The sequence below is a fragment of the Zootoca vivipara genome, chromosome 3, assembly GCF_965207765.1.
Source record: "Zootoca vivipara chromosome 3, rZooViv2.hap1.1, whole genome shotgun sequence".
NCBI lineage: Eukaryota > Metazoa > Chordata > Lepidosauria > Squamata > Lacertidae > Zootoca > Zootoca vivipara.
The window spans coordinates 113,248,391-113,320,111 of NC_142586.1; the positions used below are offsets into that span (position 1 = coordinate 113,248,391).

A 71,721-nucleotide genomic window follows, 5' to 3' on the forward strand; every position below is an offset into this window, starting at 1 on the left:
GATGACAAGGAAATAAATAACTATCTGACTTTTAGAAGACATCTGAAGGGAACCCTGTATCAGGAAATGTTTAATGTCTAAAGTTGGTCTGACACAGTCAAAATATATAAATAAATAAATATAAATAAATAAATAAATAGTCCAGTAGCACCTTAGAGACCAACTAAGTTCGTTCTTGGTATAATCTTTCGTGTACATGGATACTTCTTCAGATACCCTGAAACAGAAGTCACCAGACCCTTATATATATTGTGGGAGGGTGGGGTGGGGTTTTTCTCAGGAGGGTAGTAGGAGATGAGTGATTGACTCAATGGGTATGGTAAACCTGTTGACAACTGTTAACGACTGCAATTAGTCCTACAGGAAAAATGCAGATGATTAGCATATGTAATGAGACAGGAATATCTGTATATCTGACGAAAGCTTATACTGTACCAAGAACGAACTTAGTTGGTCTCTAAAGTGCCAATGGACAATTTTTTTATTATATATATACACACACACACATGCATACTAACTGGCCCTGCCACGCGTTGCTGTGGCTTTTTGTGTTAAATTGACCTTTTTATGTTAAATGGACCTCCAGAGTCTCCCTTCAGAGTCCCCTCACCTTCAGAGTCCCCCTTCATTTTGCATACAATCATTCCCCCCAATAAGCGTGTTCTGTAAAATTCTGCCCTGTCCCAACCCAGACTCCCCTACCCACATGTTGTTGTTGTTTAGTCGTTTAGTCGTGTCCGACTCTTCGTGACCCCATGGACCATAGCACGCCAGGCACTCCTGTCTTGCACTGCCTCCCGCAATTTGGTCAAACTCATGTTCGTAGCTTCGAGAACACTGTCCAACCATCTTGTCCTCTGTCGTCCCCTTCTCCTAGTGCCCTCAATCTTTCCCAACATCAGGGTCTTTTCCAAGGATTCTTCTCTTCTCATGAGGTGGCCAAAGTATTGGAGCCTCAGCTTCACGATCTGTCCTTCCAGGGAGCACTCAGGGCTGATTTCCTTAAGAATGGATAGGTTTGATCTTCTTGCAGTCCATGGGACTCTCAAGAGTCTCCTCCAGCACCATAATTCAAAAGTGTTAATAATTCACATGTGTTAATTCACATAATTCACATGTGTTATGTGAAATCCCCCCACCCCACCCCGACACATTCATCCTACCCAAAGGCACAGCCCTGTAAAAGGCCCTTATTTAGTTTGTTGTTGACTGCGGCCTAATCAGTTCTCCCGGCTGGGCAATGCTGTGGCCTAGTCAGTTCTCCTGGCTGGGCTATGGTGTGGCCTAGTCAGTCTGCTGGACAATGCTGGGCCTTGTTGCTGCAAAAGGCCTGTTTTCAGTTGGTCGTTGTGGAATTTTGTGATGTCACTGATTGTCTGCAGCCAATGGAGATGCTGCTTCTCCATTCTTTTTCCCAGCATGCACTTTTGGGTGAGCTGTGTCATCTGGAACAGGTTTTTTTGGGGGGTTTACCTGGCCCAGGTGTGACATCTGTCTTAGGTAACTTACTAAGGTCCTTCGGACATTGGCATATGATGTTGTGTCAAAATTTCACCTCAATCGGTCAAGCGGTTTCGGTGAAAAGTGGACACCCACCCACACCCCCTTTTTACATTTATATATAGATAGATTTTGATTGCTGTTGTTGTGTTTTTGTTTTGTTTTACATTCTGCAATGAAATGGACCTCCTGCCTGATCTCATATGGAAAACTGCAATCAAATAACATTTTCTTCCCTGTTTTTGAATGTGTTCTTACTTGATTTTTAACTGTAGCACTTTTATCACTATGATGTTCCTAGTATTTTTATTAGTTTGTATACATCAGTATTATTGTTTCGATTATTTTTTATTAAGTATTTTGTGCTTTTATATTGTAGCTTTGAGTTGTGAACCGTCCTGAGACCTATGGGTATAGGGCAGTATACAAATTTCAATAGTACAGTAGTAGTAATAATAATAATAGCCGTAGGAGTTACCTGCAGGAGTGAGCTATAATCTCTTTCATACCACTATTGAATCTATTCAAATAACTTGTGCAGTCATTTGAAGAATGATAAACCCCAAAAACTGATCACAAACCTATTTGATGACAGAAAATGTAATGATTTAATAAGAGATTTAATAAACAATATGGAAGGGCAGCTATAGTGTCCAACTCAACTTCAGATCCTACAACTGGCAGGAGAGGCCTTGGTGGGGCTGTCACTGTGTTCACAGTATTTACCCAGATATCTGACTGCTGAAAGATCCAGTCCCTGAGATCATTCATTGTTTTGTTTTGTCTTATTGGGATTGGTGGTGGTTTTTTTTTGGGGGGGGGGTATGCAGATCCATTGTGCCCTGGAAGTAGAAGCACCGCAGTGGAGTGAGTCTGTGGCAGAGAATATCAGATAAGAACTGGGGTCCTGGCTCAGCGTGGGCTGGAAGTGGCTTGGGCTTTAGCTGCTCTGCACACTGTGGCTGCTTCCAGCCTGAGTCAGGGAAAGAGGCACGCAGATGCAACAGCGGCCCTGTGCCCGTGTGCCTCTTTCCCTGGCTCGGGCTGTCAGTGGCTCGGGCTGTCCTCTCTTTTTTTGCTCTTCAAGATACACTAGTGCTCTTCCCTCTGATTAGAAGTTAGACCTGCCAGTCACAGAAGATATACCCTGCATTTTTCGTTTTATGCACGCTGACTTTTTGCCCCACACCTAGGCACAAGTCCACACTTTCAAGCGCTGTGTCCAAGTGTTTCCTCTGCTCCAACTCTGAAGTAAAGAGTGTGTTTTCTTGAGGAAAGCGCTGGGACCAAGAAAACGCTTGGACCTCATTCTTTAAAGTACAGACCTGTGTCTAGAAGCATGGCACAAAAGGAAATCTGGATAAGCCCAAACTTGGGGAAATGTTCTGTGGTTTGCTTGCTTGCTTTTGCAGGCAGCTTTTTTAAAAATAAAAATAAAAATAAATCTCTGAACCATTGTTGAATTTTTGTAATGTACAAGGTCATGTAGAGACTGGGGGCGGAAACAAATAAGTAATGAAGAATAAAATAATAACACAGAGTTGCACAGTGAAATGTCAGCAAACTAAGAAACAACATTGTCTCCCTCTGACAGCCGTAACGAAATTCAGGGCAACAAACCTTGTAAACCCATCAGAAAGCCTTCCAGACACACCAAGAAGCCTATTACACCCTCCCCTCCACCCAGTTTTATCCGGACTCCCTCTCCTCGGGGAAAATAATTCAGCCTGTCATTGGAAAAGGTCAGTCATACCTGTTATTTGAAAAAATAAATAGCATGGTAAGGAAACAATAAGAAAAGCCTACTTAGTTTAAGGATAATTAAAGGTAAAGGTAAAGGTACCCCTGACTGTTATGTCCAGTCGCGGACGACCCTAGGGTTGCATGCTCATCTCGCTGTATAGGCCGAGGGAGCCGGCGTTTGTCCACAGACAGCTTCTGGGTCATGTGGCTAGCATGACTAAGCCGCTTCTGGCAATACCAGAGCAGAGCACGGAAACGCTGTTTACCTTCCCGCTGGAGCGGTACCTATTTATCTACTTGCACTTTGAGGTGCTTTTGAACTGCTAGGTTGGCAGGAGCTAGGACCCAGCAACAGCAGCTCACCCCATCACAGGTATTCAAACCGCCAACCTTCCGATCGGCAAGCCGTAGGCTCAGTGGTTTTTAGACTTAGTTACTTAGTTGAAGGGTAGTTACACTGAATCAAATCACTGATTCTCAGCATCTCAGAGAGATGTGAAACCTGACATATTGGTTTAGAACAGGCATCCCCAAAACTGTGGCCCTTCAGATGTTTTGGCCTACAACTCCCATGATCCCTAGCAAACAGGACCAGTGGTCGGGGAAGATGGGGATTGTAGTCCAAAACATCTGGAGGGCTGAAGTTTGGGGATGCCTGGTTTAGAAACTCCTTGATGATGTGCAAAGCTCAAAGCTGGGCAATGTGTGGCCTGTGTGTTTGATAAATCTGGCAAATGTTTCTCTCTCTGTGTGTGTGTGTATGTGTGTGTGTGTGTGTGAGAGAGAGAGAGAGAGAGAGAGAGAGAGAGAAGGGAAGGGGGAGAAAGGAGAAAGAGGTGGAGCCACCCACCTTGGTTTTGCTCCACCCATATTTGTCATGGATGCTTTAGTTGAGATTCCTGCATTACAAGGGTTTTTACTAGATGACCCTCAGGGTCCCTTCCAATTGTACAGTTCTATGATTCTATGGCAGAGGGAAAGGGAGAGGGGGCAAAGATGGTATCTTTTGACCAAGGGGGAGAAAGAGGACAGCTAGTGGTGGGACTATCAAGGTAAGCATCAGGAGATAAGGAAAGGCAAAAAGATAACTAGAGCTCATGGAGATGGAATATCATGGAACAAAGGGAGGGTGCTTTTCTTGTTTCCTTCTGTTTGACAATATTCCATTTTGTTCTCCACACTTCTCAGTTTTCCCTTAGATAGAGTGGAAGAAATATCATCTCTTCTGAAACTCTGCTTGAGGAACCATCAACACCTGCTTGAGTGGCACCCTTACAAAGAAATAGTTTTTTCATCAGCTGAATGCCCACAAAACCATATTTGCTGGGAATGCTTCAGTGATAACCTGTGTAGCAATAACAACAACCCAAATTAAAAAATGGGCCCAAAGTGACTTGTGTCTCTTTTACTGAAGATGGTAAACTAATGGTGAACTATATGGCAATACGAACTATATAATATGAAAGCATTAACCTGAGCTTTATAAATAAATAAATAAATAAATAAATAAATAAATAAATAAATAAATAAAACCTATTGAAAAAAATGTAGACAGTCAAGTGAGTGGACGAGATGTGCCGACCTCTCTCCACTTTTGATGATAGTTTTTCAAGGGGGGTTGGGGGTAGGACATGGTTTGGGGCATTTGTGCATTTTGTTCTTGGTGGTGGTGGTGATGGTAAAATCTTGAGACTGGGAAACACAATAGTTCTACAGGTGATACTAGCTGTGTTGACTATGTTCCATCTCCACCACCTCTGAATATCTGATGCTGGGAATCACAGCTGATCAGAGTGCTGTGGTAATCATGTTGAATTTGCTGGCTTCCCACAGGCCTCTGGTTGACCACTGTAAACATAGCATGCTGTATTAGATGGGCTGGTGGCTTTAATCCAGCAGCCTTTTCTTACGTTCTCAGGTTCTTATTTTAGGAAAACAGGAGGAGGAAGTTTCCTCAGTTCTTTTGAACTTGCCTGTGGCCTGCTAGTGAAACATTTTGGCTTTCACTCTTAATTGTTGACAAAACCACACTGACTCACTTGTACTTACTGTATCATAGAACTGTAGAGTTTGAAGTCAGCCCAAGGCTTATCTAGTCGAACCCCCTGCAATGCAGGAATCCTGCCCCAGGCTGTCCCTGAAGTGGGCTCGATCCACCAACCCAGATGCACTGACCCATTGCACCACCTGTGGACTTCATTCTTAACCCATTCGTAATTCACCCCCACTCACACACTGAGAACACAGAAATAGAGATTCTGATTCATCAGCTGGAAATGATTGTGATGAAGTGGGTTGGCCAACTGTCTAAGCCAGGAGTGGAGAACCTTGGGCCATATAATAATAATAATAATAATAATAATAATAATAATAATAATAATAATAATATATTTCTACCCCGGCCTTCTAGCTGGGTTTTCCCAGCCACTCTGGCCTGCTTCCAACAAAAGATTAAAAATACATTAAAACATCAGTCATTAAAAACTTCCCTAAACAGGGCTGCCTTCAGATGTCTTCTAAATGTCAGATAGTTGTTTATTTCTTTGACATCTGATAGAGAGGGTGCTCCACAGGGTGGGCGCCGATACTGAGAAGGCCCTCTGTCTGGTTCTTTGTAACTTCACTTCTTGCAGTGAGGGAACTACCAGAAGGCCCTCAGAGCTGGACCTCAGTGTCCAAGTTGAACAATGGGGGTGGAGACACTCCTTCAGGTATAATGGGTCGAGGCCATTTAGGGCTTTAAAGGTCAGCACCAACACTTTGAATTGTGCTTGGAAACATACTGGGAGCCAATGTAGGCCTTCCAAGATGGGAGTTATGTGGTCTTGGCGGCCGCTCCCAGTCACCTGTCTATCTGCCACATTCTGGATTAATTTTGCAGTTTCCGAGTCACCTTCAAAGGTAGCCCCACATGGAGCGCATTGCAGTAGTCCAGGCAGGAGATAATCAGGGCATGCACCACTCTGGCAAGACAGTCCGCAGGCAGGTAGGACCTCAGCCTACATACCAGATGGAGCTGGTAGACTGCTGCCCTGGAAACAGAATTGACCCGCGCCTCAATGGACAGCTGTGACTCCCAGGCTGTGCTCCTGCTCCTTCAGGGGCACAGTTGCCTCAGTCAGGACCAGGGAGAGGACAGAACCCTGAGGCACCCCGCATGTGAGAGCCCAGGGGTCTGAACACAGTCATCCCCCAACACCACTTTCTGGACATGGCCCAGGAGGAAGGAGTGGAACCACTGTATAACAGTCCCCCCCCCAGCTATTTTTATTTTGAACTCTTGGTCTGATCAACCCCAACCATAAAAGTCAATGGTCATGGATAATTAGAAGTGAAGTCCAGCAATCTCAGCAGGTCTATAAGTTTGCCACCCCTGCTTTAGCTCCAAGTGGCTCAATTCCAAGTCAATTCCAAGTCTCATTGGTTTTGAGATAGGAATGGTCTGTACACAATCCTGGGCATCTAGGAGGAAATCTGTAGTATAAAACCAAATAACCTGTTACCATGAATAGTAGTCGATAGAACAGATGGTTCAGATGCACTCCACTACAACTCCAAATATTTAAATCCAACTCCTATGCTCCCCATGAAGAGTTCTGCACATTGTGCTCTTTAGTTTCAGAGCAATGGGCCATCACAATTTCACTTCCATAACAGAGCATCCATAACATTATTCCATAACAGGAAGAAAATCTCATGACCTTTCTGCATTATACTCTGCATGCAAAACAAATGGTCTTCCATCCTGGCTCCCACCCAAAACACATATCAGATGCTCTCAGTTGTAAATAAGAAAGAGATCTTTATACAGTACAGGTTGAGCAGCAGACAACACTGCCGCCAGGACATGTGGCAAAACTACCAAAATTCAGCATTCCTGTATCTCTTGAGCTTCCTTCTAAATTATAGTTGTGATATTCATGGCAGCACCCCAAGGTATTCTTTGGATACAGCCAGACCTGCATACCAGATTGGTACATGGCTATTTCCCCTTCCCTATCTGGAAACAATATGCTTATGTCTCCTGTTATAAAAATAAAGCATTGAATTGATCTAACATAACTCATCTTAATAGATTAGTTAAACAAGTTCTATTCACAGTAAATGTTATGCCCAGTCTTCTTCTTCTTTGGCGATCACTCGTAGCTGAGTAATATTGTCTTCCATAAACACGGTTTTAACAATGGGTCCATAAGTGACTGTGGAGGCCAATTCTGGATCCACGCATCCTTCCACAGTAGAGACATTGGTTTCCAGGCGGGAGTTGATCACGGTGTGGATTTGTCAAGCATGTTTCTCCCTTGCGTCCTGAGATGAAGTTTCTTCAAAGCCCATGACATCTTTGGTAACGGTGTTCTCCAACTGGAGCACTTGCAGGCCAGGGCTTCCCAGTTGTCAGTGTTTATACTACATTTTTAAAGATTTGCCTTGAGACAGTCTTTAAACCTCTTTTGCTGACCACCAGCATTACGCTTTCCATTTTTAAGTTCAGAATAGAGTAGTTGCTTTGGAAGACGATCATCAGGCATCCGCACAACATGACCAGCCCAACGAAGTTGATATTGAAGAATCATTGCTTCAACACTGGTGATCTTCCCAAGTGATGTATAAAATTTTTTGGAGACACCGTTGATGGAATCTTTCGAGGAGTTGGAGATGGCGTTTATAAGTGGTCCACGTTTCACAAGCATATAGTAAGGTTGGTAGTACAATAGCTTTGTAAACAAGCATTTTGGTTTCCCTGCGAATGTCCCGCTCCTCAAACACTCTGCACTTCAATCAGGAGAAAGCTGCACTCGCAGAGCTCAGGCGATGCTGGATTTAGGCATCAATGTTGGCCCTTGTGGAAAGGTAACTGCCTAGGTCGGAGAAGTGATCAACATTTTCCAACGTTACACCACTGAGTTGGATTTGTGGTGCTTGTTGTTGTTGTTTAGTCATTTAGTCGTGTCCGACTCTTCGTGACCCCATGGACCATAGCACGCCAGGCACTCCTGTCTTCCACTGCCTCCCGCAGTTTGGTCAAACTCATGTTCGTAGCTTCGAGAACACTGTCCAACCATCTCGTCCTCGGTTGTCCCCTTCTCCTAGTGCCCTCCATCTTTCCCAACATCAGGGTCTTTTCCAGGGAGTCTTCTATTCTCATGAGGTGGCCAAAGTATTGGAGCCTCAGCTTCAGGATCTGTTCTTCCAGTGAGCACTCAGGTCTGATTTCCTTCAGAATGGATAGGTTTGATTTTCTTGCAGTCCATGGGACTCTCAAGAGTCTCCTCCAGCACCATAATTCAAAAGCATCAATTCTTTGGTGATCAGCCTTCTTTATGGTCCAGCTCTCACTTCCATACATCACTACTGGGAAAACCATAGCTTTAACTATACGGACCTTTGTCGGCAAGGTGATGTCTCTGCTTTTTAAGATGCTGTCTAGGTTTGCTCTCTGCATTTTTCTTGAAGCTGTTGAGCGGTGAAAATCATGTCCACTGTCCCCCTAGAAGGCTGAAAACTGTTTTGGAATTCAGGAAGGGTCACCTCGGATATTGTTACCAGACAGTTTGCTAAGATCCTTGCAATAATTTTGCCGGCAGCAGCTAATAGAGAGATGCCTTGATAGTTTCCACAATAAGTTCCATCACCTTTTTAAAAGAGATTGATAATTATCTCAATTATTAAAGAGATTGATAATTATCTCAATTATTAAAGAGATTGATAATTATCTCAATTATTACTGGTTATGCCCAGTAGTGAGCCAAACACCTATATGCATAATTTAGGTTTTGAAAATAGGTCTTTGTAACTTCTGTCCACATAAACATTTTCAAATTATAGCGAATTTTGGTTTAGATGTAGTTTTATTACATTTTTTTAAAAAATTATTTTTATGATAGTAAACCCTGTCCAATCTAAATTTTTGCAGAACTTGCAACATAAAATATGCACTTTTGGCATATGATTCATCAGCTCCTCTCATGAAGCATGATATTTTGTTGAACACAATCTTGCTCTGCTTTGATAATTGAGAAATGAATATAAATATCCCTTCAAGTATCTCTCAATTGTTCATTTTGGGGTAGCGCCACATCACCTTTTGTTTGCTGCCCAATTCTAGACTTGCTGATTCAGGTAATCATGATTTCACTTTTAAGCTCTGCATCAACAGTCAGAATTTTAGGCATGTAATGCTAGTATTTTATAAAGGTGGGTGTGTTTTGTTTCTTTAGACTTTTAACTTCATTTATCTCCTTTTTGTTATACTTGATTGAGTTCTATTAATTAAAGGGAATGTATTTATGTGACTACTTGTTTTGTACTTTTGGCTGATATGGCCTGAGAATAGCCTAGCTGATCTCATGAGGACTTGTTGATGAACAGGTGAGGATTTAGATACATCTCTCTGCTTGTTAATTAATGGTTTTCAAAGAGTTTGGAGGAGTATGGTTTGGGGCTTCATAGGTTTGTTGTTGTTGGAAGTGGTGTGGTAGAAGCACTATCTCAGGTGGAAATTTCTACAGATGATTCTGGCTATGAGGGCAATGACTTGGATGTGTCTGCTGATGTTCTGGCAACTTTAGGAAACCTGAAGAGTGTGGGAGGAAGTTGCATTATTGGCCACAACACATTTAAAAACCTAGATATATAACCCACCAAAGACCTACTCTAAGGGGAAAAAATAAATCAGACAATGGAAACACTACGTGGGGCTAAATGACTTCCGGCTTGTTGCCATGGAAGATGGCTGAAATTCCATTGTCTCCTTTTCGCACGGGCAATTAGAGGCTGAGATGGGAATAATCAGCCACCCAAACTCCTCTAGGGCTAGAGGAAACATTCTCATCCGTGGTCGCCCAACACCTGGCTCCAAATCCAGAGGGAATAAGGGACTGGGGGGCGCTGGATGGAATGCCCCTGTGTGATTCTGGCACTCTCCGAAGCTGTCCTCATGAGCGACAAGTCTCCATTTCTTAAGATGAAAAATTGGATTTAAATAATGGACATGCTTTGAGTGAAGAGGGAGGATTTTTTTCTGCTGATTAATTCAGAACTTCACAGAATACACAAGTTATTAGAGTCAACGTGGTTGAACTCCAGGTTTGCACATCCTTCCCCAGAGAGGTTAAAGAGAATTGCTCAAGGACCAACAGAATTCCAGAGCAACAGGGAATGATTCATTTGTTGATTTTAGCCACTTGGGTATTGAAGAAAGAGGGAAGAGCCTCGGCCCCCAGGGAAGGTGATTGGGCAAGATGTAACATAGCTGCAGAGGGAAATAAGATCTATGGAGTGCTTATAAAGAGAAGCAGTGTGTACTTTGGGCTGATATGCTCTGAGAAAAGTCTGGTTGATCTTCTCCGGCAAAGACTGGAATACTGGGAAACAGGTGAGTGGGTGGGTGGGTGTGATTTTGATGCTTCTCTCCACTTTTTAAAGGTGGCTTTTCCAGAGGTGTGGAGGAAGGTTTGAGAGCTTCATGCATTTTGTTGCTGCTGGTGGTGATGCTAAAAGCCTGAAACAGGTCACTATTTCATGGGTGGTGGGTGTATGACTTGTGCAGGGGGTGACTATGCCCAGGGCCTGGAGAGCAGTTGGGAGGTACTTTTGTAGGCAGAAGTGGCACTGAGCAGGATCGACATAGCTGAGGTGGGCTTCTTGAACACTCCTGAAGAAATCTATAGCATAAAATCAATCATGATTCAAAGAATAGATGACATCTACTCTGATGTACTCCGTTACAACCCCAGATATTTAAATTCAGATCTCATGCTTCTCATAAAGCAAGGTTCAAGAGTTCTGCACATTGTACTCTTTCCTTTCAGAATAATGTGCCATCACAATTTCACTTCTGTAACTGATCATCCTATGCCCTTTTGAAATGTTTTTTTTCCTGATAGGGGGGTTGTTATTGTGTTGTTGTGGTTGTTGTTTATTTTGATTATGTACTTTGTGGGTACTGTATATATTTTGATTTTATTCTTTGAACTGCCCTGAGACCTCTGTGCATAGGGCGGTATATAAATTCAATAAATCATCACCATCAATTACATTATTCTTCTGTAGTTCATGACCGTTCTTCATTTGAAATGCTCTTCTGTCTTGGTTCGCACCCAAAACATGCAGATAGAGGCATAAGGAAGAAGTGTTCCACGTACAAGCAAAGTCTCCCAATATTTTCCCAATATTTTTCCTAGAACCCACTTGAGGTGCTTGCAAGAGTTTCCCTGAACACATTAATTGAGCCATTGTGTGGGAAGCAGCCCTGTTTTATCAGGATCCCCAACTATATGGTCAGTTCAACTCATATTCAAGCAAATGACAGTAGAAGACCCCTGCAAACCACCTTCACTCAACTTGAACAAGGCCAAGGACTGAGCATGTGGAGTGAGATGTTTTGGGGACATTTGTGCATGCACATCCACATAGACAGCACATTATGTTCATGCAAACATGCCTTTAGAAGATAAGTTACTTCTTCATAAGGATGGAGGAGTAACCCAGATGAAATGAATTTATGCATGAATTTTGGCTGTCCCAATCCAGATAATAATAATAATAATTTATTATTTATACCCCGCCCATCTGGCCAGGTTCCCCCAGCCACTCTGGGCGGCTTCCAACAAAACAGAAATTCTAAAATACAGAAATCCATCAAACATTAAAATACAGAAATCCATTAAACATTAAAAGCTTCCCTAAACAGGGCTGCCTTGAGATGCCTTCTAAAGGTCTGGTAATTGTTGTTCTCTTTGACCTCTAGTGGGAGGGCATTCCACAGGGTGGGTGCCACTACCGAGAAGGCCCTTTGCCTGGTTCCCTGTAACTTGGCTTCTCGTAGTGAGGGAACCGCCAGAAGGCCCTCGGAGCTGGACCTCAGTGTCCGGGCAGAACGATGGAGGTGGAGACGCTCCTTCAGGTATACCGGACCGAGGCCGTTTAGGGCTTTAAAGGTCAACACCAACACTTTGAATTGTGCTCGGAAACGTACTGGGAGCCAATGTAGGTCTTTCAGGACCGGTGTTATGTGGTCTCGGCGGCCGCTCCCAGTCACCAGTCTAGCTGCCGCATTCTGGATTAGTTGTAGTTTCCGGGTCACCTTCAAAGGTAGCCCCACGTAGAGCGCATTGCAGTAGTCCAAGCGAGAGATAACTAGAGCATGCACCACTCTGGAGAGACAGTCAGTGGGCAGGTAGGGACTCAGCCTGCGTACCAGATGGAGCTGATAAACAGCTGCCCTGGACACAGAGTTGACCTGTGCCTCCATGGACAGCTGTGAGTCTAAGATGACTCCCAGGCTGCGCACCTGGTCTTTCAGGGGCACAGTTACCCCATTCAGGACCAGGGAGTCCTCCACACTCGCCCGCCTCCTGTCCCCCAATGCAAAGATGAGCTTTGCATTGCCCCTTCCATCATGTACCCACTTATGTCTGCACAGTCAGTGTCCTTTTAAAAGGCCAACTAATTATATACAAAATCAAATGCATAATACACATAACAGTGGCAAGCTCTTGCTATATTATTTTTTCTGCAAGATACAGTTACATGACTTGGGATGCATACGCTGATGTGCTGGTTACTTTAGGAAACATGAATCCTACACACAAACACACACACACACACACGATTTTTTTGGTCTGCATTTTCAGCTAAAAAACAAAATTGGCATAATCTTGACATGGAGGTTTCCTTTCTTTTCTTTTGAAATCCATCCTTATGGTTTGAAAAGCAATCTGCAGAGTGATAGAAACTAAATAACACAGAAATACAATGTCTGGTTTCCCCCTTGGTTTCCAGTTCCTAGGAGTTCCCAACAGAACATCAGCCTTTGACCTGCCATGACTATGAAGACCTGGTACCTTCCTGCTCTTTTTCTTCTCCTTGTCTCGGTGCTCTTTTTTGATCCAAGTAAGTTCTTCCATCACCTCTAGACAAGAGGCAAACCTTCCTAACTCACACTTTCCGAATTTGTACAGCCCTTGTCCCAGCTCCAGGATCTGCCCCTAGTCCCCAGATTTGGTTCTTGAAATCTCAGGGTCTGAGGTGGTTCTGACCTGGCAGCCCTTATAATAATAGCTGCATTATCTTCTTCCAGGCTTCCTGCCACCTCTTCCTTTCTGTATCATTGTGGCTCTTCTTAAATAAAGAAAGGAGAAAATGGTTTAACATTTAACTCAAGCTGGCATATTTATTTTTATTTAGCATGCTTCCCAACTGGCAGCTGCAGTACGATTAGAAATGTTGGCTTAGTATGAAGTATTTTGGTATTTTCCTAGTCCTGCTCCATTTGTTATTTTTGTTCTCATATGCATAGGTTTTGCTGACCCAGCAAGTGAAAAATTATGTCATATCTTGAATGGCTATTGTGAGAATGAAGTGAGGTGCCGACCCAAATATGTGGCTTATGGTATCTGTAATGAGAAGAGAATTTGCTGCATAAGGTAAGAACAGTGACCTCAAACAATGAATGAATAAATAAATAGGACATCAATGCAAAATGTTTTCCAGACCTTAAAGCAAATCAGGAATGGTAGGGCTAAAACTTTGATTTGAATCTTCTTCTTCTGCTGCTTGTGACCAACCCATAGCCCTCTGGTTCAGCCCACGTGAAAACTGACAGGCCTGTAACTGTTGTCGAATCCAGAATTACTCCTCTTACGTGCTATATTTCAATCCAATTCAAGAATTCCAGTGGGGAATCGGTCCCTCCCATCCTCCCAGCAGCATACATGAGCTATGTGCTATGATGAAGTAGACTCACTTCATTAGATTGTAGAGAGTACTTTTGGTGCTAGAAGGGCAGAAACAAACCTCCACGGGATGCTTCCTCACTCAACCCTTGGACTCTGCACCTACATCCATTTATTCTGGCCCTACTCAGTGAAACCTTTCTACAAACAATAGATCTGGAATATAATAGAGGTACACCTGCAATTGGGCCCGCCACGGGCGACAATCTTCCTGGCTTTGGGGAACATTGATGTAGATGGTATCTACATTGCTCATAAAGAGGTAAAACTTCTGTCTAAAGCAGAGCTGCCAAGTTATCCCTTTTTTAAAGGGATTTTCCCTTATGCTGAATAGGCTTCCTCGCGAGAAAAGGGAAAACTTGGCAGCTATGGTCTAAAGCAAACCCACTCTTCAGAAGGAGAGGAGAGCACAGGATTAGGGTTGCCAGACTCAATAGAGGACAGGACTTCTGTGCCTTTAATTGCCCTGCTCTCTTTTGAGTCTGGAAACCTTAAAGAGAAACCAGCAGACCCTTTGTTTGGAAATTAAACAAAGGGTCTGCTGGCTTCTCTTTAAGGTTTCCAGACTCAAAGGAGAGCAGGGCAATTAAAGGCACAGAAGTCCTGTCCTCTATTGAGTCTGGCAACCCTACACAGGATTTTGTATTGATGAGGAGTATTGAAACTGATTTGGGGAAAATTAAAGCTGGTGACAGACCACAGCAGATCTTCATTGAGCAAGGGTTTGGAATAGTTGACCTCCAAGGTTCTTTCCAGCTTTATGATTCAACTAGTGGTCATTCAGCCCGTTCAGTAAACTGCGCTCAGTTGCTGTGTCTGGGAGGAGAAGGGGAGGCAGCCTTCTGAAGCCTGCTTCCTCCCAAGTAGACCTGCTCGGCGGGGTGCAGCGAGGAGCAGGGCGGGCCGCCAGCCATGACCGAGCGAGGGGGATGAATCCGGCTTCCCGCCTCTGGGATTGAGGCGCAGGTGAGGGGAGACGGAGAGAGAGAGAGAGAGAGAGAGAGAGAGAGAGAGAGAGAGAGAGAGAGAGAGAAGGAAGATACCCCTGCACTTCCTTACCTCCTCCTCCTCCTCCTCCTCCTCCTCCTCCTCCTCCTCCTCCTCCTCCGTGCAGAGCCCTCTTTCCTTCTTTGCGTTTTTTCTTCCCGCCTTTCCCTTCTGAGGCAAAGGCTCCCCTCACATGAGGCGGGGCTCCTGCCTGGCAGTGCCAGAGCTCCCTGCGGCTGCAATGGCAGCGCCGGCGTTTGAGGGAGCTGGCCGAGGAAAGAGAGGCGGAGGTGGGGGGAAAGAGCCGCAAACTCTTCCCGCCGCAGCGGCTGCTAACGCGGGTGCGCGGGGAAGGAGGGCGGCGGCGGCCATGTGAGGCTCGGCACGGCGGGACCCGTGTCCTGGGCGCGCGAGCAAGTGTCTCTGCGTCCAATCCCTGTAGCGCGGTAGCGCGGACACAGGGACACAGGGACTGGACGCAGAGACACTTGCACTTTATTATATAGGATTATTTTTTCGCCTTCTTCTTTCTCTGGCACCTGATTTCCTGCTTGCTCTCTGGCTCTTATCTTCTCTTCAACAGCCAGAAGGATATGCAAGTCAGAAAGCATCAACATGCCGGAAGTTCTCATAAATGTCCCATAGAGTCTGATTGCCCCAACAAACATTTGCATGTTGAACCCGCCATGGTGAAGACTCGTGGTCCTTGAAAGAAATAACTGAGCCTTCTATGGGAAAAGGTGTGTTGTTCTGTTACACATGTTACTTGAAATAAAGCATAAAAACAAAACAAAAGAGAAACCCTACTTAGTCAAAGGGCAGTAGTTGTTGTTGTTTAGTCGTTTAGTCGTGTCCAACTCTTCGTGACCCCATGGACCATAGCACGCCAGGCACTCCTGTCTTCCACTGCCTCCCGCAGTTTGGTCAGACTCATGTTGGTAGCTTCAAGAACACTGTCCAACCATCTCATCGTCTGTCGTCCCCTTCTCATTGTACCCTCAATCTTTCCCAGCATCAGGGTCTTTTCCACGGAGTCGTCTCTGCTCATGAGGTGGCCAAAGTATTGGGGCCTCAGCTTCAGGATCTGTCCTTCCAGTGAGCACTCAGGTCTGATTTCCTTCAGAATGGATGAGTTTGATCTTGCAGTCCATGGGACTCTCAAGAGTCTCCTCCAGCACCATAATTCAAAAGCATCAATTCTTCGGCGATCAGCAGTTATGCTGAACCAAATCACTGATTCAAATCGATTCAAATCACCACATCGCACAGAAAATGGGCTGCCAGTTGCAAAACTTGTCAGATTGGTAATTAGGCTTGCCATGTGTCCTCTTTTTCCAAGACACGTCCTCTTTTTCAGGGGTAACATTTCTGTCCAGGTAGATTTTTAAAATTTGCCAAAATGTCTCTGGCTGTATTTTCTGGATGGGACATAGACATAACTGGTAGTTCAAGACTTCCTCTTCTCTTGCCCCCCTCAGCAATATACGATAGTGTCTATAGCCTACATATTGTAGGGGGCATATAAAATGAGAGTTAGAATCATAGAATCATAGAGTTGGAAGAGACCACAAGGACCATCCAGTCCAACTCCCTGCTAAGCAGGAAACACCATCAAAGCATTCCTGACAGATGGCTGTCAAGCCTCCGCTTAAAGTTGTCTTGGCATCCTCTCTTTTTTGCACTTCAAAATAAGGCAGCCCTAGTTTAGAAGCGCTGTCAGGATGTGAGTAATTTCGTTGTTCCTGCAAGGGGACAATGACAATAAAGATATCTTATCTTGTAGAGGTGTGTGGTGTGTTTGAGGAATCTGGTGTATGTTTGTCTGTGAGAAAGCGAAGGGAGAAAGGAGAAAGAAGGGAAAGGAGTATAAAGGTGCTGGAGACATACATTTTCAGGCATTTTACTCATTTGCCACCAGCTTTGGCCACAAACATGCATGTGGCCCCTGACCACTTCCCACGAAGAAAAATACTAGCCTCAAACTCTAACAGCTAGACCACCCTTGATTTTTGCTCAGAAACGTACTGGGAGCCAATGTAGGTCTCTTAGGACTGGTGTTATGTGGTCTTGGCGGCTGCTCCCAGTCACCAGTCTAGCTGCCGCATTCTGGATTAATTGCAGTTTCCGGGTCACCTTCAAAGGTAGCCCCACGTAGAGCGCATTGCAGTAATCCAAGCGGGAGATGACCAGAGCATGCACCACTCTGGTGAGACAGTCCATCCTCATGAAATTTCACCAGCATTTTATTGAACATTTTTCAGGACACGTACATTTTTAGATTTTACCTTTGATGGCTTATAAACCTATATTTTAAAATGTGTTAGGGACAATCATGCAACTTTGTATTGCCCTTTTCAAATGTAAAATGTGACGCAATAAATATTTTCCCCTTGAACTATTGTTGTTGTTGTTGTTTGTCAAATAGCAGGAAACAACTGTCCTGGCTTTCTGCTGCTGCACTCCACCCCATTGCTTTATCTCTTTTCCTTGTGGCCTTCATTGCACCCTGCTTAGAACAAATTCTGAAACCTGGGCTATTTGGGATGGGCCAATCATAAACCATTGTGACCAAGCTTCTATTTATGGTTATGAATTTGCAAAGAAACATTCTATGTTGCCATAACAGGTTTAGACTGCCTAGACCTGTTGCAATCCAGGCCTAGCCAATAAGCAATTTCTGCCCCCTTCAGGTTCCTAGGGATAGTTTTTATAGCTATTTTAAGATTGTGCATACACACAAACTGTTCCGGAAAAAAGGGACATCCCATTTTTTCCCTGCAAGAGGACGGTCTCCAAAATTGCTACCACAATTTTGGGCCACACTCTCAGCCTGAAAAAATGATTTGGGGGGGGGCAGAAATCTTGCATGGCACTCTAAAACTGCATGGCACTCTAAAAGCTTGGGGGGACTGTCATACAGTGGTTCTGCTCCTTCCTCCTAGGCCGTGTTCAGAAAGTGGTGATGGGGGATGAGTGTTCAGACCCCTGGGATCTCACTTGTGGGATGCCTCAGGGTTCCATCCTCACCCCCATGCTTTTTAACATCTATATGAAGCCACTGGGAGAGATCATCAGGGGGTTTGGGCTGGGTGTTCATCAGTATGCGGATGATACCCAACTCTATCTCTCTTTTAAATCAGAACCAGTGAAGGCTGTGAATGTCCTGTGTGAGTGTCTGGAGGCGGTTGGAGGATGGATGGCGGCTAACAGATTGAGGTTGAATCCTGACAAGACAGAAGTACTGTTTTGGGGGGACAGGGGGTGGGTGGGTGTGGGGGACTCCCTGGTCCTGAATGGGATAACTGTGCCCTTGAAGGACCAGGTGCGCAGCCTGGGAGTCATTTTGGACTCACAGCTGTCCATGGAGTCACAGGTTAATTCTGTGTGGCCCAAAATTGTGGTAGCAAATCTTCCCCAAACAGGGCTGCCTTCAGATGTCTTTTAAAATTAAGATAGCTGCTTATTTCCTTGACATCTGGTGGGAGGGCGTTCCACAGGGCGGGTGCTGCTACTGAGAAGGCCCTCTGCCTGGTTCCCTGTAACCTCACTTCTCGCAATGAGAGAACCGCCAGAAGGCCCTCCGTGCTGGATCTCAATGTCCAGGCTGAATGATGGGGGTGGAGACGCTCCTTCAGGTATACAGCACCGAGGCCGTTTGGGGCTTCAAAGGTCAAAACCAACACTTTGAACTGTGCTCAGAAACGTACTGGGAGCCAATGTAGATCTTTCAAGGTGTGCTAGGGCTAGATCATAGAATCACAAAATCTTACAGTTGGAAGAGTCCCCAAGAGTCATCTAGTCCAACCCCCTGCAATGCAATGTGGTCGATGAGTAAGTCCACATGTGTCACAGATCTTGTTCATCGCTGATCAGAGACATCGTTAATGGAATCTTTCGAGGAGTTGGAGATGGCGTTTATAAGTGGTTAATATTCAGCAAGTCTACAGTAAATGGGAGACAATCTTACTTGTCTATGAGTGATTGCCAAAGAAAGAACCTGTTGTGTTAATTATTCAATTTTGCACCTACTTCACTCAATGATCTTGCATTATTTCATTATTCCAGGGTACTCTTGCAGACAGATTTGAAGAGGGGGGAAAATGTTTCCTTGCTTTTCCTGGAGGGATTTAAGAGAGTGAAGGAAAGCAGAATTAAAACGGTTTTCAGGACTGAAGAGCTTCAAGATATGCACAAAATACTAAAATGAAGAATGTTACAATGCTAAATGCTAAAAATCCAGAATGAACTTTTGCAACAAAGGAGGGGGTGGGAGAAACAGCTCAGGTTGGTTTAGGAATCCATTAAGTGGGGAAGATAGGAGCCAGGTGAAAAGATTACCTCTCCTTGTCTGTATAGCTTGCTAGTCTTTTGGCAGAGGCAATGGAGTGTCTCTTTAGCAACAGGAGGAAAGATAGAAAGAGAGGGGATGTGTGTGTGTTTCTAACTAACAGCGGCTCTGATCCGCAGTACACAATGATATAGGTGGGCAGCCATGATTCAAAGCACACAATAGTATTGCTGGGCATCAGAAAGGAACAGGGTAGGAGGAAGGATGAAAGAAGAAAGAGGTCTCAGTGTAATCATTTGCCCAAGGACCTAACTTTTCTAAGGTTGGTTTTGTGCATAGCTCATCTGACCAGTTATTTTAAAAGGGGAGCAGTAGCAAGGTAAAGGCATGAAAGCACAGGTTATATGGAATTCGAGATTATGAAAAGGCAATGCAGATGTTTGTGAACTTTATATCCCAATGAGAAGAAATAAAGGAAGAAAGCAGTGACATATCGTCAGTGGCGTAGCAAGAGGGTGCGTTGGGGGCAGTCCGCCAGGGTGCCACCTTGGAGGTGGGTGACACTCTGCAACTCCCCTGCGACTCCGAAGCGAAGCCATGCTGCCCAGTAAAAAGCCTTGCTCAGCGCGGCGGCAGCTGGCTTGCTCTCTCACCTGCTCGGCCAGGGCACGCTTTGCTTATTCCTTATTGCTGGGTGGCCGCCATGTAAGCCGTAGCCCATACGGCCACCACGCAAGAGTGACAACCTGTACGGAATGCGCATGTGTGGCATGTCATATGGAGTGCGCACGTGCAGGATACGGCACATGCGCAGTCTATACGGCATGTCGCACATGCGCAGTCTGTACGGGCTGCACCACCCCAGGTGCCAGAGAGGGTTTGTCTGCCACTGCATATTGTGCTGGCCACATGGCTACAATGTCCAAATCTCATGAACCAAGTTGCACGGAACCAGTAAGTGTGAGATCAAAATATTAGGGAATGCACTGCTGCAACAATGTATGTGCTTTTAAATTACTTTTAAATCAAATCATTGCTTTCATATCCCAATCTTCCTCTTTCTTACTCAAGAATGGGGATATGGTTCACCCATATAGTCTCTTTTTAAAGAGTTAAATTGACTTATTGGGGAGCAGGGTCTGGATACAAGTTTATTAATAACTTTTAAAAAATGGGATTTACTTTCCCCCACTAGTTGTCTGTATGCATATGTCTCAGAGGAACCCCTGTATATGAAATTTAATATAGATTCCTTTAAGGAGGTATATATAATGAATGAAAAGCAGATGCCCATAGGTCTCCTTACATGCAGATGCCAATATTGTCTTGTTGATTCCATATATGAACATGAGATACTCTTTCATCCACATAGCCAAATGGGAATATGTCTCCGCCACTCGTGGCCTGTGTAGTGCTTCCATTGTCCAACAATTTGTATAGCAGAACTTTGGTGGCGTACAGAATTTCCATACAGACTGTCATACATTTTCACCCCATCAGGGTCAAACATAAAAGGAGACACAGTAAACTTTTGGACCATCTGCATTATAGTTTTTATTTTTTATTAACACATGGTCTTTGAAGGTTTTACACCAAACATGCTTTTATGGTCCTTCAGCTGGTGGTGGGGAAAAAAACCACGATTCCTGGATAACGCTGGTGTTCAGGTAGGAGCTGATGAATCTTCAAGCCAAGTGGCAGCAGAGGTGGATCCCATCATTCAGATTCGAATCTAAGAGGTTTGGAGATCATAAATTAATATTGACAAATTCACACATACCTTGATAATTTGTAGAATGTTGTTTCTGCTTCCCCCTTCTTCCTGCACTCAACCCCGCTTCTCTACAGATTTTGTGATGAACTTTTAATAATAAAATTTTATTTATTTAAATTATTTAAACGTATCCCTATTGTGTTTCATGACTTCCCTGATTTTGTATGTGAGCTGGAACTGGTCTGTGACCGAAATAATAAATTCATTCATTCATATATTTATTTAAATATTCTCTTGAACCCGAAAAGAAATAATCGTGAACAAAATATTCATGAACACAATGAACAAAAGTCCTCATATGTCCTACTTGCTAAACAAGTAGAGAAATATATTTATATAAAGATCTTGACCCATCAGTTTTGGCAGTGGGAGCAAAACAAAAATTCAAGCATAGGCACAATACTATGCTTTAAGACCTATCTTCTGTGCTCAGTCTTCTGAGAGCGGGCAATAAATTCCTTACTCAACTGATCTACATACCACAGGTGCCCCAAAACTTCCTTGTTGCCATATTCTGCAGCACTCCAAGTTTCCAAAGTCTCTTCTGCGCTAGCCCCCTCTGGAGCAAGTGTACTATTCCACCCTGGATGTAATTAAGGCAGACCTGTGGCCAGATCTGATTTCTTCAGGGACAGGTGGAGATGGTGTACTGGCATAAACTTGAAAAATGTGCTCCTGGCAACCACCACCACTTTGGCATTTCCAACTAATTCACTCCTTTTGACATTTAACAAATGCACCTTGCTTGTTTTGTTGGTTGGTTGTGATATAACTCTCACCTCATGCAGCAACGTGTCGTACTGCATTCTCCAATGTCAGCAAAACCTGACTCACAGCTGTCTTTGCAGACACCATCCCAGGAATTGCATCTTTCCTCACCTATTATCTGAGCAAAGACTGTTCCACCCAAAGAGAAGAAGAAGAAGAAGAAGAAGGTTACTAAGAATCCTTTTCTTTCCATTACAACTGGTGAACTTGATAACTGCATCTAGCTAGTTATCCAGTTGCTTTCTTTTCCTCTTGGCATCATTCCATCATTTGATTGCAAATTCTGTTTTCCCTAAAAACAGTATAAACAAGGAATAGAGAACCCCAAGGACTGTGGTACAGAACCAGCCATCATTACTTTTGGATCCAGCTCCTCCTCTTCCCTCCTTGGCTCCACGCACCCACAGCAATTAGGCTTGTGAAAAAAGCTCCCATTGTTGCCAAGGGAAGTTGTTTCCCCATGTCTAGTCGTCATGCAGGGGCCATTATATGCTTTAAGGTGGGGGGTCACAGTTGGGGAGACCAGCACATGGAGACATCCCCCCCCCAAGTTGCACTCCATCCAGCTTCTGTTGGAGGCTTCCATTGTCACCAAAAGCAACATTTTCCTAAATTCAACTGCTGCAGAGACACAATTTCTAAGTGGGGCAGTGGTGTTTCAACCTGTCATGGCTGGCCCAAGACATGTTGGCACCTGAGGAAAACCACAAAACGAAACAATCACCCACTAGGGAAGAAGGGGTGAATGAGGAAGGAATGAAAATCTACATTGGGAAAAACTGGAACAAATACCTAGTTGTGTTTAGCCTTGTTATTTCAGTGTAAAAGTAGCAGTCAATGGCCCAACAACTAGCCATCCCCACAAATGGAATCGTTTCCATGGAAGAAGCCTAGGAAGTTCTAGGAGAATATGAGGAAGACAGGGAAGTTAGATCCCCAGCAATGAGCTGCCTGCAAACACATTTGGAATACTGTGTACAGCTTTGGTTGCCTAACCTCACAAGGGAGCTGGACTAATAACTTACCTGGATCAGCTGAAAGGATTAAGGCAATGGCCAGAAGGAAATGGTAACAGGTCTTCATGGCTTTGGTTAGGCAAAGGTCAGTGTTTAGCTAGGAACTCTATATCCCTAAAAGAAGAGATGCCATGACAGAAACAGAATATTTATACCACTCTGAAAATTGCAAGGGATCCATCTATTCAAGCTGGGGGCCGAGGTCACATTTCACAATAAAGACTTTTCTGATGAGGGCGATTTAGCCTCCCAAGTCCCACCACCCATGAATTTTGGGGTGGAGTTGTGGCTCCAACTTGAATAGCATTTACTTTTATTGTACTCTATTCCTTGCCCATTGGAAATAGCCCCCCCCCCTTTGAGGTTTCATCGGCAAAAATTACATGACTGCACCCCCAATGCAGTAATGGACTTTGGGCTTTAAAGTTTCAGCAGCGCCCTGTGCAACACTACCCCCCCCCCGCCATAGCTGCCAAGTTATCCCTTTTTTAAAGGGATTTTCCCTTATGCTGAATAGGCTTCCTCGCGAGAAAAGGGAAAACTTGGCAGCTATGCCCCCCGCCGCCGCCACTTGCTTTCCATTGCCACTTGATCATCATTGTTGCAGTGTCCCCTGTGGCACCTCTTGCCCCTAAATCTGCCTCTGCTCAATGAAGTGAAAATAGCCCAGCCCCAAACCACCCCATGAAATAATGGATGAAAATCTGCTGTTATAAAAGGAGAAGATCTACTCAAATCCCCTTCACTCACCAGTTTCACTACAATTCTTGATCCTCACAAGGTTAAATCAGTGTGACTCTTCCTACTCTTTGCTAAAAGCAAAATCCCTCTAGTGCATCCTTTTTATAGCTACTTCAAAGCAGCTACAGCCTTCCCTATGGAACCACATGATCCAAATCTCCAAAGAGGATTGGAACTCCCTGTCTCTAAGTACTGCCTCAGGCATAAGGATCAATTCTGATGCTTTCACAAGTGCTCCAAGCAAGAAAGACCCCTTCACAGGATAGTACAGTACAACTGTAGCATTCTCTCATTTTGACACTGACATCTCCTCAGTCTCTGCAGATAGCACATGAGACGCTATAAAACAGGCATGTCCAACTCCCAAGAGACTGCGATCTACTCACAGTACAGTATTAAAGAAACTGGCAGTGATCTATTTAGGGAGCCTAAGTTGTTAAGCTTTTTGTAGGGAGCCTAAGTTGTTGAATTTCTTTTGGGGGGCAGGGGGGTTGTAGATCACCATAGCTGCCAAGTTATCCCTTTTTAAAAGGGAATTTCCCTTATGCTGAATAGGCTTCCTCGCGAGAAAAGGGAAAACTTGGCAGCTATGGTAGATCACAGAAGGTCCAAAGATCAAGCAGGATTGACCAGTAGATCACGATGCCTGCTATAACAGCTTGCATCAGGTTATTATTGTATTCATCCCAATGTGAAGGATAAAGTTATGCTGATGGGTCCCAGAGATTGGTCTCAAAGTCTGTGATACTGTGGACTTGTAACAGCATAGGCTGTTCTCGGCTTGGAGATTTCCTAGATGATAAAATTATTGGAAGTCCTATGCACACAATGTCAAGCTTCCTGGAGAAACACACATTGGATGTGACATAAGATGTTCTAAGACGTTATTTCACTCCATTACAAGCATTTTTTTTAAATGGTTGTATTCTGAGACCCGCATTGCCTTCAGAGACCTATTCATTCCCCGCCCCTGCCCCTTCTTGAAGCAAAATGTCTTTGTTTGTAAAGATTATCCCTTGGCTACAGTACATACAATATAATCATCTTCTTCTTGACTCCTGGGCAATTAAGATAGCACAGCAAGGTATTTAATGACCTTTCCTGAACCCGATTCAGGAATGCAGGTTGCCAAGAGAAGTATCTTGAGCAGTATCTCCTCCAAGCCTCTCACGGGGAGGAAAAAGGCGAAGAAGAGAAGATTTACAGTCTGATGTTTCAGGAAGAAATTGGAAGGGACCCAATGACCCCCCCCCCACACACACACACTTCATGAAGCAAAACTTCTTTCTTTGTAAAGATTATATCTTGGCTAGAGTACATACAATACAATCTTCTTCCTCTTGACTCCTGGGCAATTAAGAAAGCACAACAGGGTATTTAATGGCCTTTCCTGAACCCAATTCAGGGTCATGAAGTCCAGCACTAAGTTTCCTCCAGAGCAGCCAGTCATGAATTAATGGGAAGTTCAGAGAAGCAGGATTCCATCGCTCTGTCCTCCCAAAGGGAAGGAAAACCCAAATATTTTACAGGCATACATTGGCTGAGTGTGTTTTGTTTTAAGCTCTTCAGAACCCATGAGAGATAATGGTGTATCAACCAAGCATTAAACAACAAACCAATAACACCAGAACTGGCTATGAATATAAAGGACAATTTTACTAGAACAAGTATGTAAAGTCATAAACCTCCTGGACAATGAGCAAACTAAAGTGCAATGTGCATAACCAAGTCTGGAGAGACTTATAAACTTATAATGAACCAATGTCTCTCTCGTTGCTTGGAACAAACAAAATGTTCCTCAGATAGTCTTTCACTGGAAGCACAAAACCATAAATGTAGGAACAGAGTAAAAACAAAACTGTGCTGTGATAACTCGCTGAAACGAGGTATAGGTAAAGTGAAAAAACTCAACTAATGATTCCTCAAAGACAAATGATAGATTTAAATATTCCAAAAGAAACTAAAAAGAAAAAATTCCTTCAGTAGCACCTTAAAGACCAACTAAGTTTTTATTTTGGTATGAGCTTTCATGTGCATGCACACTTCTTCAGATACAGTGAAATAGGAGTCCCCAGGCACTTATGTAGAGAAGGGGTGGGGATGGGGAGGGGAGGGGGGATCACTCAGAAGGGTGGTGGAAGTGGATGATTGAATGACTGATAGCTGTTGATGACCGAAAACGACTGCAAATGGTTTTGCATGAAAAAGCAAGGGTTGAGATGGCTGAAGATCGCTTATCATGTATAATGAGATAAGATTCCGATAATCTCTATTCATCCCAGATGCTTTCAAAGAGCAATGATATTTCTCAGTCCTTTAACATTAACAATTTCCTTCTGATGAAACAGATATTTTTCCGTTTTTTCACTTTACCTATACCTCGTTTCAGGGAGTTATCACGGCACAGTTTTGTTTTTACACTGTTATACCCATCTGTGATTGTCTGTTTTGCTTTTTTATAAATGTAGGAACGGCAACAACAAAGCGTTTTTCAAGTAGTCGTTAGCTGGAAGTGCAAAGCCAAATGGTCAATTGAAGCCAAATAGATGAGACCTGTTCTCCGGATATTATCGAGGTTTCGCAGGAAACTTCATCAGTCAATAATGCTAATCACCCAACAAGGTTCGCTCAAGACAAAGGGTCACAAACAATACTCACTGGCACATTTCCCCCTTTTTTAAAACAAATAATAATAATAATAATAATAATAATAATAATAATAATAATAATGTATTATTTATATCCCACCCATCTGGCTGAGTCTCCCCAGCCAGATTTGTACCGTTTCGTGGTTTTCCTCAGGTGCCAACATGTCTTGGGCCAACCATGACAGGTTGAAACACCACTGCCCCACTTAGAAATTGTGTCTGTGAAGCAGTTGAATTTAGGAAAATGTTGCTTTTGGTGACAATGGAAGCCTCCAACAGAAGCTGGATGGAGTGCAACTTGGGGGGGGGGATGTCTCCATGTGCTGGTCTCCCCAACTGTGACCCCCACCTTAAAACATATAATGGCCCCTGCATGACGACTAGACATGGGGAAACAACTTCCCTTGGCAACAACGGGAGCTTTTTTCACAAGCCTAATTGCTGTGGGTGCGTGGAGCCAAGGAGGGAAGAGGAGGAGCTGGATCCAAAAGTAATGATGGCTGGTTCTGTACCACAGTCCTTGGGGTTCTCTATCCCTTGTTTATACTGTTTCTAGGGAAAACAGAATTTGCAATCAAATGATGAAATGATGCCAAGAGGAAAAGAAAGCAACTGGATAACTAGCTAGATGCAGTTATCAAGTTCACCAGTTGTAATGGAAAGAAAAGGATTATTAGTAACCTCCTCCTCCTCCTCCTCCTCCTCCTCCTCCTCCTCCTCCTCCTCCTCCTCCTTCTTCTTCTTTCTGGGTGGAACAGTCTTTGCTCAGATAATAGGTGAGGAAAAATGCAATTCCATCGGTGGCGTCTGCAAAGACAGCTGTGAGTCAGGTTATGATGAGATTGGAGAATGCAGTACGACACGTTGCTGCAAAAGGTGAGAGTTATATCACAACCAACCAACAAAACAAGCAAGGTGCATATGTTAAATGTCAAAAGGAGTGAATTAGTTGGAAATGCCAAAGTGGTGGTGGTTGCCAGGAGCACATTTTTCAAGTTTATGCCAGTACATCTGTGACACATGTGGGCTTATTCATTGACAACACTGCATTGCAGGGGGTTGGACTAGATGACTCTTGGGGACCCTTCCAACTGTAAGATTTTGTAATTCTATGATCTAGCCCTAGCACACCTGAACAGATTTGAAGTAAGCCTTCATGAGCTTCATGCCACATGGCTCCAGAGTTTTGTGTAGGGTTTAAAGTTGACCCTAAATGGGAAACATACCCTAACTCTCAGGTCCCACAGCTCTGAAAGGCAAGTTTTTGTAATCTACTCTCATTTTAAAGGCACTTTCCAATTGCTCACCCAATTCTTACCTGTTGGTGTCCTCTGACTCAAATTGCCTCCCTTGGTAGGACAGGCACCAACAGCGACGGAGCTTCATGCTCCGCCACTGGGTCGGAGAGCAGGTGCCCTGCCCCCAAGGACGTGGGGTGTTTGGGGGGTGGGGCACGCCATGCGCAGGGGCGGGGCGCGCTATGCACAGGGGCGGGGCACGTCATGCGCTGGGGCAGGGCGGGCAGCTGCGATGGCGCCCCTGGGACCGCTAGGGGTGCCCTGCCTCTATCTTCCTACGCCCCTGGGAATCAACCAATCTTTTGGACAGACAGCAAACAAACAAACAGCTCTTCAGTTCTCTAACAAGGTGCCAGATCTCTGCAGCACTTAATGCCTGACATCAAAAGATCCTTTAAGAAGTTTGCCTAGATCAATGTATGAATGGACACACCCAGGCCAGCCAGCACATGTCCCCACAAGCAGTGCAGTCTCGGCCATTGGAGCTACTTAAATATAACCTTTCCAATGAAAATGCCAAGCATTTTTGAAGTCCCCTTTCCCCTTCTCAAAGCCACACACTATTTTCTGTTCCATACACATTCATACTACCTTGAACTTACAGAGGTGTGTAGAGATATTTCTCTTCTTCCCTGACACTCAGAACATCCTAATCGAAAAATGAAGCTATATCACATGTGTCTCTGGGCAGAAAAACCATGCAACTGGCATTTCACTATCAGCAGGACTGCCTGCTTTTCAGTCTTACTGGGAAGGCTCCCACTTTGGTCTGTTATGAGAGCTATTCAGCACAGCAATCAGGACTGCTTCAAGAACACCCCAAAGTTCTAGCTAAAGCTCTGGTCCTCTTCCCATGGTTATGAATCATCTGTGCCAAAATATATGAGGAATTTCTCATGCTTCTCAAAGTTGTCCAAACTTTTCAAAGGGCACACTTGCAAAGCAACTTCAATATTCTGCAGCTTCAACATCACAAGATGCAATAATTGGTTATAGTGGAGATTCATCCATTTGGTGCATGGAAAGCTTCCATATCTGCCTGCAGACAGCCCATACTTTACTGTAGTCTGACTTACAACAAATCCAGAGTTGGCCCTGGCTGTTGGCAGTTTCATTGTTGCACTTGTTGAACTCACCAGGGAGGAGAATGGGAACAAATGGAGAATTCGTTTATTCTGTCTGTTCCACCTACTTTTTAGATGCCTGCCATCTGTTCTACCAATCCCACCAGTTACCATTGTTCCACTAAATTTATGAACAGTTTTGGAGAGACATCACCATATTTCATTCTTTGTGGCTCTTGTTTTAGGGATAGAGGATTCCCATCCAAACATCTGTCTTCATCTTCTCATGGTCATGAAGACCTGTTACCTTCTCTTTCTTGCCCTTGGCTTTTTGTTTCATCCAGGTAAGTCAGCAGTTAAGTTCTGGACTGAATTAGGTAAAGGTAAAGGACCTCTGACAATTAAGCCCAGTCACGAATGACTCTGGGGTTGTGGTGCTCATCTCGCTTTACTGGCCGAGGGAGCCGGCGTTTGTCCGCAGACAGTTTTTCTGGGCCATGTGGCCAGCATGACTCTGCCGAAACCAGAGCAGTGCACAGAAACGCCGTTTACCTTCCCGCCGGAGTGGTACCTCTTTATCTACTTGCACTTTGATGTGATTTCGAACTGCTAGGTTGGCAGGAGCTGGGACTGAGCAACGGGAGCTCACCCCGTCACGGGGATTCGAACCGCCGACCTTCTGAGCGGCAAGCCCAAGGCTCAGTGGTTTATACCACAGAGCCACCTGTGTCCCCTTGGGCTTAACCAAGGGGGTTCCAAATGTCATTACCCAAACACATGCAGAAGCTCCCTTCCGACCTTCTTAAAGACTCTGAATGGAGTAGGTGTGGGGAGGTGTGGGGTCAGGGGTGGCATGCACAGGCTCCTTCCTCCTATCCAGTTCAAGGCCTAATTTGTTGTTGTTGTTGTTGATGATGATGATGATGATTATTATTCCTGTAGGGGTCTCATACAGTCAGCTATCTTGATGCTTTACAGTTGAATGTGTGTGCAGTAATAATGCATGGTTGAAATAGTTTTAACTCAGCTAGTCATTATTTGAGAAATCAAAACTATGTCTGCATATGTTGTCTGAAGGCAGCCCTGTATAGGGAAATTTCTATGTTTGGTGTTTTATTAGGTTTTTGTATGTGCTGGAAGCCTCCCAGAATAGCTGGGACAACCCAGACAGGGTGCAAAGAATAAAATTATTGTTATTATTATTTGCAACTCATAAAAGGAGTCATGGTCAAAGGCAGGTTACAGTAATAAAGAAAGGGATACAAAAGGGATATAACACAAAATCAACCATCACAAGAACCATTCCATAACAACATGATGAAACAGTGTAATAGCAAACATAGCCATCCCCCAACATTTCAGTACTATAAAGGTAACAATATCATGCGTCCTAGCAAAATAAGAAGGGAGTTGACCATGTCAAGGAAGTAAGCAACCATCTCACTTTTAGAAGACATCTGAAGGCAACCCTGTGTAGGGAAGTTTTTAACTTTTGATGTTTTACTGTGTTTGATGTTTTAATTTGCTGCAAGCCACCCAGAGGGGCTGGGGCAACCCTGTCTGCTGGGTGGCATAATAATAATAATAATAATAATAATAATAATAATAATAATAATAATAATAAATAATACAGTGGTAGCTTGGTTTAAGAACAGCTTAGTTTATGGACAACTTGGATTAAAAACGCTGCAAAACTGGAAGTAGGTGTTTTGGTTTGTGAACTTTGCCTTGTGTGTTCCATTTGTAAATTGAGTCCCCTGCTGCTATGCAAAAGCACACCTTGGTTTAAGAACACTTTGCTTTAAGAACGGACTTCTGTAACAGATTAAGTTCGTAAACCAAGGTACCACTGTAATAATAACAGAAATTCCTGTTGGAGAATCAAGTACGAAGACTCAGTACAGTGGACCCTCGAGTTACATTACCTTCAGGCAACGTAATCTTCAGGTTGCGAAGTGGGTTTGACGCTCATGTGTGCACAGAAGTGGTCCTCCAGTTACTGGTTCTTACCAGTTCTGCAGTCAGGTCACACTCTTGGGTATGTGACCTGAGCCTCACTGATAATGGGGAACAGAAATTCCAGCTCAAGCAACTTGCAAGGGTTCCAGGGGCAGGGAGTGGGGTAGCTGGAAACACTCTCAAGTCAAGGGATAGTCCTTTGTCTAGCCCAATCAGGGCTGGCCCAAGACATTTTGGCACCCAAGGTGAACCACAAAATGGTGCCTCTCTTACTACCAGGGAAGAAGGGGTGAGTGAATATGTACATCAAGAACAATGAGGGGATAAAGATAGATGTCAAGATTTGTTGCCACTGTGGATCCTGCCTGAGGCAATTGTCTCACCTTGCCCCATGGGTGGGCCGGCCCAGAGTCCAATAGCAAAAGATGGCTTCCTTGTGGGAATGAAGGCTAGAAGAGTGTTGACTAAATGAAGAGATGAAGCTGCTTTGGTCTAAGGATGTCCAGCTTTGCATCTGGCCTGGTAGTTCCAATCTTGCTTCACATGATTTTCCCAACCCTGGGGAAGTCTCTGTCCCAGCACTGAACTGTGAAATGACAATGTTGCCAATTGTAATGAAACGTAGGAATGTTGGGCTCTGATTATTTGTTCTTGTTTCCCCTTGTAAACTTTTTGTGTGGTGGGGAAACAGGATTGCCTGCTAATGTGTACAATCGAAGCCAATGTCGTGAGTGGAACGGTGTGTGTGCATTTTACAAGTGCCCTGCGACATTTAACTCTATTGGAAAGTGTTTGACATTTAGGCCGTGCTGCCTTCTGCAATTGCCAGGATGAGAACGACAACTCCAATGGTGTGAATGATGGCCCTATACCAAGACTGAGCTATGTTCACTCTTGCAAATGTTTACTTCTCCTTCTCCAACAAATATTGCCTAGCTTTCCCTGTGATTTTTATTACTTTGACATTGTGATAACTGCTGTGTGTGGTAGAAGTTTGTGCCTTGGACGCAGGTACACGGGAGGCTGGCTGCAATGCTCCCCTACCCCAGTCCTTGCAGAATTATTATACTGTCACGTTGTATGATATTCATGGCTTCCACCAGGACATAGAATCATAGAGTTGGAAGAGACCACAAGGGCCAGCCAGTCCAGCCCCCTGCCAAGCAGGAAACACCATCAAAGCATTATTGACATATGCCTGTCAAGAAGGCCTGCAAAGAAGGAGACTCCACCACACTCCTTGGCAGCAAATTCCACTGTTAAACAGCTCTTACTGTCAGGAAGTTCTTCCTAATGTTTAGGTGGAATCTTCTTTCTTGTAGTTTGAATCCATTGCTCCGTGTCCGCTTCTCTGGAGCAGCAGAAAACAACCTTTCTCCCTCTTCTACATGACATCTTTTAATATATTTGAACATGGCTATCATATCACCCCTTAACCTTCTCTTCTCCAGGCTAAACATACCTAGCTCCCTAAGCCGTTCCTCATAAGGCATCGTTTCCAGGCCTTTGACCAGTTTGGTTGCCCTCTTCTGGACACGTTCCAGCTTGTCAGTATCCTTCTTGAACTGTGGTGCCCAGAACTGGACACAGTACTCCAGGTGAGGTCTGACCAGAGCAGAATACAGTGGTACTATTACTTCTCTTGATCTAGATGCTATACTCCTATTGATGCAGCCCAGAATTGCATTGGCTTTTTTAGCTGCTGCATCACACTGTTTTTTTTAAAAAAAAGATTTTTATTGATTTTCAAAAAAGACAGACACAAACAAAACATACAATATAGCACTGTCCCTTCATTTTCCCTCCACCCACCGGTCCACTTCTGCCACCAGTGGAACCCGTGTGCTTTAAGAATCAAAGGGGTCCAATTGTGAGTTGAGTTCAGCTTCCCCCCTCCCTCCTCCCCCCCTATCCCCCCCTGCCACTGAGAGAACAGGGAGGAAGGAGTTATGGGGATTTGCATCCCCCAACTCTTTCATAATCATATTTACAAACATACAACACAACAAACAAAAAAGAAAAAAAAAGAAAAAGAAAATTGGGGAAAGTTGAAACTTCCCAGTTCTTGTTATTTTAACATTTTAATTGCGACTCCCTCGATAGTCTTCCTCATGGTTTTCCTAACAAATTCTGATTACTTGTGGCGAATTTTCCAACTCAGTTTCAAATCTTAATCTTATAATATTAACTCAATCCTCCTCCTTTTTCATGCTGCCCTCCCACAGGTCCCCTCCTGCCACAAGAGGAACCCGCAGGGCACAGCACTTCCAAGGTTCCATTTCCTCCTCACCCATCTGGGCACCCCCTGCCACTGAGTGCCTCAGAATAAGGAGAGGGGGGTAGGCAGCTTTCTTGCCTAAACACCTCACTTAACTTACAAAAATTTACAATAACTTAAAAATTCTTTCCCAAACCATTTTTATGCTCCCTTAAGAAAACATAACTTTTTTCCCTTTCTTTTTTACATTCCATCTCCTCTCCCTAAGTCTTTTTCCCCCAATTGGTTCAGCGTTTCCATTATCATGCCAAGATTTCGAAAACCGTCTTTCAAAAACCAAAACAATACCTTTTAACTAAGGTTTTTACCCCACACCCATTCTTTCCCAAATCCATCTCCAGACCTTTGCCCCCCCCCGCCCCTGTCCTTCCCATCCCTCAAAAACACCACTCCACATTTTAACCCCTCCAGGATCTTCAATTCCATTAGTCTTTAAGTTCCTTTGCCTCTCATCTTCTTGTTCTGCTTGTTTTTCTTCCTTTTGGAAATCATATTTTGCTTCATCCCAAACAAACTTAACATAGTCCAAGTCCTCTTCAATACTTTCATCCAATTGTTTCTCCTCACACACAGTCTCAGACTCAGCAGTTAAATCTAAATTATCCTCTAAGTCCTGGACTTGGACTTCAGTCTCGACTGGTGATAAGTTGAGATGTTGCCGTTCCTTGTAAAAGTCTTCCCATGACAGCAAATAGTTCAGCACAGTTTCCTGGAAGGCTCGAGAAAGCTTTGTTTTCATACTTCTTGTAACCGCAGATAAACAGAGGGTAGGGAACAATGGGTACTGGAAAATTCCTTTCTCAGACGATCGACTCCATTTTGGCTGTTCTTTTCCTTAGTTCTTAACTCACTCCCAAATCCGTTCTTACTTCCAATTTAAATAGTTCTATCACGTTTTCAAACAATTTTTAACTGTTCGACAATGCAATCAATCCACCCGGTCTTTTGACAGTATGACAGCTTTTGACAGCTGTCAAAACGCTCTTCCCCTTAATGCCGCTGTACCTCAAGGGGTGCCGGACTCGGGGGCTGAGATGGTTCCAAAAAAGTCTTTTTTCCCTCTCGGGTCCACAACTCCAAATTCTTTCGTTGTTCGGCTTAGGTTTTTTTTTATTTTTTAAATCGCCTCCCAGTTTCCCATTAGGAAGAGACCGGCTTCCGTTACTTTAAAGTCTCTCCTATTTTTCCAATCGGCAAATTTAGAATCCAGATCAAAGTTCCACTTACTTCTTTGGAAATCTTTAATTTAAATCGACTGTTGACTCATGTCAAGTTTGTGGTCTACCAAGACTCCTAGATCCTTTTCACATGTACTGATCTCAAGCCAGGTGTCTCCCATCCTGTATTTGTGCCTTTCATCTTTTTTCTTTTTTCCCCCTTTTTTTGCCCAAAAATTCATCTTCCTTCCTTTGCTAGAGTGGACATGCAAGGGAATGTTTGGTCCAACCAGTCAAAACTTCCTGTTCCTCCTGGCCTGGAGCATCCTTCCTTGCATGTGACTAGTGGGTGGGCATGACCTTTCCAGACCTGGTAAAAGGCCAAGGCATGCACACACACAGCCAATGTATGCCTGTGAAATATTTGGGTTTTCCTTCCCTTTGGGAGGACAGAGCGATGGAATCCTGCTTCTCTGAACTTCCCATTAATTCATGACTGGCTGCTCTGGAGGAAACTTAGTGCTGGACTTCATGACCCTGAATTGGGTTCAGGAAAGGCCATTAAATACCCTGTTGTGCTTTCTTAATTGCCCAGGAGTCAAGAGGAAGAAGATTGTATTGTATGTACTCTAGCCAAGATATAATCTTTACAAAGAAAGAAGTTTTGCTTCATGAAGTGTGTGTGTGTGGGGGGGGGGTCATTGGGTCCCTTCCAATTTCTTCCTGAAACATCAGACTGTAAATCTTCTCTTCTTCGCCTTTTTCCTCCCCGTGAGAGGCTTGGAGGAGATACTGCTCAAGATACTTCTCTTGGCAACCTGCATTCCTGAATCGGGTTCAGGAAAGGTCATTAAATACCTTGCTGTGCTATCTTAATTGCCCAGGAGTCAAGAAGAAGATGATTATATTGTATGTACTGTAGCCAAGGGATAACCTTTACAAACAAAGACATTTTGCTTCAAGAAGGGGCAGGGGCGGGGAATGAATAGGTCTCTGAAGGCAATGCGGGTCTCAGAATACAACCATTTTAAAAAAATGCTTGTAATGGAGTGAAATAACGTCTTAGAACATCTTATGTCACATCCAATGTGTGTTTCTCCAGGAAGCTTGACATTGTGTGCATAGGACTTCCAATAATTTTATCATCTAGGAAATCTCCAAGCCGAGAACAGCCTATGCTGTTACAAGTCCACAGTATCACAGACTTTGAGACCAATCTCTGGGACCCATCAGCATAACTTTATCCTTCACATTGGGATGAATACAATAATAACCTGATGCAAGCTGTTATAGCAGGCATCGTGATCTACTGGTCAATCCTGCTTGATCTTTGGACCTTCTGTGATCTACCATAGCTGCCAAGTTTTCCCTTTTCTCGCGAGGAAGCCTATTCAGCATAAGGGAAATTCCCTTTTAAAAAGGGATAACTTGGCAGCTATGGTGATCTACAACCCCCCTGCCCCCCAAAAGAAATTCAACAAATTAGGCTCCCTACAAAAAGCTTAACAACTTAGGCTCCCTAAATAGATCACTGCCAGTTTCTTTAATACTGTACTGTGAGTAGATCGCAGTCTCTTGGGAGTTGGACATGCCTGTTTTATAGCGTCTCATGTGCTATCTGCAGAGACTGAGGAGATTTCAGTGTCAAAATGAGAGAATGCTACAGTTATACTGTACCATCCTGTGAAGGGGTCTTTCTTGCTTGGAGCACTTGTGAAAGCATCAGAATTGATCCTTATGCCTGAGGCAGTACTTAGAGACAGGGAGTTCCAATCCTCTTTGGAGATTTGGATCATGTGGTTCCAGAGGGAAGGCTGTAGCTGCTTTGAAGTAGCTATAAAAAGGATGCACTAGAGGGATTTTGCTTTTAGCAAAGAGTAGGAAGAGTCACACTGATTTAACCTTGTGAGGATCAAGAATCGTAGTGAAACTGGTGAGTGAAGGGGATTTGAGTAGATCTTCTCCTTTTATAACAGCAGATTTTCATCCATTATTTCATGGGCTGGTTTGGGGCTGGGCTATTTTCACTTCATTGAGCAGAGGCAGATTTAGGGGCAAGAGGTGCCACAGGGGACACTGCAACAATGATGATCAAGTGGCAATGGAAAGCAAGTGGCGGCGGCGGGGGGCATAGCTGCCAAGTTTTCCCTTTTCTCGCGAGGAAGCCTATTCAGCATGAGGGAAAATCCCTTTAAAAAAGGGATAAATTGGCAGCTATGGCGGGGGGGGGGGCGGTTAGTGTTGCACAGGGCGCTGCTGAAACTTTAAAGCCCAAAGTCCATTACTGCATTGGGGGTGCAGTCATGTAATTTTTGCCGATGAAACCTCAAAGGGGGGGGGCTATTTCCAATGGGCAAGGAATGGAGTACAATAAAAGTAAATGCTATTCAAGTTGGAGCTACAACTCCACCCCAAAATTCATGGGTGGTGGAACTTGGGAGGCTAATTCGCCCTCATCAAAAAAGTCTTTATTGTGAAATGTGACCTCGGCCCCCAGCTTGAATAGATGGATCCCTTGCAATTTTCAGAGTGGTATAAATATTCTGTTTCTGTCATGACATCTCTTCTTTTAGGGATATAGAGTTCCTATCTAAACACTGACCTTTGCCTAACCAAAGCCATGAAGACCTGTTACCATTTCCTTCTGGCCATTGCCTTAATCCTTTCAGCTGATCCAGGTAAGTTATTAGTCCAGCTCCCTTGTGAGGTTAGGCAACCAAAGCTGTACACAGTATTCCAAATGTGTTTGCAGGCAGCTCATTGCTGGGGATCTAACTTCCCTGTCTTCCTCATATTCTCCTAGAACTTCCTAGGCTTCTTCCATGGAAACGATTCCCTTTGTGGGGATGGCTAGTTGTTGGGGCATTGACTGCTACTTTTACACTGAAATAACAAGGCTAAACACAACTAGGTATTTGTTCCAGTTTTTCCCAATGTAGATTTTCATTCCTCCCTCATTCACCCCTTCTTCCCTAGTGGGTGATTGTACTGTTTCGTGGTTTTCCTCAGGTGCCAACATGTCTTGGGCCAGCCATGACAGGTTGAAACACCACTGCCCCACTTAGAAATTGTGTCTGTGCGGCAATTGAATTTGGGAAAATGTTGCATTTGGTGACAATGGAAGCCTCCAACAGAAGCTGGATGGAGTGCAACTTGGGGGGGGGATGTCTCCGTGTGCTGGTCTCCCCAACTGTGACCCCCCACCTTAAAACATATAATGGCCCCTGCATGACGACTAGACATGGGGAAACAACTTCCCTTGGCAACAATGGGAGCTTTTTTTCACAAGCCTAATTGCTGTGGGTGCATGGAGCCAAGGAGGGAAGAGGAGGAGCTGGATCCAAAAGTAATGATGGCTGGTTCTGTACCACAGTCCTTGGGGTTCTCTATCCCTTGTTTATACTGTTTTTAGGGAAAACAGAATTTGCAATCAAATGATGGAATGATGCCAAGAGGAAAAGAAAGCATCTGGATAAGTAGCTAGATGCAGTTATCAAGTTCACCAGTTGTAATGGAAAGAAAAGGATTCTTAGTAACCTTCTTCTTCTTCTTCTTCTTCTTCTTCTTCTTCTTCTTCTTCTTCTTCTTCTTCTTCTTCTTCTTCTTCTTGGGTGGAACAGTCTTTGCTCAGGTAATAAGCGAGGATGAATGCAATTTCATCGGTGGCGTCTGCGAAGACAGCTGTGAGTTTGGTTATCGTGACTTTGGAGAATGCAGTACGACACGTTGCTGCGTAAGGTGAGAGTTATATCACAACCAACCAACAAAACAAGCAAGGTGCATTTGTTAAATGTCAAAAGGAGTGAATTAGTTGAAAATGCCTGTCACAGGCGCGGTAGCGGCTACTCTAGACTAACGACTCCTCAAAGCGTTGTCTTTTCATGCTTTTATTTAGTGCTGATTATTTACAGTGCAGAACAGTGCTATGTACATGTTGTCAGTTAGGGGTCAGAACCTCCAAATGGAGGTTCGCGTGTTTTCTTCCAGCAAAGTAGTCTCGGGATACTGAATCTCCGCCCCCGTCGTTTCCTGCGCAATTCCGGGGTCGGCGGGATCGGCCTTCTTCCCTTGCCTCCCACTTCCCTTCCCACACCTTGCCTGAGCCTCGGTCACCACTTCCTGAGTCGCCGCTGGAGATATCTCCCTACCCACTAGCACTAGCGCTGGGCGATGAGCTGGTACTTAAGATGGGAGGGACCTGCCTGTAGCTTCTGTCCCTCACAATGCCAAAGTGGTGGTGGTTGCCATAAGTACATTTTTCAAGTTTATGCCAGTACACCATATCCACCTGTCCCTGCAGAAATCAGATCTGGCCACAGGTCTGCCTTAATTACATCCAGGGTGGAATAGTACACTTGCTCCAGAGGGGGCTAGTGCAGAAGAGACTTTGGAAACTTGGAGTGCTGCAGAATATGGCAACAAGGATGTTTTTGGGCACCTGTGGTTTGTAGATCAGTTGAGTAAGGAATTTATTGCCCGCTCTCAGAAGACTGAGCACAGAAGATAGGTCTTAAAGCATAGTATTGTGCCTATGCTTGAATTTTTGTTTTGCTCCCACTGCCAAAACTGATGGGTCAATATCTTTATATAAATATATTTCTCTACTTGTTTAGCAAGTAGGACATATGAGGACTTTTGTTCATTGTGTTCATGAATATTTTGTTCACGATTATTTCTTTTCGGGTTCAAGAGAATATTTAAATAAATATATGAATGAATGAATTTATTATTTCAGTCACAGACCAGTTCCAGCTCACATACAAAATCAGGGAAGTCATGAAACACAATAGGGATATGTTTAAATTATTTAAATAAATAAAATTTTATTATTAAAAGTTCATCACAAAATCTGTAGAGAAGCGGGGTTGAGTGCAGGAAGAAGGGGGAAGCAGAAACAACATTCTACAAATTATCAAGGTATGTGTGAATTTGTCAATATTAATTTATGATCTCCAAACCTCTTAGATTATACTCTGGATGATGGGATCCATCTCTGCTGCCACTTGGCTTGAAGATTCATCAGCTCCTACCTGAACACCAGCGTTATCCAGGAATCGTGGTTTTTTTCCCCACCACCAGCTGAAGGACCATAAAAGCATGTTTGGTGTAAAATCTTCAAACACCATGTGTTAATAAAAAATAAAAGCTATAGTGCAGATGGTCCAAAAGTTTACTGTGTCTTCTTTTATGTTTGACACTGATGGGGTTAAATTGTATGACAGTCTGTATGGAAATTCTATATGCCACCAAAGTTCTGCTATACAAATTGTTGGACAATGGAAGCATTACACAGGCCACGAGTGGAGGAGACATATTCCCATTTGGCCATGTGGATGAAAGTGTATCTCATGTTCATATATGGAATCCACAAGACAATATTGGCATCTGCATGTAAGGAGACCATGCAGTCTGCCTGCCGTGCTTCTGGGATTCCTATGGGCATCTGCTTTTCATTCATTATGTATACCTCCTTAAAGGAATCTATATTAAATTTCATATTCAGGGGTTCCTCTGAGACATATGCATACAGACAACTAGTGGGGGGAAAGTAAATCCCATTTTTTAAAAGTTATTAATAAACTTGTATCCAGACCCTGCTCCCCAATAAGTCAATTTAACTCTTTAAAAAGAGACTATATGGGTGAACCATGTCCCCATTCTTGAGTAAGAAAGAGGAAGATTGGGATATGAAAGCAATGATTTGATTTAAAAGTAATTTAAAAGCACATACATTGTTGCAGCAGTGCATTCCCCAATAGTTTGATCTCACACTTACCGGTTCCGTGCAACTTGGTTCATGAGATTTGGACATTGTAGCCATGTGGCCAGCACAATATGCAGTGGCAGACAAACCCTCTCTGGCACCTGGGGTGGTGCAGCCCGTACAGACTGAGGATGTGCGACATGCCGTATAGACTGCGTATGTGCTGTATCCTGCACGTGCGCACTCCATATGACATGCCGCACATACGCATTCCGTACAGGCTGCAGCTCGCACATGGTGGCTGTACGGGCTGTCGCTTGCACAGCATCCATAAATGCTGCCGCTTGCAACGGCGACCGGGCTGCCACATGAGCAGCATCCTGTATGGAGTGCGCATGTGTGGCGACTGTACAGGATGCCACACATGCACGATCCGTAGGGGATGCCACTCTTGCGCGGTGGCCGTATGGGCTACGGCTTGCATGGCGGCCACCCAGCAATAAGGAATAAGCAAAGCGTGTACTGGCCGAGCAGGTGAGAGAGCAAGCCGGCTGCCACCGCGCTGAGCAAGGCTTTTAACTGGGCAGCATGGCTTCGCTTGGGAGTCGCAGGGGAGTCGCCGAGTGTCACCCACCTCCAGGGTGGCACCCAGGGCGGACTGGCCCCAACGCACCCTCTTGCTACGCCACTGACAATATGTTACTGCTTTCTTCCTTTATTTCTTCTCATTGGGATATAAAGTTCACAAACATCTGCATTGCCTTTTCATAATCTCGAATTCCATATAACCTGTGCTTTCATGCCTTTACCTTTCTACTGTTCCCTTTTTAAAATAACTGGTCAGATGAGCTATGCACAAAACCAACCTTAGAAAGGTTAGGTCCTTGGGCAAATGATTACACTGAGACCTCTTTCTTCTTTCATCCTTCCTCCTACCCTGTTCCTTTCTGATGCCCACTAATACTACTGTGTGCTTTGAATCATGGCTGCCCACCTATATCATTGTGTACTGTGGATCAGAGCCGCTGTTAGTTAGAAGCACACAAACATCCCCTCTCTTTCTATCGTTCCTCCTGTTGCTAAAGAGGCACTCCATTGCCTCCGCCAAAAGACCAGCAAGCTATACAGACAAGGAGAGGTAATCTTTTCACCTGGCTCCTATCTTCCCCACTTAATGGATTCCTAAACCAACCTGAGCTTCTGTTTCTCCCTCCCCCTCCTTTGTTGCAAAAGTTCATTCTGGATTTCTAGCATTTAGCATTGTAACATTCTTCATTTTAGTATTTTGTGCATATCTTGAAGCTCTTCAGTCCTGAACTCCGTTTTAATTCTGCTTTCCTTCACTCTCTTAAATCCCTCCAGGAAAAGCAAGGAAACCTTTCCCCCCCTCTTCAAATCTGTCTGCAAGAGTACCCTGGAATAATGAAATAATGCAAGATTATTGAGTGAAGTAGGTGCAAAATTGAATAATTAACACAACAGGATCTTTCTTCTTTCTTTGGCGATCACTCATAGACAAGTAAGATTGTCTCTCATTTACTGTAGACTTGCCAAATATTAACCACTTATAAACGCCATCTCCAGCTCCCCGAAAGAGTCCATTAACGATGTCTCTGATCAGCGATGAACAGGATCTGTGACACATGTGGGCTTACTCATCGACCACACTGCATTGCAGGGGGTTGGACTAGATGACTCTTGGGGACCCTTCCAACTGTAAGATTTTGTAATTCTATGATCTAGCCCTAGCACACCTGAACAGAATTGAAGTAAGCCTTCATGAGCTTCATGCCACATGGCTCCAGAGTTTTGTGTAGGGCACGGGTGTCAAGCACAAGGCCCGCGGGCCAAATCCGGCCCGCCAGACCTTGTCATGTGGCCCGCCCACTAGAAGCAGGGCCGGCGCATCCACTATGGCCAGGACCCCGGCGGAGCGCGCAGCCGTGGGCAAGAGGGCGAGAGCGGCACCCGCCACTTGCTCCAGGGCTTTCAGTTCAGTATGTTTGGGAGCGATCCTCCGGCGGCCCGCGCCCACGCCGCCTCCCCACAGCCCCGACGTCAGGCGCTGGGCAGCCAATGGCAAGCCGAGGCGCCCGCGGCTACTCCTCCGGAAATCAGAAGAGGAGCTCAACAGAGTACAAAAAGGGCCAGAGCCGCCCAGGGACCAGGCGGAGGGGAAGTCGTGAGCTGGGCAGGCGGTCAGGTGCTGCGCTCCCAGCTTCACGCCCTGCCGAGCTTGTGGGGATTCCCCTCGGCAGGGAAGGCGCCGGAGCCCGCAGAGCTCGCCAACCGAACAGCAGCAGCAGCAAGCAGCCGCCACCGCTGCCAAAGCTGAGGCAGGAGCAGCAGCTGTGCGAGGTCTCGCGTTCTCTCAGAGGCTCGCACTGCTTCTCGCGTTCTCCCTCCCCCTGGGTGTGGGGCTGGCTCCCTCTCTCCGGATGGATGGAGTGTGCAGCTGCCTCTCGTGTGTGTGTTTTTAGAAAGATTGAGATTTATTTATTTTTTGAGGGGAAAAATGTGTGTGCACGCCCCCCCCTTTTGGGTGGAGTGGGGTGGCAACGGCTCTTTAGGTTGTGTTCCTAAAGTTGTGTTCCTCTAAGCCAGGGAGGGGCTGCGAGTTTCTTCCCACCACCACCAGTACTCTCCCCCCCCACCAAAAAAGTGTGGCGGGGTCAATCTAGCAACGTTCCCTTGCCCCCGATTCTGCAGCCTCCCCGCTTGCCAGCCTTCTCCCGAGCAAGGAGTCCTGCTCGCGGAGCAGGATATTATTAGGATTCGCAGTGAAGCATCCTCCTTGATGTCAGGTCTTTGCTCTCCTCTCTTGCTCTCTTTCTCTCTCCCACCCCACCTCCTCCCTCGCGCCACAACCAGTCTAGCAAACGGGAGAGGGGAAAACAAAAGCGTCATGTCAAATTGGTTGCGCCACAGCAGCTTTTCGGCTTGTACTCCAAAAGGAGCAGGGGGGGGGCTTCTCAGAAGGAGGGACTGCAAGAGCCCTTTAAAAAGGTGCTTTGAAGCGTTAGCACGGGGGGGGGGAGGGAGGGGTATGTGTGCAAATCTCAGACTTGGGCCGTGGTTTTAAGAGTTTGGTCAAAGTGTGCGCGTTTCAGACTCCCACTCCTCCTCTCTCTCCCTGCGCCTCTCCCTCTCCGGAGGTTTAGTATGCTGGCTGACAGCTACACTCCAATCTTTCCCCCTTCTGTTTGTAGGTCCGATCTTTCCCCCTTCTGTTTTACCGTCTCCTCCCCCCTGCTTTGATGTCTGTTACCAAAAATAATTTTCCAATAAATTGTACAATAATTGTACATTTGAATATCTACTTGCCATTATTCTGACTATGTTTCTGCTTTCAGAGCTAGTTATTACTTACATTATTACAAAAAACAGTAATAATTGAATGCAGTGACAATAATTTATGATAATAAAGAGTGGACACATAGCCCTACAGATACAACCGGCCCTTTGAGGGTGACCAAACTGCTGATGCGGCCCCCGATGAATTTGAGTTTGACACCCCTGGTGTAGGGTTTGAAGTTGACCCTAAATGGGGCACATACCCTAACTCTCAGGTCCTACAGCTCTGAAAGGTAAGTTTTTGTAATCTACTCTCATTTTAAAGGCACTTTCCAATTGCTCACCCAATTCTTACCTGTTGGTGTCCTCTGACTCAACTTGCATCCCTTGGTAGGACAGGAAGAAGAAGAAAAATCTTGCAGGCACCAACAGCGACAGAGCTTCATGCTCCGCCACTGGGTCGGAGAGCAGGTGCGCTGCCCCCAGGGACATGGCGTGCGTTCTGGGGGTGGGGTGCGACACATGTTTTGGGGGCGGGGCGCGCCTTGTGCAGGGGCGGGGCATGCCATGCGCTGGGGCAGGGCGGGAAGCTGCGATGGCACCCCTGGGACCGCTTGGGGTGCCCTGCCTCTATCTTCCTACGCCCCTGGGAACCAACAAATCTTTTGGACAGACAGCAAACAAACAAACAGCTCTTCAGTTCTCTAACAAGGTGCCAGATCTCTGCAGCACTTAATGCCTGACATCAAAAGATCCTTTAAGAAGTTTGCCTAGATCAATGTATGAATGGACACACCCAGGCCAGCCAGCACATGTCCCCACAAGCAGTGCAGTCTCGGCCATTGGAGCTACTTAAATATAACCTTTCCAATGAAAATGCCAAGCTTTTTTGAAGCCCCCTCTCCCCGTCTCAAAGCCACACACTATTGTCTGTTCCATACACATTCATACTACCTTGAACTTACAGAGGTGTGTAGAGATATTTCTCTTCTTCCCTGACACTCAGAACATCCTAATCGAAAAATGAAGCTATGTCAAATACACCCCTCACATGTGTCTCTGGGCAGAAAAACCATGCAACTGACATTTCAATATCAGTAGGACTGCCTGCTTTTCAGTCTTACTAGGAAGGCTCCCACTTCGGTCTGTTATGAGAGCTATTCAGCACAGCAATCAGGACTGCTTCAAGAACACCCCAAAGTTCTAGCTAAAGCTCTGGTCCTCTTCCCATGGTTATGAATCATCTGTGCCAAAATATATGAGGAATTTCTCATGCTTCTCAAAGTTGTCCAAACTTTTCAAAGGGCACACTTGCAAAGCAACTTCAATATTCTGCAGCTTCAACATCACAAGATGCAATAATTGGTTATAGTGGAGATTCATCCATTTGGGTGCATGGAAAGCTTCCAGATCTGCCTGCAGACAGCCCACACATTACTGTAGTCTGACTTACAACAAATCCAGAGTTGGCCCTGGCTGTTGGCAGTTTCATTGTTGCCCTTGTTGAACTCACCAGGGAGGAGACTGGGAACAAATGGAGAATTCGTTTATTCTGTCTGTTCCACCTACTTTTTAGATGCCTGCCATCTGTTCTACCAATCCCACCAGTTACCATTGTTCCACTAAATTTATGAACAGCTTTGGAGAGACATCACCATATTTCATTCTTTGTGGCTCTTGTTTTAGGGATAGAGGATTCCCATCCAAACATCTGTCTTCATCTTCTCATGGTCATGAAGACCTGTTACCTTCTCTTTCTTGCCCTTGGCTTTTTGTTTCATCCAGGAAAGTCAGCAGTTAAGTTCTGGACTGAATTAGGCAAAGGTAAAGGACCCCGGACAATTAAGCCCAGTCACGAATGACTCTGGGGTTGCGGCGCTCATCTCGCTTTACTGGCCGAGGGAGCCGGCGTTTGTCCGCAGACAGTTTTTCTGGGCCATGTGGGCAGCACGACTCTGCCGAAAGCAGAGCAGCGCACAGAAACGCCGTTTACCTTCCCGCCGGAGTGGTACCTCTTTATCTACTTACACTTTGATTTGCTTTCAAACTGCTAGGTTGGCAGGAGCTGGGACCGAGCAACAGGAGCTCACCCCGTCACGGGGATTCGAACCGCCGACCTTCTGAGCGGCAAGCCCAAGGCTCAGTGGTTTATACCACAGAGCCACCTGCGTCCCCTTGGGCTTAACCAAGGGGGTTCCAAATGTCATTACCCAAACACATGCAGAAGCTCCCTTCCGACTTTCTTAAAGACCCACCAACCGCCGAGGACTGATATCTATGAGTTAAGAAATCAGCCCAGGCCTTCTTGTAAGCGCGCAGAGTAGAGGGAGATACAGACGCAGCTACTCCCTGCAAGACTAGGAGCTGCCAAGGTTCCATAGATGATCCGGGAAAAATTCTGGTTGGATCCGGGCGTCGGGAACCAGGGACCTGAATCGCTCCATCTGAAAACGGGACAAAGCATCAGTGATATCGTATGATAGTCCCGGAATAAAGCGCGCTGAAAAAGCTATGTTAAAGCGTAAACATTGTAAAACAAAGGCCCTAAGGAGGGCAGATACCCGGGGAGACCTCGCCGACTGCTTCGCGAGGACGTTGACAACTGCATGATTATCAGACCAAAAGCAAATGTGATGGTCCTTGAAGTCATCAACCCACAGGTGGACAGCTACAACTATCGGAAAAAACTGCAAGGAAGGTTAAATCCCGCATGATACCCTTCCCCTGCCAGGCAGGAGGCCAGCGCTGAGGGCACCACCTGCCATTCCAATATAAACCGAAACCTAAAGAACCTGCCGCGTCAGAATTTACTTGAAAGTCGTTGTGCATGTTCAAAATGTCCTGCCACAAGGACACTCCATTGAAATCGCGCAAAAATTCCAGCCACATCCGCAGATCGGCCTTCTCCCTTTCGTGCAAGCGCACATGATGATGTGGGGATCGTAGACCCACAGTGCATTTGTTCAAGCGCGCGCAAAATGGGTGCCCGGGAGCCACAACCCTGCATGTGAAATTGAGGTGGCCAAGCAAAGACTGTAGCTGACGCAAGGTCACTTTCTCATATGCTAAGACCTCCTCAATAACACCTCTCAATTTTACAATCTTATCAGCAGGCAAAGAAGAAGTCTGAGCCACGGTATCCAGTTGGATACCCAGATAAGTCAACCGGGTAGCGGGACCCTCTGTTTTGTTGGCAGCCAGGGGGACACCCAATTCCTCCGTAAGGGTGGCGAATGCCTGCATCAGGGTGACGCAATCGCCCGGGTTAGAGGCTGATGATAATAAAAAATCATCTAGGTAATGGATCACCCCCTCCAAACCGGTCTTAAAACGAAGGGCCCTCTCTAAAAAAGTGCTAAAACAGCCAGCCATAAATGAATGAATGGGAAGCTCAGAAAAAGGACAAGAAAGCAATCACTCTTGCCCATTGCACCGTCCTCTCAAAGGGAGGGAAAACCCTGATAATTCAACACACAGGCGTGCATTCAGTGAAGAAAAGTGATCAATTATTTAGTGAAGAAAAAGTATTAAAACTCATCAAAACACATCAGAGGGAATTTCCCATCAACCTCTTCCGGGATTATAGTTGTGGTGCCCAGGTAGCTTCATCTTACAGCACTTCAGCATATTTGAACTTAGACGATCATGTATGAAGGTCAATTCAAATGTCATTGAGAACAATCTCATTATTCTTTCCTTCCCAACTGCCCTCGCAGTTACAAGCATTATTGGTGACCCACAGCCTCCCTTTTGTGTAAGAACTGATCCACGAGTGGTTCCTATTGGGTTTTGCCAACAAAGTGAGTATCAATTTGTGAGTTAAAACATGTGAACATGAAAACAATTTGACCAATACAGATTGAGAGGTTGTTCCAAGTGCAGGAGGGAACCAAGGTGGAGGCTGGAAGGTGTGGAGAGGAGGAGAATCACAACACTAGAGAAAATTCCTGCAAACTTTGTGAAAGGCTCAGCACTGAAGCCAGAGAGGAAATCTTACCAGTTGCTTCCCAACTCATCTTGCACTCTATGTAATTTTGCTACAGATCCATGAATTTGTCATGGCTTTTGGATTAACAGGACATGAGAAGGGGTTAACTTTCTTCATGAGCCTCAGTCACCCCATGCATGAGTTAATCTCAGGTGCAAGGCAGGCCAAACCAGCTGCTCTGGTAACAGTTCAGTGCTGTATCTGTGGTTAATACATGTCAGCTCAGTCATTTCATTTCATTTTTCTGCACCTGAATGTATAAAGAGCAACTGAAACCTTTTGTGCTTCTTTATTTTATCTACTTCTTTATTTTTAAATTTTGTATATTGCCCTTCATCTGAAGATCGCGGGTGGCTCAAGAGTCCCAAAATAGGAGGAGCACCCCAAATTTAAAGAACCTGCCCTGCTTCTCGATTGGATGTGGGACATTCCCAGTTGCTACCCAGCAAGAGAGTGCTGGGCAGGAAGGAGAAAAACACAACAACCCACTGACGCTATGGGCTCTAGCGGCAGAGCAATAGCAAGGAGTGATGGAGAGGAATTGAGGAAAGTCCTTGGCTTTGCCTTGTACAGCCCTGGCGCCACTGCGGTGTGCAGAGCCCACACACTGGAGATCCAGAGGAAGGTGGTGGCAGCCTGCAGAAATGAGGGACTCACTTGCCACCAGCTTTGGCCACAAACATGCATGTGGCCCCTGACCACTTGATCCACATGATCCTCATGAAATTTCACCAGCATTTTATTGAACATTTCTCAGGACACGTAGTGTCACAGGGGTGTTGATGGGCTACTTCAGAGTAACGACGCCACACCGCTCTGCGTTTTATCTTTTATTTGGTGCTACGTATTTACAGTGCTAAAGGCAGTGCTATTTACAGAGACACATCTTAACCGCTTGAGTCAGAACCTCCGAATGGCGCTTGGCGCGTCTTTCTCCAACATAACAACTTGGGGAGACCCAGCCTCTTCCCCCGACGCTTCCTGCGCAATTCCGGAGTTGGGGGGATCGGTCTACCCCCCTTACTTTCCCCTTCCTGCCCCACCTGAGACGATGGCTCCGCTACCTTGCCTGAGCCTCGGACACCACTTCCCCACTTGAGTCGGAACTCTCCCTGTTTTCCCCCGTGCTCGGGGATGGGCTGGACCTCAAGATGGGAGGGGCTTCACGATATCCCTTGTCCCTCACATCCACCCCCCTCCCAAGCCCTCCTTCTCCCCTCCCGAGGGGCCCCAAGGGTGCCGGGGACGACTGAAAGCCGTCCGTGCTGTCCGAGCCCGTGGGTGTGAACACCTCCCCCCAATCCAGCGGACTCCCTCCTTCCGCCTGAGAAGACTGAAAGCCCAAAAATTCCGTGGCATCAGAGCTGGTGGGAGTAAAAATACGCTGCCAGTCCTACTCTTCTTCTGACATGGTGGACCTCGGAGCCGCCGCCAGAACCTGGAAACAAATTGGCGGCCTCGGTCCGAAATAACCCTTAAGGGTAATCCATGCAGTCTGAATACGTGGTCAACGAACAGTTTGGCTGTCTCTTCTGCCGAGACAGCCCTGGCACATGGGATAAAATGGCACATTTTGGACATGAGGTCCACCACCACCAACACTGCTGTTTTGCCCCTGGAAGAAGGCAGGTCTGTGATGAAGTCCATGGACACTACTTCCCACGGCCTGTGCGGTGTGACTAATGGCTCCAGCAACCCTGCTGGTGCTGCTCTGACTACCTTTGCTCGCTGGCAGGTGTCACAGCCCCTTACATAGTCCTGAACATCCTCCCACCCCCCTAGCCACCAGAAGTGTCTCATGACTAAGTATGTGGTCTTGTCCCTACCAAAATGACCCGCCGTTGGGTTGTCGTGCATCTGCTTGAGGACCTTACCTCTGAGCTGGTTGGTGGGCAGGTACAGCACTCCCCTGTAAAAAAGCAGCCCCCTCCTTTCCTCAAAGTCTTTTGCTTGCTCCCTCCCCCCTCGCAGATCTCTGAAGATGCGGGTGGCGAACTCATCTGCTGCCGGCAGTGCTGTGAGTTCTGCCTCGCTCACCACTGCTGCTCCGCAGGACCATGCCGACGGGGAAAACACGTGCCGGGGTGCTGGTTGCAACTCCTCCTCCATGTACTCTGGTTTGCGGGAGAGGGCATCTGCCCTGACATTCTGCTCCCCCAGTATGTAGTGGATGGAGAAGTTGAAGTGGGAGAAGAACTCCGCCCACCGTATCTGCCGCTGGTTGAGCACCCTGGCTGTTCTCCAGAACTCCAGGTTCTTGTGGTCCGTGCACACCTGAATGGGGTGCTTGGCGCCCACCAGGAAGTGTCTCCAGTGTTTGAACGCAGAATGGATCGCCAAAAGCTCTTTGTCAAACACCGTGTAGTTGCGCTCTGGCTGGGTCAGCTTTCTGGAGAAAACGGCACAGGGTCTCCACTCCCTGTTGGCATCCAGTTGCAGTAAAATTGCGCCCACCGCGCCGTCTGAAGCATCGGTCTTGACGCATAGGGGCGCGTGCTGTACCACGTGGAACAGGTTCTGGTCTGAGGTGAACACCCTCTTGAGGTCCTCGAACGCTGCTTGCGCCTCTGGTGTCCACCTGAACTTCTGCTTGCCTCTCAGGCAGTCAGTGATGGGAGCCGTAACACGCGAGAAGTTCTTGATGAACTTCCTGTAGAAGTTGGCGAAGCCTAGTAGGCGTTGGGCGTCTTTGCGCGTCCTGGGGCTGTGCCATTCCAGGATGGCCTGCACCTTGTCCTTGTCCATCGCTAGCCCCTTGTCTGACAGCTTGTAGCCCAGGAAGTCCACCTCCTTGGTGTGAAACTTGCACTTCTCCAGCTTCACAAACAGGTGGTGCTCCTTCAGGCACTGCAACACCTCCCTGACATCCTTCACATGTTGCACTGGGTCATTGGAGTAAATAAGGATGTCATCTAGAAAGACCAAGCAGTTTTTGAAGAGGAGGGACCCCAGTACGTGATGCATGAAGGCCTGGAAGCATGCTGAGCCCCCTTGCAAACCGAAGGGCATCACCAGATATTCAAAAGAGCCCAGCGGCATGAACATCGTGGTCTTCCACTCATCGCCTTCCCGGATCCTGATCAAGTTGTACGCCCCCCTCAGGTCGAGCTTGGTGAAGATCTTGCCCCTGCGTGCCGCTGTCAGCAAATCGTCCACTCTGGGCATTGGGAACGCCACCGGTTCCGTCATGCTGTTGAGCCGTCTGAAATCACCAGGCGGCACTGTTGCGTGTCTTTCTTGTCCACCCAGAAGACCGGGCTGCCCCCTGCAGCCTTACTTTCTCTGATGAACCCCCTCTTGAGGTTCTTGTCGATGAAGGCCCGCAGATCCTCCAGTTCCTTGTCTGACATGGAGTACAGCTTGGCTGGGGGTAGAGTGGCCCCTGGCACCAGGTTGATCTGACAGTCAAAGGACCTGTGGGGAGGTAGGTGGTCAGATTCCACTTCACTGAAGACCTCCTGCAGGTCCCAGTATGGTTTGGGTATCACCTCACCCCCTTTGACATGCATGGTGGCCACCATGGCTATCGGAGGCCCCTCCCCTGGTTGGCGCTGCATGCAATGTTCCAGACAGAAGTCCGATCCAAACGTGATGCATCTCTGGTGCCAACTGATGGAGGGGTCATGGCGCGCCAGCCAGCTCATGCCCAAGACGATGGGGGGGTCTGAGATGGTGGTGACATTGAATGCCAGTGTCTCTGAGTGCTGTCCCACCGTCATTCTCATGGGGGGGGGGTCTGATGGGTGATGGCCCCTCCCAGTAGCTCCCTGCCGTCAATGGTGGAGACGTGCAGGGGCAAATCCAGCTGCAGAAGTTGGATCTGGTGCGCTTCTGCAAAGTTTCTCGAAAAGAAGTTCGCCGAAGCCCCCGAGTCGATTAAGGCTAAGACCGTCAGGGGATACCCATTAGGGAGCGTTAGCGTCACTTCTAGAACCACCCCTGCTCTGGGGGTGGGTGGGCTGGTGCTGCTCCTCGCTGTGCGGGTGGGTGGGTTGGGGCTGTTGTCTGCCGATTGCGCCTGGCTGCTGCCCCTTGTCTCCTGCAGCCAGGCTGTCTCGTTTCCCTGCTGTGGTGTTGCGTCAGTGGGGGAGGGCACAACCGTTCCCGCCTTTCCTTGCCACTCCCTACGATGTGGGCAGTCTCTGACGAGATGCTGAGGGGAATTGCAGAGGAAGCAGTTCCCGCCCCTTCCCTCCTTGCGTCTTGGCGCTGCTGGGGTTTGAAAAGTCTGCGCGAGCGCGCGCTATCAATTTGCATGGGTTTCTGGTCTTGGCTGGCCCCAGGCGTGGCCTGGGATGGCTGTTGGGGGAGTGGCTTCTCCTGCGACCGTGGGAACCAAGCCCGCTTTGCGCGCGTTGCCTGCTTGTCGTTCCACCGAGATTCCTGTCTCACCCCCACCGCCAGAGCCGCTTTGCTCAGCTGATCCATATTACTGGGCTTTGGACCTCTCGAGAGCTCATCCTTCACATCCTCATGCAACCCCAGATAGAACGCAGCTTCCATCGGAGGCGAGTGCAGTTCCCACCCCAGTCTGTGCACCAGCATGGTGAATTTCGCCCAGTATTCGCGAACTGTCATTTTTCCCTGACGTAAATTATGAAGTTCCTCTTTGGTCTGGTCCATATGGCTATCAGATGCATACTTTAATTTTAAAGCTTCTAGAAACAATTTGACATTCTTCATGCAAGGATTTTTTTGCCGCGATTAACGGTCTAAGCCACTCCCTTGCTGCCCCGGTAAGGTGTTCCACTACAAACGCTACTCTGTGCGCATCATCAGGGAACTCATCATGGTGCAGCTCAAGGGCATACAATATCTCCGTCTCAAAGCCATGATATTCTCTGGGGTCTCCGTTGAACTTCCTTACTAGGGTCCCCACTCTCCTTCCTGGCAGCACTTGGAGTTGGGGGCCCCCTCCTCCCTTGTTTTTCTCTGCATCCAACTTGTTCTGGAGGTCCACTGCTACCGCCCTTAACTGCTGCTCTTTCTCCTGTAGCGCTCTCACCTGTTCAACGAGGTTCTGCCTGTCCTCCTGGACCTTCCTCATTTCTTCTTTAGCCGTCTTTAATTCACCCTGTGCCCGCACCGCCAGTTGCTCCAGCTCCTGCTTGGCTTGCTCCGCGATCTGCCGCCACTTCTCCGCTTCTGGCGCGCTCATGCCGGCAACTCCAAAGTAGCCCCCCAAAAAAGATTCGGAGGTTGCTGTCACAGGGGTGTTGATGGGCTACTTCAGAGTAACGACGCCACACCGCTCTGCATTTTATCTTTTATTTGGTGCTACGTATTTACAGTGCTAAAGGCAGTGCTATTTACAGAGACACATCTTAACCGCTTGAGTCAGAAACTCCGAATGGCGCTTGGCGCGTCTTTCTCCAACATAACAACTTGGGGAGACCCAGCCTCTTCCCCCGATGCTTCCTGCGCAATTCCGGAGTTGGGGGGATCGGTCTACCCCCCCTTACTTTCCCCTTCCTACCCCACCTGAGACGATGGCTCCGCTACCTTGCCTGAGCCTTGGACACCACTTCCTGCTTCCCCACTTGAGTCGGAACTCTCCCTGCTTTCCCCCGTGCTCGGGGATGGGCTGGACCTCAAGATGGGAGGGGCTTCGCGATATCCCTTGTCCCTCACACGTAGATTTTTAGATTTTACCTTTGATGGCTTATAAACCTAAGATAGTTTAAGATATTTTCCAGTGAAACGAGTAACTTAGCCAGCACCTTGTCAAGGTTTCTTTTATTTAGAGGTGATTTGGGAATATTTATTTCTTTTCTTTACCTAGTTTCTTTTGGAATATTTAAATCTATCATTTGTCTTTGAGGAATCATTAGTTTTTTTTCACTTTGCCTATACCTCGTTTCAGGGAGTTATCACAGCACAGTTTTGTTTTTGCTCTGTTCCTACATTTATGGCTTTGTGCTTCCAGTGAAAGACTATCTGAAGAACATTTTGTTTGTTCCAAGCAACGAGAGAGACATTGGTTCATTATAAGTTTATGAGTCTCTCCAGGCTTGGTTATGCACATTGCACTTTAGTTTGCTCATTGTCCAGGAGGTTTATGACTTCATATACTTGTTCTAGAAAAATTGTCCTTTATATTCATAGCCAATTTTGGTGTGGTTGGTTTGTTGTTCAATGCTTGGTTGATACACCAATAACTCTCGTGGGTTCTGAAGAGCTTAAAGCACACACACACACAGCCAATGTATGCCTGTGAAATATTTGGGAGGACAGAGCGATGGAATCCTGCTTCTCTGCTCTTTGTCTGAGCTTCACGAAAGGCCATTAAATACCCTGCTGTGCTTTCTTAATTGCCCAGGAGTCAAGAGGAAGAAGATTGTATTCTATGTACTGTAGCCAAGATATAATCTTTACAAAGAAAGAAGTTTTGCTTCATGAAGCGCGGCCGGGGGGGGGGCCTCATTGGGTCCCCTCCAATTTCTTCCTGAAACATCAGACTGTAAATCTTCTCTTCTTCGCCTTTTTCCTCCCCCTGAGGCTTGGAGGAGATACTGCTCAAGATAGTTCTCTTGGCAACCTGCATTCCTGAATCAGGTTCAGGAAAGGCCATTAAATACCTTGCTGTGCTTTCGTAATTACCCAGGAGTCAAGAAGAAGAAGATTATATTGTATGTACTGTAGCCAAGATATAATCTTTACAAACAAAGACATTTTGCTTCAAGAAGGGGCAGGGGAGGGGAATGAATAGGTCTCTGAAGGCAATGTGAGTCTCAGAATTTGTTGTTGTTTAGTCGTTTAGTCGTTTCCGACTCTTCGTAAAAAAAAATGGTTGTAATTGAGTGAAATAACGTCTTAGAACATCTTATGTTAAATCCAATGTGTGTTTCTCCAGGAAGCTTGACATTGTGTGCATAGGACTTCCAATAATATTATCATCTAGGAAATATCCAAGCTGAGAACAGCCTGTGCTGTTACAAGTCCACAGTATCACAGACTTTGAGACCAATCTCTGGGACCCATCAGCATAACTTTATCCTTCACATTGGGATGAATACAATAACAACCTGATGCAAGCTGTTATAGCAGGCATGCCCAACAGGTCGATCGCGATCTACTGGTCAATCCTGCTCGATCTTTGGACCTTCTGTGATCTACAAACCCCCCCCCCCACCAAAAAAAAAAAGAAGCTCAACAACTTAAGCTTCCTAAATAGATCACTGCCAGTTTCTTTAATATTGTACTGTCAATAGATCACAGTCTCTTGGGAGTTGGACATGCCTGTTTTATAGCGTCTCATGTGCTCTCTGCAGAGATTGAGGAGGTGTCAGTTTCAAAATGAGAGAATGCTACAGTTCTACCATCCTGTGAAGGGGTCATTCTTGCTTGGAGCGCTTGTGAAACCTTCAGAATTGATCTTTATGCCTGAGGCAGTACTTAGAGGCAGGGAGTTCCAATCCTCTTTGGAGATTTGGATCATGTGGTTCCAGAGGGAAGGCTGTAGCTGCTATGAAGTAGCTATAAAAAGGATGCACTAGAGGGATTTGCTTTTAGCAAAGAGTGAGGACTTCATTGCCATTTCCCCCCAAGACCCCTTGCACCTTAGGAAGAGTCACACTGATTTAACCTTGTGAGGATCAAGAATTGTAGTGAAACTGGTGAGTGAAGGGGATTTGAGTAGATCTTCTCCTTTTATAACAGCAGAATTTCATCCATAATTTCATGGGCTGGTTTGGGTCTGGGCTATTTTCACTTCATTGAGCAGAGGCAGATTTAGGGGCATGTGACTGGTTTACCTGCACTGGGCCCCGAACCAAGAGGGTGCCACAGGGGACACTGCAACAACGATGAGCAAGTGGCAATGGAAAGCAAGTGGCAGCGGCGGGTGTGTGTGTGTGTGAGTGTTGCACAGGGCGCTGCTGAAACTTTAAAGCCCAAAGTCCATTACTGCATTGGGGGTGCAGTCATGCAATTTTTGCTGATGAAACCTCAAATGGGGGGGGGCTATTTCCAATGGGCAACGAATGGAGTACAGTAAAAGTAAATGCTATTCAAGTTGGAGCCACAACTCCACCCCAAAATTCATGGGTGGTGGGACTTGGGAGGCTAAATCGCCCTCATCAGAAAAGTTTTTATTGTGAAATGTGACCTCGGCCCCCAGCTTGAATAGATGGATCCCTTGCAATTTTCAGAGTGGTATAAATATTCTGTTTCTGTCATGGCATCTCTTCTTTTAGGGATATAGAGTTCCTAGCTAAACACTGACCTTTGCCTAACCAAAGTCATGAAGACCTGTTACCAATTCCTTCTGGCCATTGCCTTAATCCTTTCAGCTGATCCAGGTAAGTTATTAGTCCAGCTCCCTTGTGAGGTTAGGCAACCAAAGCTGTACACAGTATTCCAAATGTGTTTGCAGGCAGCTCATTGCTGGGGATCTAACTTCCCTGTCTTCCTCATATTCTCCTAGAACTTCCTAGGCTTCTTCCATGGAAACGATTCCCTTTGTGGGGATGGCTAGTTGTTGGGCCATTGACTGCTACTTTTACACTGAAATAACAAGGCTAAACACAACTAGGTATTTGTTCCAGTTTTTCCCAATGTAGATTTTCATTCCTCCCTCATTCACCCCTTCTTCCCTAGTGGGTGATTGTACCGTTTCGTGGTTTTCCTCAGGTGCCAACATGTCTTGGGCCAGCCATGACAGGTTGAAACACCACTGCCCCACTTAGAAATTGTGTCTGTGCAGCAAATGAATTTGGGAAAATGTTGCATTTGGTGACAATGGAAGCCTCCAACAGAAGCTGGATGGAGTGCAACTTGGGGGGGGGATGTCTCCGTGTGCTGGTCTCCCCAACTGTGACCCCCCACCTTAAAACATATAATGGCCCCTGCATGACGACTAGACATGGGGAAACAACTTCCCTTAGCAACAATGGGAGATTTTTTCATAAGCCTAATTGCTGTGGGTGCGTGGAGCCAAGGAGGGAAGAGGAGGAGCTGGATCCAAAAGTAATGATGGCTGGTTCTGTACCACAGTCCTTGGGGTTCTCTATCCCTTGTTTATACTGTTTTTAGGGAAAACAGAATTTGCAATCAAAAGATGGAATGATGCCAGTTGTAATGGAAAGAAAAGGATTCTTAGTAACCTTCTTCTTCTTCTTCTTCTTCTTCTTCTTCTTCTTCTTCTTCTTCTTCTTCTTCTTCTTCTTTTTGGGTGGAACAGTCTTTGCTCAGATAATAAGCGAGGAAGAATGCAATTCCTTTGGTGGCGTCTGCAAAGACAGCTGTGAGTTTGGTTATCATGACTTTGGAGAATGCAGTACGACACGTTGCTGCGTAAGGTGAGAGTTATATCACAACCAACCAACAAAACAAGCAATTTGCATTTGTTAAATGTCAAAAGGAGTGAATTAGTTGAAAATGCCTGTCACAGGCGCGGTAGCGGCTACTCTAGACTAACGACTCCTCAAAGCATTGTCTTTTCATGCTTTTATTTAGTGCTGATTATTTACAGTGCAGAACAGTGCTATGTACATGTTGTCAGTTAGGGGTCAGAACCTCCAAATGGAGGTTCGCGTGTTTTCTTCCAGCAAAGTAGTCTCGGGATACTTAATCTCCTCCCCCGTCGTTTCCTGCGCAATTCCGGGGTCGGCGGGATCGGCCTTCTTCCCTTGCCTCCCACTTCCCTTCCCACACCTTGCCTGAGCCTCGGTCACCACTTCCTGAGTCGCCGCTGGAGATATCTCCCTACCCACTAGCACTAGCGCTGGGCGATGAGCTGGTACTTAAGATGGGAGGGACCTGCCTGTAGCTTCTGTCCCTCACAATGCCAAAGTGGTGGTGGTTGCCATAAGTACATTTTTCAAGTTTATGCCAGTACACCATATCCACCTGTCCCTGCAGAAATCAGATCTGGCCACAGGTCTGCCTTAATTACATCCAGGGTGGAATAGTACACTTGCTCCAGAGGGGGCTAGCGCAGAAGAGACTTTGGAAACTTGGAGTGCTGCAGAATATGGCAACAAGGAAGTTTTGGGGCACCTGTGGTATGTAGATCAGTTGAGTAAGGAATTTATTGCCCGCTCTCAGAAGACTGAGCACAGAAGATAGGTCTTACAGCATAGTATTGTGCCTATGCTTGAATTTTTGTTTTACTCCCACTGCCAAAACTGATGGGTCATTATCTTTATATAAATATATTTCTCTACTTGTTTAGCAAGTAGGACATATGAGGACTTTTGTTCATTGTGTTCATGAATATTTTGTTCACGATTATTTCTTTTCAGGTTCAAAAGAATATTTAAATAAATATATGAATGAATGAATTTATTATTTCGGTCACAGACCAGTTCCAGCTCACATACAAAATCAGGGAAGTCATGAAACACAATAGGGATACGTTTAAATAATTTAAATAAATAAAATTTTATTATTAAAAGTTCATCACAAAATCTGTAGAGAAGCGGGGTTGAGTGCAGGAGGAAGGGGGAAGCAGAAACAACATTTTACAAATTATCAAGGTAAGTGTGAATTTGTCAATATTAATTTATGATCTCCAAACCTCTTAGATTTCAATTTGGATGATGGGATCCATCTCTGCTGCCACTTGGCTTGAAGATTCATCAGCTCCTACCTGAACACCAGCGTTATCCAGGAATCGTTTTCCCACCACCACCACCAGCAGCTGAAGGACCATAAAAGCATGTTTGGTGTAAAACCTTCAAAGACCATGTGTTAATAAAAAATAAAAGCTATAGTGCAGATGGTCCAAAAGTTTACTGTGTCTTCTTTTATGTTTGACACTGATGGGGTGAAATTGTATGACAGTCTGTATGGAAATTCTGTACGCCACCAAAGTTCTGCTATACAAATTGTTGGACAATGGAAGCATTACACAGGCCACAAGTGGAGGAGACATATTCCCATTTGGCTATGTGGATGAAAGTGTATCTCATGTTCATATATGGAATCCACAAGACAATATTTGCATCTGCATGTAAGGAGACCATGCAGTCTGCCTGCCATGCTTCTGGGATTCCTATGGGCATCTGCTTTTCATTCATTATATATACCTCCTTAAAGGAATCTATATTAAATTTCATATTCAGGGGTTCCTCTGAGACATATGCATACAGACAACTAGTGGGGGGAAAAGTAAATCCCATTTTTAAAAGTTATTAATAAACTTGTATCCAGACCCTGCTCCCCAATAAGTCAATTTAACTCTTTAAAAAGAGACTATATGGGTGAACCATGTCCCCATTCTTGAGTAAGAAAGAGGAAGATTGGGATATGAAAGCAATGATTTGATTTTAAAGTAATTTAAAAGCACATACATTGTTGCAGCAGTGCATTCCCTAATATTTTGATCTCACACTTACTGGTTCCGTGCAACTTGGTTCATGAGATTTGGACATTGTAGCCATGTGGCCAGCACAATATGCAGTGGCAGACAAACCCTCTCTGGCACCTGGGGTGGTGCAGCCCGTACAGACTGCGCATGTGCGACATGCCATATAGACTGCTACTGCTCCCTTTTTAAAATAACTGGTCAGATGAGCTATGCACAAAACCAACCTTAGAAAAGTTAGGTCCTTGGGCAAATGATTACACTGAGACCTCTTTCTTCTTTCATCCTTCCTCCTACCCTGTTCCTTTCTGATGCCCACCAATACTACTGTGTGCTTGGAATCATGGCTGCCCACCTATATCATTGTGTACTGTGGATCAGAGCCGCTGTTAGTTAGAAGCACACAAACATCCCCTCTCTTTCTATCGTTCCTCCTGTTGCTAAAGAGGCACTCCATTGCCTCCGCCAAAAGACCAGCAAGCTATACAGACAAGGAGAGGTAATCTTTTCACCTGGCTCCTATCTTCCCCACTTAATGGATTCCTAAACCAACCTGAGCTTCTGTTTCTCCCTCCCCCTCCTTTGTTGCAAAAGTTCATTCTGGATTTCTAGCATTTAGCATTGTAACATTCTTCATTTTAGTATTTTGTGCATATCTTGAAGCTCTTCAGTCCTGAACTCCGTTTTAATTCTGCTTTCCTTCACTCTCTTAAATCCCTCCAGGAAAAGCAAGGAAACCTTTCCCCCCCTCTTCAAAGAGTGTTGACTAAATGAAGGGATGAAGCTGCTTTGATCTAAGGATGTCCAGCGTTGCATCTGGCCTGGTAGTTCCAATTTTGCTCCACATGATTTTCCCAGACCTGGGGAAGTCTCTCTCCCAGCACTGCACTGTGAAATGACAATGTTGCCAATTGTAATGAAACGTAGGAATGTTGGGCTCTGATTATTTGTTATTGTTTCCCATTGTAAACTTTTTTTTTTTTGTGGTGGGGAAACAGGATCGTCTGCTAATGTGTACAATCGAAACAATGGCGCCAGTGGAATGGTTTGTGTGCATTTTTCAAGTGTCCTGGTACCTTTAACTCTATTGGAAAGTGTTCGACATTTCAGCCTCGCTGCCTTCTGCAAATGCCAGGATGAGAATGACAACTCCAATGGTGAGAATGATGGCCCTATACCAAGACTGAGCTATGTTCACTCATGCAAATGTTTCCTTCACCGTCTCCAAAAAAATATTGCCTAGATTTCCCTGTGATTTTTGCGTGCCGAGGCCCCCAGAAAATCCCCCCCCCAATAACTCAGACAGACACATTATTTTTGGTTTGGTTTTGGCATAATTTTGGCCACAACTTTATTTAAATTACAATTTTAAATTGAGTGTTGGCCTTAGGCTTTGGATAATCTTCTGCCCCAGGGTGGGACAGGACCAGCTCAGACTTTCCTATGGTAGGAAAGTCAAGTAAACACCCTATAGTGAGGAGATAGCTGTGTCCAGGCCGTCTCCCCACCAGAGACGTTCCCCAAGGCTCATGCTCTGTATTGGCCCCATCCCCGCACCATTGCGGGGGTGTAAGGACGAGAGCCCCAGAGCCCCAGGATTCCTTTAATGGAATACTTCTATAAGAGCAACCCTGAGGGGCATGCACCTCCATGCAATACCCCTTCAAAAAATTATTAACAGAAGCCGCAGGCTACCAGCCAACACTCACTAACATAGCCAACTTTTTAAACCCCCAGCAACCTCCCTCAACCACAAATCAATACCTGCAGGGGACAAATGAACACCATCGTCTCGGTAAAGAGAGGTGTTCATAGATTTAATCTCGGGATGTACTATTAAACGACACCCCCCCCAATTCTATCACCTTTTTAGAAACTGTGCAGTTAATGTGCTTCCTAGTGCATTCAGTGGCAGCATGGCAAGTGCTGCCACGCCATTTGTGACGCTGCAGCGGCTGCGACCAGAAAAGATGCACCCCTGGCATCCAATCATGTAACTCAATCAAATCATTTTGAATTGCCATCCGGAGAGATAGGCAGTCCCACTCTGAGAGATCATTTTCCCCCAACTAAATAACCAACACATGAGGGGGACCCTCCCTGAGTATCCTGCGCCGAAGCAGAGGGAGGAGTTCTCCCCAACGCATTCCTCGCTGACCCATCCAGGACACCCGCACATGGGACACATGGGAGGGAAGGCCAAGATGCCGACCGATGTCCAACTCGCCAGCCCGGATGCCTGCCCAGTAAACAATAGAATGGCCCGCCATCCAAATCCGCACCGGCGCGAATCCTGGATAAAAACAGCAATAAACAAAACAACAGAATCAGCGACGCTTACGCACATATAACTTATAAGCCTCAGATTTCCAGCGACCCAAATCCTTTATCCTGTCAGTAGACAGGCCCCAATGAGCAGTGGTAGTGGCCGCCCCGATCCTGAAGGAGTGAGGAGCGTAATCAGCAGCCGTGCAACCGCAAGCCGCTATTACCCTCCTCATCACCCGAGCAAATTGCTGCCTAGTCAAAGGCGACCCATCAATGTGCTTCAAAAATGGGCCATCCCCTGGGGGACTGTCTGCCAAATACTTAGCAACATCCTTAACGGGGCAAGGGCCCTTCTGGCCCGTGGCAGTCAGACGCATAATAGCGCCCCTACCTGTCTGGTCTGTTTTGGAACTTCTAATTGTCAGCTGCAACTCGGACGGCAATAAACGCACGTCCTGCAAAAGCAGACCTCTTGAAGTGCCAGATCAGGGTTCCTCAAAAACCACCTCACCAACCCATAAGGCCCAAAAAAAGGACACCACAAAGGCAGCAGAGAAAAGTCGCACCTCAGACGGCCAGCAGACGGCCCGCAATTGCAAGCACATACTACTCAAAAGTTCAAAAGTGATTGGATTCCTCTTAAGGACACAAGGGGGGCAAAGTCTGCCCCATCCTTCCATGGCCTTACGAACTACAAATTTGGCGCAGGGGTCCTTACTGAAAAATAATTTCCCAAAAAATGAGATGGCTGCCGATTGTAGTTTCATGGTTTGGGCTGCCCTCCCCAATTGAAACAGGTGCGCTAAATATTGCAACACCTGAGCAGTGGTGGGGCGGGCCGACCCACCAACCGCCGAGGACTGATATCTATGAGTTAAGAAATCAGCCCAGGCCTTCTTGTAAGCGCGCAGAGTAGAGGGAGATACAGACGCAGCTACTCCCTGCAAGACTAGGAGCTGCCAAGGTTCCATAGATGATCCGGGAAAAATTCTGGTTGGATCCGGGCGTCGGGAACCAGGGACCTGAATCGCTCCATCTGAAAACGGGACAAAGCATCAGTGATATCGTACGATAGTCCCGGAATAAAGCGCGCTGAAAAAGCTATGTTAAAGCGTAAACATTGTAAAACAAAGGCCCTAAGGAGGGCAGATACCCGGGGAGACCTCGCCGACTGCTTCGTGAGGACGTTGACAACTGCATGATTATCAGACCAAAAGCAAATGTGATGGTCCTTGAAGTCATCAACCCACAGGTGGACAGCTACAACTATCGGAAAAAACTGCAAGGAAGGTTAAATCCCGCATGATACCCTTCCCCTGCCAGGCAGGAGGCCAGCGCTGAGGGCACCACCTGCCATTCCAATATAAACCGAAACCTAAAGAACCTGCCGCGTCAGAATTTACTTGAAAGTCGTTGTGCATGTTCAAAATGTCCTGCCACAAGGACACTCCATTGAAATCGCGCAAAAATTCCAGCCACATCCGCAGATCGGCCTTCTCCCCTTGGTGCAAGCGCACATGATGATGTGGGGATCGTAGACCCACAGTGCATTTGTTCAAGCGCGCGCAAAATGGGTGCCCGGGAGCCACAACCCTGCATGTGAAATTGAGGTGGCCAAGCAAAGACTGTAGCTGACGCAAGGTCACTTTCTCATATGCTAAGACCTCCTCAATAACACCTCTCAATTTTACAATCTTATCAGCAGGCAAAGAAGAAGTCTGAGCCACGGTATCCAGTTGGATACCCAGATAAGTCAACCGGGTAGCGGGACCCTCTGTTTTGTTGGCAGCCAGGGGGACACCCAATTCCTCCGTAAGGGTGGCGAATGCCTGCATCAGGGTGACGCAATCGCCCGGGTTAGAGGCTGATGATAATAAAAAATCATCTAGGTAATGGATCACCCCCTCCAAACCGGTCTTAAAACGAAGGGCCCACTCTAAAAAAGTGCTAAAACAGCCAGCCATAAATGAATGAATGGGAAGCTCAGAAAAAGGACAAGAAAGCAATCACTCTTGCCCATTGCACCGTCCTCTCAAAGGGAGGGAAAACCCTGATAATTCAACACACAGGCGTGCATTCAGTGAAGAAAAGTGATCAATTATTTAGTGAAGAAAAAGTATTAAAACTCATCAAAACACATCAGAGGGAATTTCCCATCAACCTCTTCCGGGATTATAGTTGTGGTGCCCAGGTAGCTTCATCTTACAGCACTTCAGCATATTTGAACTTAGACGATCATGTATGAAGGTCAATTCAAATGTCATTGAGAACAATCTCATTATTCTTTCCTTCCCAACTGCCCTCGCAGTTACAAGCATTATTGGTGACCCACAGCCTCCCTTTTGTGTAAGAACTGATCCACGAGTGGTTCCTATTGGGTTTTGCCAACAAAGTGAGTATCAATTTGTGAGTTAAAACATGTGAACATGAAAACAATTTGACCAATACAGATTGAGAGGTTGTTCCAAGTGCAGGAGGGAACCAAGGTGGAGGCTGGAAGGTGTGGAGAGGAGGAGAATCACAACACTAGAGAAAATTCCTGCAAACTTTGTGAAAGGCTCAGCACTGAAGCCAGAGAGGAAATCTTACCAGTTGCTTCCCAACTCATCTTGCACTCTATGTAATTTTGCTACAGATCCATGAATTTGTCATGGCTTTTGGATTAACAGGACATGAGAAGGGGTTAACTTTCTTCATGAGCCTCAGTCACCCCATGCATGAGTTAATCTCAGGTGCAAGGCAGGCCAAACCAGCTGCTCTGGTAACAGTTCAGTGCTGTATCTGTGGTTAATACATGTCAGCTCAGTCATTTCATTTCATTTTTCTGCACCTGAAGGTATAAAGAGCAACTGAAACCTTTTGTGCTTCTTTATTTTATCTACTTCTTTATTTTTAAATTTTGTATATTGCCCTTCATCTGAAGATCGCGGGTGGCTCAAGAGTCCCAAAATAGGAGGAGCACCCCAAATTTAAAGAACCTGCCCTGCTTCTCGATTGGATGTGGGACATTCCTGAATCCTCTCTTGGGCAGTTGCTACCCAGCAAGAGAGCGCTGGGCAGGAAGGAGAAAAACACAACAACCCACTGACGCTATGGGCTCTAGCGGCAGAGCAATAGCAAGGAGTGATGGAGAGGAATTGAGGAAAGTCCTTGGCTTTGCCTTGTACAGCCCTGGCGCCACTGCGGTGTGCAGAGCCCACACCCTGGAGATCCAGAGGAAGGTGGTGGCAGCCTGCAGAAATGAGGGACTCACTTGCCACCAGCTTTGGCCACAAACATGCATGTGGCCCCTGACCACTTCCCACGAAGAAAAATACTAGCCTCAAACGCTAACAGGTAGACCACCCTTGATTTGAAACCTTTGTGCATATTGAATCTGGGAAAGAACAGCTTGCATAATCCATACCGTCCAATATGAAGTGGCTCAAAACAGGAACACCAGCTTTTGGGGCCACACTCCTGTGTGAGTCATGTGACCTGCATGAGAGCGCGGTCCCCCAAAAAAACACTTTTTTGGGTGCAGGGCCCCAAAACACGTGTTGTTGTTGTTGTTGTTGTTGTTGTTGTTGTTGTTGTTGTCATTTATTATTATTATTATTTATTTATTCCCACGCCCATCTGGCTGGGTTTCCTCGGCCACTCTGGGCGGCTTCCAACAAATATAAAAATACATTAAAATATCACAGATTAAAAACTTCCCTAAACAGGTGTTTTCTAAATGTCAGGTAGTTGTTCATCTCCCTGACCTCCGATGGAAGGGTGTTCCACAGGGCGGGCACCACTACCGAGAAGGCCCTATGCCTGGTTCCCTGTAGCTTTGCTTCTTGCAGTGAGGGAACCGCCAGAAGGCCCTCGGCTGGATCTCAGTGTCCGGGCTGAACAATGGGGGTGGAGACGCTCCTTCAGGTATATAGGACCAAGGCCGTTTAGGGCTTTAAAGGTCAGCACCAACACTTTGAATTGTGCTCGGAAATGTACTGGAAGCCAATGTAGGTCTCTTAGGACTGGTGTTATGTGGTCTTGGTGGCCGCTCCCAGTCACCAGTCTAGCTGCCACATTCTGGATTAGTTGCAGTTTCCGGTTCACCTTCAAAGGTAGCCCCACGTAGAGCACATTGCAGTAGTCCGAGCGAGAGATGACCAGAGCATGCACCAGTCTGGTGAGACAGTCCATCCTCATGAAATTTCACCAGCATTTTATTGAACATTTCTCAGGACACGTAGTGTCACAGGGGTGTTGATGGGCTACTTCAGAGTAACGACGCCACATGCTGAGCCCCCTTGCAAACCGAAGGGCATCACCAGATATTCAAAAGAGCCCAGCGGCATGAACATCGTGGTCTTCCACTCATCGCCTTCCCGGATCCTGATCAAGTTGTACGCCCCCCTCAGGTCGAGCTTGGTGAAGATCTTGCCCCTGCGTGCCGCTGTCAGCAAATCGTCCACTCTGGGCATTGGGAACGCCACCGGTTCCGTCATGCTGTTGAGCCGTCTGAAATCCACCACCAGGCGGCACTGTTGCGTGTCTTTCTTGTCCACCCAGAAGACCGGGCTGCCCCCTGCAGCCTTACTTTCTCTGATGAACCCCCTCTTGAGGTTCTTGTCGATGAAGGCCCGCAGATGCTCCAGTTCCTGGTCTGACATGGAGTACAGCTTGGCTGGGGGTAGAGTGGCCCCTGGCACCAGGTTGATCTGACAGTCAAAGGACCTGTGGGGAGGTAGGTGGTCAGATTCCGCTTCGCTGAAGACCTCCTGCAGGTCCCAGTACGGTTTGGGTATCACATCACCCCCTTTGACATGCATGGTGGCCACCGTGGCTATCGGAGGCCCCTCCCCTGGTTGGCGCTGCATGCAATGTTCCAGACAGAAGTCCGATCCGAACGTGATGCATCTCTGGTGCCAACTGATGGAGGGGTCATGGCGCACCAGCCAGCTCATGCCCAAGATGATGGGGGGGTCAGAGATGGTGGTGACGTTGAATGCCAGTGTCTCTGAGTGCCGTCCCACTGTCATTCTCATGGGGGGGGTCTGATGGGTGATGGCCCCTCCCAGTAGCTCCCTGCCGTCAATGGTGGAGACGTGCAGAGGAAAATCCAGCTGCAGAAGTTGGATCTGGTGCGCTTCTGCAAAGTTTCTCGAAAAGAAGTTCGCCGAAGCCCCCGAGTCGATTAAGGCTAAGACCGTCAGGGGATACCCATTAGGGAGCGTTAGCGTCACTTCTAGAACCACCCCTGCTCTGGGGGTGCGCGGGCTGGTGCTGCTCCTCGCTGTGCGGGTGGGTGGGTTGGGGCTGTTGTCTGCCGATTGCGCCTGGCTGCCGCCCCTTGTCTCCTGCAGCCAGGCTGTCTCGTTTCCCTGCTGTGGTGTTGCGTCAGTGGAGGAGGGCACAACCGTTCCCGCCTTTCCTTGCCACTCCCTACGATGTGGGCAGTCTCTGACGAGATGCTGAGGGGAATTGCAGAGGAAGCAGTTCCCGCCCCTTCCCTCCTTGCGTCTTGGCGCTGCTGGGGTTTGAAAAGTCCGCGTGTGCGCGCTATCAATTTGCATGGGTTCCTGGTCTTGGCTGGCCCCAGGCGTGGCCTGGGATGGCTGTTGGGGAAGTGGCTTCTCCTGCGACTGTGGGAACCAAGCCCGCTTTGCGCGCGTTGCCTGCTTGTCGTTCCACCGAGATTCCTGTCTCACCCCCACCGCCAGAGCCGCTTTGCTCAGCTTATCCATATTACTGGGCTTTGGACCTCTCGAGAGCTCATCCTTCACATCCTCATGCAACCCCAGATAGAACGCAGCTTCCATCGGAGGCGAGTGCAGTTCCCACCCCAGTCTGTGCACCAGCATGGTGAATTTCGCCCAGTATTCCCGAACTGTCATTTTTCCCTGACGTAAATTATGAAGTTCCTCTTTGGTCTGGTCCATATGGCTATCAGACGCATACATTAATTTTAAAGCTTCTAGAAACAGTTTGGCATTCTTCATGCAATGATTTTTTGCCGCGAATAACGGTCTAAGCCACTCCCTTGCTGCCCCGGTAAGGTGTTCCACTACTGTGAGGGACAGAGGATATCGCGAAGTCCCTCCCCTCCTGAGTTCAAGCCCATCCCCGAGCACAGGGGAAAGCAGAGGGAGTTCCGATTCCAGTGGGGAAGCAGGAAGTCGTGTCCGAGGCTCAGGCAAGGTAGCGGAGCCAGGGTCCCAGGTGGGACAGGAAGGGGCAAATAAGGGGGGGAGACCCATCCCCCCAACTCCGGAATTACGCAGAAAGAGGAGAGGAAAGAGGATGGGTCTGCCAAAGCTTTTGTGTTGGAGAAAGACGCGCCAAAAGCCATTCGGAGGTTCTGAACCCGACTGAACACATCGCTCCGTGTAAATAGCAATGACTTCAGCACTGTAAATACGCAGCACCAATAAAAGAATAAAATGCAGAGCTGGGTAGAGTCGTTACTCTGAAGTAGTCCGCTCCAGCCACTGTGACAGCAACCTCCGAATCTTTTTGGGGCTACTTTGGAGTTGCCGGGATGAGTGTGTCAGAGGCGGAGAAATGGCGGCAGATCGCGGAGAAAGCCCAACAGGACCTGCAGCAACTGGCGCTGCAGGCACAGGGGGAATTAGACGCAGCTAAAGAAGAAACCGAGAAGGTCAAGGAGGAACGGCTACAACTTGCGGAACAGGTGAGAGCGCTTCAGGACAAAGAACTGCAATTAAGGGCGGTGGCGGTAGAGCTCCGAAACAAGCTGGACGCCGAGAAAAACAAGGCGGGAGGGGCCCCCCAACTCCAAGTGCTGCCAGGAAGGAGAGCGGGGACCCTAGTAAGTAAGTTCAATGGAGACCCGAGGGACTATCATGGCTTTGAGACTGAGATAGTGTATGCTCTTGAGCTGCACCATGATGACTTCCCAGATGATGAGCACAGGGTAGCCTTTATTGTGGAACACCTTACAGGGGCAGCCAGGGAGTGGCTAAGACCGTTAATAGCGACAAAAAATCCTTGCATGAAGAATGTTAAACTATTTCTAGAGGCTTTGAAAACCATGTATGCATCCGATAGTCATATGGACCAGACCAAAGAGGAACTGCATAATTTGAGGCAAAGAACAATGACAGTTCGCGAATATTGGGCGAGATTCACCATGCTAGTGCACAGACTGGGGTGGGAACTGCACTCGCCTCCGATGGAAGCGGCGTTCTACCTAGGTTTGAATGAGGAGGTGAAAGATGAGCTCTCAAGAGGTCCAAAGCCCAGTAATATGGATCAGCTGAGCAAAGCAGCTCTAGCAGTGGGGGTGAGACAGGAATCCCGGTGGAACGACAAGCAAGCAATGCGCGCAAAGCGGGCTTGGTTCCCACGGTCGCAGGAGAAGCCACTCCCCCAACAGCCACCTCACGCCATGCCAGGGGCTGGCCAAGACCAGGAACCCATGCAAATTGATAGCGCGCGCGGGGGCTTTTCAAACCCCAGCGGCGACAAGACGCAAGGAGGGAAGGGGCGGGAATTGCTTTCTCTGCAACTCCCCCCAGCATCGCGTCAGAGACTGCCCACATCGCAGAGAATGGCAAGGAAAGGCGGGAACGGTTGTACCCTCCCCCACTGTAGCAGCACCACAGCAGGGAAACGGGAAAGCCTGGTTGCAGGAGATGAGGGGCAGCAGCCAGGCACAGTCAGCAGACAACAGCCCCAACCCGCCCACCCGCACAGCGAGGAGCAGAGCCAGCCCACCCCTCCCAGAGCAGGAGTGGTTCTAGAAGTCACGCTAACGCTCCCAAATGGCTATCCCCTGACGGTCCTCGCCTTAATTGACAGTGGTGCCTCAGCCAACTTCTTCTCGAGAAACTTTGCAGAAGAGCACCAGATCCAGCTTCTGCAACTGGATTTTCCCCTGCACGTAGCCACCATTGACGGCAGAGAGTTGCTGGGAGGGGCCATCACTCATCAACCCCCCCCCATGAGAATGACGGTGGGAAGGCACTCAGAGACACTGGCTTTCAACGTCACAACCATCTCAGACCCCCCCCCCATCGTTTTGGGAATGAGCTGGCTGGCGCGCCACGACCCCTCCAATAGCCACGGTGGCCACCATGCACGTCAAGGGGGGTGAGGCGATACCCAAGCCGTACTGGGACCTGCAGGAGGTCTTCAGCGAAGCGGAGTCCGACCACCTACCCCCACACAGGTCTTTCGACTGCCAGATCAACCTGGTGCCAGGGGCAACGATACCCCCAGCAAAGCTGTACTCAATGTCAGATCAGGAACTGGAGGATCTGCGTGCGTTCATAGACAAGAACCTCAAGAGGGGGTTCATCAGAGAAAGCAAGGCAGCAGGGGGCAGCCCGGTCTTCTGGGTGGACAAGAAAGACACGCAACAGCGCCGTCTTGTGGTGGATTTCAGACGGCTCAATTCAGTGACAGAGCCAGTGGCTTTCCCCATGCCCAGAGTGGACGATCTCCTGACAGCGGCACGCAGGGGAAAGATTTTCACCAAGCTAGACCTGAGGGGGGCGTACAACTTGATCAGGATCAGGGAAGGCGATGAGTGGAAAACCACGATGTTCACGCCTCTGGGCTCTTTTGAATATCTGGTGATGCCCTTCGGTTTGCAAGGGGGCTCAGCATGCTTCCAGGCCTTCATGCACCACGTCCTGGGGTCCCTTCTCTTCAAGAACTGCTTGGTCTTCCTGGATGACATCCTTATCTATTCCGCTGACCCAGTGCAACATGTGAAGGATGTCAGGGAGGTGTTGCAACGCCTGAAGGAGAACCACCTGTATATGAAGCTGGAGAAGTGCAAGTTTCACACCAGGGAAGTGGACTTCCTGGGCTACAAGCTATCAGACAAGGGACTGGCGATGGACAAGGACAAGGTGCAGGCCATCCTGGACTGGCACAGCCCCAGGACGCGCAAAGATGCCCAACGCCTACTAGGATTCGCCAACTTCTACAGGAAATTCATCAAGAACTTCTCGCGGGTTACGGCTCCCATCACGGACTGCCTGAGAGGCAAGCAGAAGTTCAGGTGGACGCCAGAGGCGCAAGCAGCGTTCGAAAGCCTCAAGAGGGTGTTCGCGTCCGACCAGAACCTGTTCCACGTGGTGCAGGATGCGCCCCTACGCGTGGAGACAGATGCTTCAGACCGGGCGTTGGGAGCGATCCTGTTGCAACTGGACGCCAACAGAGAGTGGAGACCTTGTGCCTTCTTCTCCAGGAAGCTGACACAGCCTGAACGCAACTACACGGTGTTTGATAGGGAACTTCTTGCGATCCACGCTGCTTTCCAGCACTGGCGACACTTCCTGGTGGGCGCCAAGCACCCCATCCAGGTGTGCACAGACCACAAGAACCTGGAGTTCTGGAGAACGGCCAGGGTGCTCAACCAGCGACAGATACGGTGGGCAGAGTTCTTCTCGAACTTCAACTTCTCCATCCACTACATCCCGGGGGAGCAGAATGTCAGGGCGGATGCCCTCTCCCGCAAACCAGAGTACATGGAGCAGGAGTTGCCACCAGCGCCCCGGCACATTTTCCCCCCATCAGCATGGTCCTGCGGAGCAGCAGTGGTGAGCGAGGAAGAACTCACAGCACTGACAGCAGCTGATGAGTTTGCCACCCGCATCTTCAGAGAACTGAGAGGGGGGAGGGAGCAGGCAAAAGACTTTGCAGAACGCAGGGGGCTGCTTTTCTACAAGGGTGCACTGTACCTGCCCACCACCCAGCTTAGACGTGCGGTCCTCAAGCAGATGCACGACAACCCAACGGTGGGTCACTTTGGGAGGGACAAAACCACTCACCTAGTCATGAGACACTTCTGGTGGCCAGGGGTGCGGGAAGATGTTAGAGACTATGTACGGGGATGTGACACCTGCCAGCGGGCAAAGGTAGTCAGAGCAGCGCCAGCAGGATTGCTGGAGCCCTTAGCCACGCCACACAGGCCGTGGGAAGTGGTGTCCATGGACTTCATCACAGACCTGCCTGCGTCCAGGGGCAAGACAGCAGTGTTGGTGGTGGTGGACCTTATGTCCAAAATGTGCCACTTTATACCGTGTGCCAGAGCGGTATCTGCAGAAGAGACAGCCAAACTGTTTGTTGACCACGTATTCAGACTGCATGGCTTACCTTTAAGGGTTATTTCGGATCGTGGCCGCCAATTTGTTTCCAGATTCTGGAGGCGGCTCATGAACCTCCTGCAGGTGGAGGTCAGCTTATCAACGGCTAGACACCCGCAGACCAATGGACAGGTGGAGAGGGTCAACGCCATTCTGCAGCAGTACCTGAGATGCTACGTCAGCCAGAGACAAACAGACTGGGTGGATCGCCTGCCACTGGCGGAATTTGCCTACAATAATGCAGTGCACGTCTCCACAGGGGTGTCGCCCTTTAAGGCCAACTACGGGCGCAACCTCAGATCTTTCCCGGAAAGGGAGGGGGAGGAGGAGGAGGGCCCACTGGCAGAGGATTGGGCGGAGGAACTGGAGACGGTGCACCAGCAGCTCAGAGAACACTTGGAGAGGGCCAAGGAGGCGTACAAGAAGGGGGCAGATCGCCACAGGCGACAAGGGGAGGTCATCAGGGTGGGGGACAAGGTCTGGTTGTCCTCGGAGGGCCTGCCCACCAGAGGGAGGTGCAAAAAACTGGAGCCCAGACGGCTGGGCCCCTTCACGGTCACGCAACAGGTCAACCCGGTAGCCTTCAGATTGGCACTACCAGAGGACATGAGGGTGCATCCAGTGTTTCATAGATCGCTGCTGTCGCCGTACAGGGAAAGTAGCAGGCTCCGAGACAGCGAAAAAACCCCCGAGGGAGGGGGGGAGAGGGAGGGCAGGGAGCAACTCAATGAGGCCACGGCCATCCTTGATTCACGGAGAGGGGTGGGGGGCCTGGAGTATCTCATGGCATGGGAGGATGCTCCACCGTCACAGAATGAATGGGTCCCAGCCACTCAGATACAGGAGGAATTCTTGGTGGAAGAATTTCACGCCCTCTTTCCCCACAGACCCAAGCCCTGGCACATGGAAAGGGAGGGGGAGGGGGAGGGGGAAGGAGTACGGGAGAGCAGTTCACCATGGAGATGGGAAGCGGAGTTTGAGGAACCAGAGGAAGAAGTATGGGCATCGCCGAGATCCACTCAGTCAGAGGAAGGAGCTGACTGGCAGCACATTTTTACCCCCACCAGCTCTGACGCCTCGGACTTTTTGGGATTCCAGTCCTCCCAGGCGG

General features: G+C 46.9%; 4 long non-coding RNA genes across 5 annotated transcripts; 3 read left to right on the forward strand and 1 right to left on the reverse strand.

Annotated features, from left to right (window-relative positions):
- The first annotated feature begins 10,445 nt into the window (after positions 1 to 10,445).
- Positions 10,446 to 17,361, forward strand: LOC132591843 (uncharacterized). 2 transcript variants are annotated; one of them, XR_015949213.1, is made up of 5 exons: positions 10,446 to 10,618; positions 13,027 to 13,137; positions 13,544 to 13,670; positions 15,550 to 15,706; positions 15,979 to 17,361. It is a non-coding gene; the product is annotated as an uncharacterized LOC132591843 (long non-coding RNA). The 2 variants fall into 2 exon arrangements; XR_009557259.2 differs by lacking the exon at positions 15,979 to 17,361 and having other exon boundaries at positions 15,550 to 15,761.
- Positions 17,362 to 20,783: 3,422 nt separating this feature from the next.
- LOC132591844 (uncharacterized) lies at positions 20,784 to 23,611 on the reverse strand. The gene is made up of 4 exons (XR_009557260.2): positions 23,563 to 23,611; positions 22,822 to 22,926; positions 21,808 to 21,925; positions 20,784 to 20,986 (listed from the first exon to the last, which is right to left on the reverse strand). It is a non-coding gene; the product is annotated as an uncharacterized LOC132591844 (long non-coding RNA).
- Positions 23,612 to 35,841: 12,230 nt separating this feature from the next.
- Positions 35,842 to 39,125, forward strand: LOC132591926 (uncharacterized). The gene is made up of 4 exons (XR_009557400.2): positions 35,842 to 35,890; positions 36,531 to 36,635; positions 37,578 to 37,695; positions 38,923 to 39,125. It is a non-coding gene; the product is annotated as an uncharacterized LOC132591926 (long non-coding RNA).
- Positions 39,126 to 54,468: 15,343 nt separating this feature from the next.
- On the forward strand, positions 54,469 to 57,674 carry LOC118082924 (uncharacterized). The gene is made up of 4 exons (XR_004692314.3): positions 54,469 to 54,559; positions 55,139 to 55,243; positions 56,125 to 56,242; positions 57,470 to 57,674. It is a non-coding gene; the product is annotated as an uncharacterized LOC118082924 (long non-coding RNA).
- Positions 57,675 to 71,721: the final 14,047 nt, after the last annotated feature.